At 39.9% G+C, this 72,089-nt stretch overlaps 1 protein-coding gene across 1 annotated transcript; it reads left to right on the forward strand.

Moving 5' to 3' along the window:
* Positions 1 to 21,515: 21,515 nt before the first annotated feature.
* Positions 21,516 to 60,471, forward strand: NOX3 (NADPH oxidase 3). Its single transcript, XM_089528437.1, has 13 exons — positions 21,516 to 21,560; positions 21,918 to 22,013; positions 24,003 to 24,113; positions 26,244 to 26,328; positions 31,584 to 31,729; positions 33,139 to 33,320; positions 34,218 to 34,347; positions 44,220 to 44,312; positions 47,383 to 47,636; positions 52,140 to 52,302; positions 55,938 to 56,084; positions 58,857 to 58,981; positions 60,345 to 60,471. The coding sequence occupies exons 1-13, from the start codon at positions 21,516 to 21,518 to the stop codon at positions 60,469 to 60,471; spliced, it is 1,704 nt and encodes a 567-aa protein (XP_089384563.1).
* Positions 60,472 to 72,089: the final 11,618 nt, after the last annotated feature.

Consider the following 72,089-nt stretch of genomic DNA (forward strand, 5'->3'; position numbering starts at 1 on the left):
GTGGTGGTTTCTCATCTTCTCCCTCTACCTCTTCAGTAATGCAATCATATGGTCACTTATTATTATTATTAATTATCATTTTCATTTATATCCTGCCTTTTCTCCAATATTGGGACCCAAGGCAACTTAAAACAGATTAAAATATAGATAGAAAAGTTATATGTGTGTGTGTGTGTGTGTGTGTGTGTTATTTTAAAATGCAATTAAACAATTTATAGATTTAGAACCATTTAAAATCCAGAATAAGATAAAAATGAACAAGACACCACACCACACTATACCACACCACTACAAGCTCATGGCCATCCATTCCTAAAAGCCTGTTGGAGTAGAATCATTTTTACTTGCTGGCAGAAGGACAGCAAAGAGGGAGCTGCTCTAGCCTTCTATGGGAGGAAGTTCCAAAGTCTTGAAACAGCCACTCAGAAGGCCTTGTTATTTGTTCTCACCAAATGTGCCTGGCAAGGTCATGGATCTGAGAGAACCTTTCTATTTCAAAGGCCTGGACAAGCTGATAGAGGGAAATTCAGTACTTCAGATAATCAAGACCCTAGCAGTATAGGGCTTTGAAGGATGTGATACAAATACCTGAAAGAGCATACTTGTGCTATCCTGCCCTACATCTTGCAACCAGGGCAGTCCCTGGGCAGCAAAGAGTGAGTGTTTACATACCTGCCCACCATCATATCATGGACCTGCTACTGCCACATGCCTTGTGCCTACTTCCACTGTCACATCTGTTTGTAAGATCCTCATCATAGCCTGTAAGGGCAGAAATGGGGTGTCTGACTACACCCACATGGCCAGGTGTCCCCATTCGACATTACAAGCCACAATGGGAGTTTTCTGAGCAGGCACAATGTTGGAGGTAGGTACAAGGCACGCGGGGCCATCTTGCCTGCTGGCTGTTGCCACAAGGTTTCCTAGAAACTGTGCAGCAAATAGATGGTGTTTTTTAGACCAGGTTAAGGTCACTTTGAGTAAGGATTGGGCCAGAATAACTTACTTGCCAAGAAAGGAGGGTTGAATACAATAAACCTCTAGGGTGCTGCTGGGAGATTTATAGGCAGCTGTTTCAAAACTGAAGTGACTAATTAGGTCAGTCTGTCCTACCTAATAATTTTAGGAAATGTCACAATTTTTGTCCTGTCATCGTTCAATGAATGATGGCAAATGATCTTCAGTGTTTGCAGCTTCCTGCTGAGGAGCATGGTCCTCCTCTATCTTAATCCCAAATTCCTCAAATAGAGCATCATTATTGGGAGCTGTAGATTCCAGGCAATCTGCCTCCTCGTCACTGACTGAATTGTCCAACCTGAGCGGGTGAGTTATGACACTGTCTAATGAGTATATGTAGCCAGAGACACTGTACATACAATGAAATGAGCTAAAGGTGTGGCTTGGATTGCATCTTTGGCTTGGTGACTCTGGAAACTGATTCCAAATGTGCACAATAAATACCTTAGTTCATTGACTATGTACTTTGAAAGAACGGTTGATAGAGACTCCCTGGACCCAAGGTATACATTACAATCCCTCAGTTGCAGAGATTGGGAAGTTAATTTTAAGAAGAGTTAGGGTAATGAGCTGCTGAAGTCATCCACAACTAAGCAATGGTAGGATGGTGCTGTGCATTCAAGGACATCCTCCTACAACAACTTGGTTACGGATAGCTTCTGAAAGTTATTTATATACTTTACATTTAAAAGAATAAATGCAAGTTTTATTCAATTTCATGTATTAAAAATTGATGACTGTTTTTTAAATGAAAAGCAAATTAAAAGAGTGTAAATTTCAGTGAAGAAGCATGGAAAGGGTCTCATGAAGCTACCTTTTCCTACTGGATCTTGTATTTGATGTTAGCACTTGATGTTTAGTTTTGGCTTTGAGATCAACAATACTACCAAGAATGCTAACTCTATACATGAGGCATAAATCATTATAGTTAGAAATTATGTTAATATTCTCTTCTGGAAATGAATCACCCAGTATAATATATCTACATTATATTCTTGAAGTCATGCTCCTGATACATGGATATGTCTTTATCTGTGCTGTTTCTTCATTTTAATTCTTTTGAACACTCTTCATGATATCTAAAATACTCTGTCAGTACTAGCTTCTGTAAATTATCCAAAAAGAAAGAGGTTTAGGATATCAAAACCAACACCTGAGGAAACAGTAGAACTACCAAGCACATGAAAAAAAAACAACACATTGTAGTAAGTTTACTTTATGTGCACCTCAAAAAAATGATAACAAACAGAGCTTCAGTAAATGGAAGAGTAAACATGGCAGTTTCTCACCTAGTGATTCTAATATTGTGATCTTGACCAAATGTAAAATCTGTGCTGGAAAGACGAAAGGTTTCACTGAAAAATCCTGATACATAAATGTATCTAGAATTTGATGATTATTATTCTAAACTTACTCATATGAGACAATGTGCATCCATGGATGGAAAGGCCAAAATATCAAATCAGCTGAAGAGATCAGTAAACAAGATGGAAAGTTTGACCATCAACAGCTTTGTGAATGGAATGTTGGGTTTCAAGGCACTTTATTACAACCAATAAAGGCCATGAAGTTAATAATAGTGTCTAAAAGATATCAAAACATTGCATGGGCTTAATTGTCTTAGATTTCTATTAGATGTTTTTATGTATCTCTTTCAGAGTTTTGACCTTCCCTATTGATTAAGTGGCAGTTTTGTCTAGCCAGTGATTGAATTATTTAATCATACCTGCCTAAAGTGATCAAGAGTGTATGGAATAAAGGGCAGATATCATGTGATTTACAACTCAAATTAGTTGCTTTGCTGTAGCTTTGATTAAATAATGCAAAATATAAATTAAATTAAATGGTGACCAAATTGCAAGCAAGTAACTATAACAATTTTAATGTTTTTCCTGATTCATTTAGTTTCAGATTGCATACAAACATCTCAGCACATTGTGATGTTTTTCTGGTATATTTCAAATGACATCTTGGTGTGCCATCAGTCTTTATATTCGAGAAACCAAAACCTAAAATTTACAGTCTATTCCCTTACATATTTTTGTTTCTTCATCCATTTACACCTCAAGAATAGAAATCTGAAAAGGATCCTCAATGTTGTACAAAATGTTTGCATGTACAAATCCCTTATTTGAATGGCCCTCATCTAGCCATCAATAGCATTAACATTTCTAATGGAAGTTGCTTCCAGCGGAGGTTGGACTGGCTCCATCTCTTTCAGGCTCCTGGCAGCCAACCCTATACCTTTTTGTATGGCCTCTGGTCCTTGAAATTAGAGTTATGTTATGGATTGAATTAATGTGAAGTAAATAGTAAAAAAATATGTTTTTAATGTTCAGGGATCATGCCTGTAAACTGATAGATGCCTAAAGACTTCATTACTTTGCACTGTTCCATGGAGGCAATATTAATGCCAATGAACTATGTGGTGAGTATCAAATATGTGAGCATCAAACATGTCCTATGTTACTCCCTTCAGTAGCCCCAGTCAGCACTAGTCATATGGCAGTCTTCTGAAGCCCTGAACATTCTTGGACATGGGAATTATAGATTCTATAGTGCAATAAAACACACATACAAGAGCCTCTGAATCTTCCACACAAGCTGTGGCATCATTTATATATTTATTTCATTTCTATGCTGCCTTTCTCCCAGAATGGGACCCAAGGCAGCTTCCAAAGAGAATCAGTTTCTTAAAATAACTTAATAAAATTTTCAACGCAATTAAAATCCCCCATTATACAGTATACAATTATTTAAAAGCCATACAAAGGATTTAAAAATAAATCAAATACAGACCTCAATAAAAACCTTACCTGCTTACCCATTCAAAGCCTGCTGAAACAGAAATGTTTTGCCCATCAGCAAAAAGAAAGTAGGGAGGGGGCCAGCCTAGCCTCCCATGAAAGGGAATGCCAGAGGGTGGGAGCAGCCATTGAGACGTTTCTCTCTTGTGTGGCACCAAGCAAGCCTGTGATGGTGGTAGGACTGAGAAAAAAGCCTTTCCCTGTAGATGTTAGAGTTATGGCAGGTTCATATAGGGAGATAAAGCCTCTCAGATACTTTGGACCTAAGCCATACATCAGTAGATATTTGGATTTTATGGTTGCTTCTCCAGTCTTTCCACATAGTCATAGAGCATTCGAGAGATTCTGTTCATACAGTACAGTCTATAAACTGTAGTGGCTTCTGGGAGGCCATACATTCCTAAACACAAGCATCTGGAACTCTTTGCAATAAAACCTAGTTCTAAAAGCAGATAATTCCTTTATTGGGCCACCAAGATTAAAAAGTAGGACTTTGGTGTCTTTCAAAATTCTTCAAAAGGCTGGATGGGGATGGGGTGAAAAGCAGCAAAAATGAAAAATCGATCTAGCAGGATATTATATCTACTGGTTTTCTAGCTACTACAGTCCCAAAATGGAGATGACATGCTTGAAGAGTCAGCTTAAGGTGTGGTGATACCTGGTTTCATCTTAAAGGAATCGATTTTCTGTAGAATCAATTGTCTGTTTCCATTTCTTTGTATTTCAGAAGCTATTTTCTCTTTCTTTTTAGCCTTGAGTAACACATTTCATTCCAGTAATTTACAGTTAATTTCTGATCTTATTAAGGTTGATTAAAATTAGTTTCTCCTGGACTTGAATCTATGCTCTCTGCAGGAATGGTTTTTAACTTGGGCCCCCAAAAGTTGTTCAGCTTCAGCTCCAAGAACTCCAGTGGCTAACTGGCAGAGCTTCTGTAGTCCAATAATATCTGGGAACCCAAAGTTGGGAACCACTGTACTACAATAACTTGATGCTAGATTACTTTCCCCTAACTTCAAATATAGGAAACTTTCTGTATTGCAGAAACATGAAAAATGGCACTCAAAATGCTTTTAAAATCCTGATGTGACATAGGTAGGTTGGCAAAGAGAGAGTGATGACTGCTAAGAAATTCAGACTCTCTACATAAATTTTAAAACTGCAAATTACTTTTAATGACATTCATTTCTAATGGGAACTCATTATGCAATAAGGAAGATTAGTATAATTAATCTATTTGCTACAAGAAGAGTCAGTATTTCTGTTCCATTGCATCTATGTAGTCACGAGTAAAGATCACATTAATGAATAGGAATATGCATAAATGTTAGCTGCATTAACATACCTTAACCACATGCTAAGACTTGCCATTTATAAGCTATGATGGGCGACATCTGTGACTCTAGCTAGAAGCAGAACATAGACAATCTGCCTCACTCAGAATGCTATGAGAAATACCATTTTCAGAAATATCTACAAATAAATCTTCTATGATATTGCAACCAGCCAAGGATGCAGTGTTTATAAAGATATTTGCCATAATTTATATTGTGCTGGAAACAGAAAATGGTTTAGCTCTAATGATGGACTAATATCTTATATCTTTCCCATCCACTGTGATGTAAATATACATATAGAAACCACAAGAAGATGGGAGACAGAGAGACCTTAGCTATTGAAATTGCCCATCAGCAATTGGCACAGGAGTCACCAAATTAGGCCTTTCCCCCACTGTGTGGCAATGTATTATATTTCTTATTAAAATGTAAAAAGTTATTTCCACTGTTTCATCCATTCATATACATTATCATATAAATATATGCAAATCTCTGTCTTTTAGGGGGTGATGTGTTATCTCTGTTTTGGCACTGCATAAGCAATCACCCTTGCTCATTTCTATGAGTGGGACAAATATGGTTGTTATTATTATCATTGGAATCCAAAACAATAGAGAAGTATGTATGCTAAAAAAAAAATCACTGCTTCTAATTCCTGTTCATTCTGAACCTTGGTTGCTTTTGGTCAGACAGCTTATCCGTGTATTTTTGAAGAATTCAACAGTCCGTCAGAATCTGGGAGTGCTTTGATTGTGTGTTTCTGCATGACAGGGGGTTGCACTGGGTGGCCATTGTGGCCTCTTTCAATTCTGATTCTATGATTCTATTATCTTTTTGACCAAAGGCAAAATAGTAAAACAGTAATGGTAGAGTCCTTCAAAAATAAATGGGTAACCTGTCTGACCAATGGTGCCTACACTCTACCGGGGGGGGGGGGGGGGGGGGAAACGACCATGGATGACAGTGGCACATCTGAAGTTTCTATTCTCTATCTCCACCCTATGACTATATGAAAGTGACAAAAATTGGTTTAAAAATACAGTCAGAACTGCTAAAGGACATCTAAATTACTTTAACAGAGTGAGAAAAAGTGGGTGCTATTTTGGGCATCCCCTTTAGGCATTAGCTGATAAAAGATCTATGTGACTAACTTCTGATCACCTGTAAAAAGGGTACCTGACCCCAAAACATATATTTACCAAGTTGCTTCCAAGTTACTTTAGCCCTCTATAGCTAAATCAAGAGCACAGAAAGCTGGCAGGAGTCCTATACAAGAACATAAACAGAGACAGTGGCAGTCACGAAGGTTCCATGTCAATTTCTTGTCCTTTCACAATTGCCCTGGTGACAAAAGATACTTGAATGGAACATTGGAGAGCTAACCATGGTTAGACTAGTCCTTTATCTCTAAAGCAAAAGACAGAGATTTCCTCACTTATACATTTAATCATTCCGATCAATAGTAGCAATATCATCCTAAAATATTACTGTCTGAAGAGTAGATGACACTCCTTTCTCATATGCAGCAAAAATACAGCAGCAGCAGCCACTACCACCACCACAGCCAATTTGCCATCCTTTATTTATGATGAATTTGGAGACCTCATTTTGAACAAGGATAGTGTCAGCTAGATAATGTATTATGACTTCTAAGATGTAATCCTATGAATTATCTGGGAGTGTGTCCCACTGAATTCATTGGGGTTTACTACAGTAGACTTGCATAGGATTCAGGGCTATGGAAATGAGTATTGTTTGTTATACAGTAATATCAAGATTCGTTTGCTTTATGTTAGAAATTGTGTTTTACATGTATACTTTAATAATGCAATTGTTTACTAAATGTACAAATATAGAATAACTGTAAATTTGTATAAAGAGCAATTAAAAAAGAAAGGAAATGTGTATTGTTTATTCTTGTTTGTGTGTTTTTGTTTTTGGGCTACAGCTCTCAGAACTAGTGGCCATGCTGTTGTAGGGTGGAGGGGAGTCTGGAAACTGTTGTCCAAATAAATAATTTGTATACTCTGATAGGACTGCACTGAGTGCTCCTTTTTGTGACTAGTCAGAAGTAAATTTTAAGTAGTTTAATGGTGTATTGTCCCAAGTATATGTGCATAGATTTGGAATATTGGGTGTGTCACTGCATTTCTGCAAGGCCTGTTACACTTACAGTCACATATTTCCAGAGTTATCACAAATAATGATTGTACCAATTGCATTTTTTTCCCAAGCAATTGTGCAAATGAGGGTTTAACCAGCTGGATAATCCCTTGCATAAACATTTTGCATGACTGAGTGATTTTGCACAACTGCTCTGAAGAAGATTTGTGCATAGACAGGATTATATCAGATGCAGGGCTTTTGCAAGATGCTTGTTATTCATTGTCCCTGAATTTCAACTTTTATATCTACCAAACAAAATTTAAGCAGGCCATAAAGGACTCCGGTTTCTTAAGATTCTAAGAACATTTGGTAAAATGTCCATTATATACACTGTCTGGAACATCAAATATCAAAAAAATGAATGTTGTCTCACATATTGTGTACAGATGTTGAACGCTGACCTTAACTTAAAGGACATTAAAGCTACAGAGAGGCTTTTATCCTGGTTCATTTAAAGTGAAATCCATTTGTGTTTTGTCCCTTAGGGAAATGTGAGGGAAATTAAAGATACTCTAATCATTTCATCTCATTGACAATTATGATTGCAAACCCTAAATCAAAACATTCACGCACACACAATCTTAGCAATGGATTTAAAAAAATAATTAATTGTTATTGACAAATTGAAAAAATTAGTTATAGTTTGTGAAATAAAATATTCAGAGCTTCCAGGATCATACAGTTAGGCTCACAGGACCACACTCTGCATTAATCACAATTTGTGATCTTCCTTGGAACAACTTGTTTGCCGTTTTTAGACAGAGAAACATCAGTTTTTGTGTTGATGCAGTCAAGTAGTTTTTAAGCTTGTACATTAGGGGGAAACAAAAAGTATCTGAGGCTTATGTGAAGTTGAAGGCTTTCACGGCCGGCATCCATTGTTGTTATTGTGGTTGTTGTTGTTTTGTGGGGTTTTCACCCTATGAGGCCATGTTATAGAACAGTTTATTCCTGACATTTTGCCAGCAGCTGTGACTGGCATCTTCAAAAAAGATCCATATTCTCTGAAGATGCCAGCCACAGCTGCTGGCGAAATGTCATGAATAAACTCTTCTAGAACAGAGCCTCATAGCCCAAAAAACCCACAAAAAACTGAGACTTTTTCAGTCTCTTTGGGATAAATCTATTAATGAAACTATAAATCTAATATAGGTAGTCTCAGCTACAAACCCACTGAATCAATGCCGTTAATACAAGTCTTCACTTATCTTGTTTCCATTGTTCCAATCAATCTATTCTAGGTGGGATTAACAATTGGATTTAGCCATCGTATGTGTAGATGTTTTATCCTGTATAACATTAGTTGACCCTAAGGAGTGGGTGTATCCCTATGTCCCTCAGAACAGTGCAGTGAGCATGCTCAGTGGATATGGAATGCTCAGGGGAAACCAATGATGAAATGGAACAGTGTACCCTAGTGGATATTTTAGTCTTTCCCCCTTCCCTTCCTTAATTAAGCACCACATTCTACTTTATATGTACTAGATATTACCTTTGTATTCTGATTGAATTTAGACTGTTGTTGTTAACTGCCTTTGAGTCAACCTCGACTCATCCCCAAGACCCCCTAGCCGCAACTGCTCTGGTCAAGTCCTCCCAGTTCATGCCCATTGCATGTGGTATGTGGCCTTCTGCTCTTTCTACTGCCTTTCGTCTTTCCTAGCTTTATTGTCTTTTCCAATGATTCATGGAGTCTCATGATGTGGCCAAAGTATGATAGCTTCAATTTGATCATCTTGGGCGGGTTACAAACCGCCACTTGGGACGTCCTCAGGACATCCCAGTTTAAAAAAGGGGCATCTCTTCCAGACGCCCCTATTCCTGTTACGGACTCTGTCCGTAACAAATGGCGGCGGCCGTTCCACACGGCCGCCGCCCTCTTGACGTAACGGACGCTGTGCGTCTGCACGTCGTGCGGCACTAATGATGTTGTGAGTGCACCATTGGCGCCTCGCGGCGCCATTAGCGCGCCACCAGAAGAAGCTCAATTTCGGAGCTTCTTTTTTGCTCCGTAAGGGAGCCGCGTGGTTTGGCTGCGGCGGCTCCCTCGTGGAGCAAACAGCAGCACCGGGAGACCACCGCAAAGCGGTGGTTTGTAACGCCTCACGGCTTTCAAGGAGTTCCAGTAAATGTTGGACTATTTTGTCTCTGGATTTCATGCCTTGTAACAGTTGTTCCTATTTCCACATCCAGTCCTGGCCTAAATATATTGCGGTTTCATCCATTCTTTTTCCATTTTTTTGTTGTTTTCTTTTTTCCTGTTTGAGGTGTGGTTCACTGTGATGTGGGTGAATCCCCATGAATTCAACACTTCCCCCACCATGCTCCTCCACTAGTGTCCATGTTGTCTGTGTCACACATTTCATTTTTTTAAAAAAAATCATCACAATGCTAAAGTACTATACTACTTTGAGATTATAACTTTAAAAGAAGGGGGGGGGGACTGTCTGGAAACAGTGAAACTCTGTGGCAAAGGTTATAGTCTCATTCAACACATCATCAGTGGGAACACCCAGAAGTACAGGAGGAACTAAGGCAATGGGTATAGATGTGAGACTTTACCCTTGCCTTTATCAGAAACACCAAGGATGAGAGCAGGGACCTCTTCCCTAGGTTTAAAAAGTCTGCACTAGCCCTGGAAATTAATGTGAAATAGAGAAAGATAGGAGGTATATCGTATGATTTTTTAAAATATATATATAATAAATCCAGGTACAGCTCCTGCCAAATCATGAGGCTTTTTGCCAGTCTGTTGGAGCCTTGAGTTGTAGTCCAAATAAGTTACACATTCAGGCCCTGGATAATGTTTATCATGACACTAAACATATACAAGTAGATATTAATTTGTGTGCCATAACCCATCTTGGGATATATGCTTCTCTTTGTGTAGGTTATATTTATACTTACTTGACTTCTCCTTTAAGGAGGTCAAGCCGTGTGCATATGATTCCTTCCCATTTCTCCCATTTTGATTTGCAAAAAAAATTTGTGTAGAAGGTCAGGCTGGGAGAGAGAGATAAAGACTAGCCTATGGTAACTAACAGGTTAGTGAGTGGGGATTTGTACCTGTGTTTCCTCTCAGTCCTAGTTCAACATGCTGTGCTGGTTTTCATATGGTATGAAAGCAGGCTTCTCTGCATGTATCCCAAGGTGGATGAAAAAATACACATCCAAACAGATACACTACATATAAATGGCTCACAAACAACAGTTCCCTGAATTCCATAGCATTGAGCCATGGTAGTTAATGTAGTATCAAACTGGATTATTTCTGCAGTGCTGATGCAGCCTCATTTCATAGTGTTAAAAGTCAGTTATCTCATGGGAGTGCAAAACATCATTACAATTCAAGCCACATGTGACTACTGAGAAGTAAGTTGGTCTTTTTTTCTTTTTTGTTATTTAAAGCATTTTACTCTGATCTTCAGTCCGATAGTCCCCCAGAACAGGTTACAAACAATAGTAGTAATTCTGTTTTCATGCTTACAGTCTGAAAGATATGACACACAAATGGAAAAGGGATAAGGACAGAAGGGGGAGCAGGTCACACATCAGTTCTTAAAGTTACAATTTTCATTATCAAATGAGATAGAAACAGTTCAGGTAATCTAACTGTAATGGTTGTTGGCCAGAAAAGCCAAAAGCTGCTGCTTTCTCAGCAGAATTCATTGAGACTTATTGACAAGTGAATACTTATAGGGTTGCAGCCTTAAATATTTGAGCTCTGACTTTCTCAGCAGTTGGTTTAATTTATTTTATTTGGCTGTAGGCTATAACAAAAAGTCAACAGTATAAAACATACAAAAAGAACAGCAAATATCTACAATCAAATAGAACACATATTTACTAGTTGCAGTGTTGATCTATAGCTGTCCACATCAATGTCAGACTTACAAGATCTGGCAAGATCTCACAGCTGTCAAATCAATGTTGACTACTTTCAAGATGACCTCTTTGTTTCTCTTGGCTTTTGAAAGATATACCAATAATCATGTCCCTCCAATAGGTGGGAAAGAAACATCTGGCTTACATTTCAGTTACTGAACAATAGTGAGAAATGAAATCATTTCCACATATACAGAATCTTGAATTATAGTGTATGTTGTGATATTGCCTATTGACACTCTCTGATGGTACTAATTTGAACTGGTTGAAGTCTTGCACACCTCTGGATTATTATGGAATTTAATACAAGTAAACCATCTTGGAGCTAAATGTAGTGAACACTTTTTTAAAAAAAATGGTATTGATGACATCAAAATTGACAACCAAGGAAGTATTCTGCAATCAGTTGACCATTATTTTAACTCTGGGGCCTGTGGAATTTGCTTGACAGAATTTATTTGCCATAGTATAAATCAGCACGCTGTACATAGGCTTTCTTCAAGCACTAAATGCAAACTAGGGACATGTATTGGATTTGGCTGAATCTTAGATCCTGAGCATGCTTCTCTGGAACAGTTCTGGTACTTTCTGAGGTGAAGATGTCTCCCTTATGAAGCAAGCAGGATTAAGGCTAGATCCTACATAACCTTCATGTCGGCTTCAGAAAAGTCGAAAGACCTGAAAATAACTTACTGTTAACAGTGGCATTCTGTTAGCGAATTACACAGATGTATGTCCAATTTACAGCCGCATAATTATTTTTTTATGATAACAGAGGTCAGTATCCTCTACATGACTCACACAATAGCCCAAACCATGTGTAAACCCACATGTTGCATGCTGCCCACCCAGAATATAACCATATAGTGCTAGGCAAGACTGGGAGACATCTAAGAAGCATTTGGCTACATCCCTATAGCCAGACACAAAATGATGACATCACTGTTTAGGCCTCTAGGTCATCTCAGACGATGCTTTCACCATTGTGCTTCTGACTACAAGGTGATAGCCAGATGTTTCTCAAATGTCCCCCACCCTTCATCCTTTGGTATAGAGCTGTGTTGATGGTATCCAGCACACAAAGGAAGGGTTCCCAGGGAGAGGAGACTGCAGAATTTTAATGCTACATCTCCACATAGTTGGTAGGAACTCAGTCATTGTTTTGAAGGTTCTGCTTCTCTGAAAATACAGGGGGTTGGATGAGGAAGGGGAGGGAGGGAGTAGAGTCGAGCAAATTACAGGTCTACTTTATAATTGCTGACAGCAGCTAGCTAGGAAACAGGAGGCTGAGTAGAAGGTGGCCTGAACCTACAGATAGTTCCAATGAGAGGAGACCCATTCAATAGATTAGTGAATGGCAATCAACTCTTCTATAAATCACAATGGTTCAGTGAATTTCTGCTGTTTTGGAGTAGAAGCTGGATTTAGACCATACTAAAACTAAAGAAAGAATTTAGTCCTGTTCATGTTTTGTTGTTGTTTGTGCTTTCAGATTTATTGTGACCCTAAGGAAAACCTATCGTTGGGTTTTCTTGGCAACATTTGCCCAGAAGGGGTTTGCCTTTGCCTTCCTCTGAGGCTGAGAAAGTGCGAGCCACAAAGTGGATTTCCATGACCAAACAAAAATTTGAATCCTGGTCTCCAGAGTCTTAATCCAGTGCTGAAAGCACTACACCACACTGGCTCTCTGTTCATGTGTTACCCAATTGTATTAATGCATAAGTATTGTTTTTGCTGTTGTTATATTTATTTACATCCTACCTTTCCCCCACTTTGGGACCCAAGACAACATAACAACAGTTTTAAAAAATAGCTGAAAAATACTCCAAATATAGGTTAGAACCCTGTTGTGAAGCTACAAAGCCATAATCTACAGTTATGCACTCATGACTGTTTTGTACTAACAACTCTATGGAGCCCATAGTATAGGGGATACATAGGGACTGGGAAAGTCCCCTAAATCCCACTTACTGGTCATTGATTGCAGCTGCTGCTGCCCATAACTGGGGATTGAGAGGATCGGTACAGGATTCGCTGCCTAACTCCTCCACAGGATTTGGGCTATAAAAATTAAAATATCATTAAACAATCCATAAAATTAAAAGCAGTTAAAATATATAGCTATTCAGTAGGAGATTGCAAAACTCAATACTTCCTCCAATAGTGAAATGTGACAAATAGGAAGCGAGGCTTGATTTTGCTGAATTTTTCACATAGCCTTCATCATGAATGTGAAATTAGGCCAGTGAGCAAAGTTAGAACACTGAATATTCCACTGCAAATATTTTATACAACTGACTCGAAAGCATGTCATCAACCTTGAAAGTGTTTGGGTAAGAGCCAGGAGTGAGATCATCTTAATCCGATAATCTATGCTTTAAACAAACAAAGCAAAATTAATTTTGTAAAATTGTTTGTCTAGGGAAGTTAAAATATTAATACTGCATAATTCCCTGGACTTTAGCAAAATAAACAGAAATTGGAGGTTATCCTAATGTAGGAACTGAAAAATTTACACAGTCAAAGATGTTTACTTTGTATCTGGAAATATATATATACTATCACAATTTGCTGCTATTGCATATAATTTTATGATCTGTTTAACTGCACTGGTTTGTGTTCCTACGACAGAAGTACTGATTGTTTAGAACAACACATTTTGGTCTGTCCACTAGTATATTAGAAACGTAGCTTACATTTGAAAATGAAACCTACAAACAATATGGATTAGTACATGATAGTATATGTTAAAGTGTTTTAGTAAAATAGAAAGGAATTTTTAGGAAATTTTGGTCAACATCCTGCACAGAAAATCAAATATTTCATACTTCTTGTCCTACATTTTGATTTGTTCTGTGTACTGCCCGACTTCCCCAACCACTGGCTTCCCACCTGTGGATTTGAGCATCCATGGTGGGCAAGCCCCAATGCCACTAATGGCCACGTATGTGTATGGCTGTGGCCACTGAAAAGGTCCAGTGATTTTTTTTCATCCATGGAGGTGGAGGGTCTGGAATGGAACCACTGCATATAAGAATATTTTGTACACTGTATATACACTATATTTTGACTCAGTTAGATAACTGTCCATAAACAGCAATTTTCCTAACTGTTGACGTCCATTTATCTATCAGTGTGTTTCTAGATAATGTAGGGTCTTTGCAACAGGACAAGGTTGGGACAGTACCAGGGACAGGATACTCCAGGTTGCCCTACACAGGACCTAAGGAGACAGGACCTAGTCAGTAGAGAGAAGAAAGATGACAAGGAGAATTGAAGAATGGAAATCAGGAATGAGAGAGAAGATTATTGAGACCAGAAGATGTGAAGAGGGGTAGAAGGAGAAAGAAAGAGATGGGAAGGTGAAGACAAGTACTCATGGCTGGGGGGCAGAAGAATGGGGAGGGGAGATATGTAGCCAGGAGTTGTGGGTGGAGGATGGGAAGGAGAATGATGATATGGAAAAGAAAAAGACCTGAGAACATTGAAGAAGATGTATGTAGACTGGAGTCATAAAGGGTAGGGGCAAAGGAGAAAGAGGATAAGAAAGATAAAGAAGTGAAATCAAGTATTAAAAGAGAAATGAACACAAGTGCCTAAGCAGAGCTGAATTAAAAAGACATTCATACTACACATTTTCCTAGCCGTGATGCTACTTGTGTGTGCCTCTGACCAAGAAAAGAAACTGCACTGTGCCTGCAGCTATTTAGGGCACTGCAAGGAAAATGGGATCAGAACTGCAAAAGTTAATGATACGAAGGAAAAAGCTTCAGAGCAACAATCCTATCATACCATATTCAGCTCAATATTTCTGCATGCTGACTGCTCCTCCTTGTTGAGCTGTGATGCCCGCTATAGTTTGCGAAATTTTGATGGAAGAAGATGAAAGAGAGAAGGTGCTAGGTCGACCTGTTGAAGAATGTGCAGCAGCTGCTCTAAATCAGCCTGCAGCAACAGAGGCCAGCAACACACTGTAAAAGAGAAAAGACACAAAAGCAACACAAAAATAAAATAAAATAACTCACACTCTTCTTTTCAAAAGATTTGGAACCCCCCTCTCTACCTCATTTCCTTGCCTAGCAGTACAGGACTGCCTGCCTAGTCAAATCCCTAGAGCCTACACTATCTGCACAGTAGGGAGAACAAAACTGATTTAGACCTTTTAGCACATGCCGATTCCAGGATCGATGCATGAAAGCCAAGAAGACACTGTGGAGAATCAGCCATAGCCAAATCATGTTCTGACACAAATGGAGATGATGGTAGTAAAAATGTCAGAAGTAGGAGCATGAGAAGAAGCCTTCTAATCAATTTAGAAGACATATAAGCTTATCACATGGGGCTTGGGAACGTGAATGGGGTGGAACAGAAGGGAATGAAAATGGGGTGGAATGGGGGAAAATGGGGCTTGGGGAACGGGAACAAGGTGGAATGGAAGGAAATGTAAATGTGACAGAATGGGGAAGAAATGCATATTATCACACAGTAAGCATGGCATTTCACAAGCACAAAGGATGGCTGTCAAGAATACTGGACCGAGAGAGTTGTTGGGATATTTATAACCTGTCTGGGTCTCACAGGTGCTCCATTTTAGCAGCCTGCTTCCTACTTAACCACAGAGAATGCACTTGTCTCTCTTTTTCCTGGTGTTGCTCTGTGTGAGTAAGCACTGGTAAGTCTAGCTCGGGTGAAGGGAAACTGCTTTTGGGAGCTCAGTCCCGGTACTGGCTGCAGGCTTACCTCCAGAGGCTGCTGGAGTGACTACAGTCCTAGCATGTCCCCTGGCTTTCAGCCTTTTTCTTAGACTCAGAAAACATGCCTGGCTCCTGGAGGCAGAGCATGACACACAGTGTGGGCCAAAACAAATGTCTATGAAGGGGTGGCTTGAAGCCCCCCTGCCCAAGATGCAATGGGACCACACCAAGCACATGCTGCAGTCCCAAGGGCACCCTCCACTGCCAGCCCAAATAGGAATGGAAAAGATCCATTACTTTTGGGGCTGGGTTTTGGTGGCCTGGAAGCAGCTTCAACACAGCTTCTGCATGTCTTGGGGGCATGCGTCATCTAATGACCATACCCCTAAGCCACACGGAAGCCAACTTTTTCAGCCCGTCTGTTCGGGCCCCAAGTTGCAACAGCATTAAAGTGGAATATAGTGCTATATTTCTACAATGTGATTGGACCTCAGGTCAGGCCCATGTACTAATGCATGTATTCCTTCTTCAGTGAGTGACCATTGATCAAACCTCTATGAACTAAGGGTGGGCAAATTTAACCACCAAAAAACCCCCCAAAAACCCTTTGGGGCCCTTCAGAAAGCTTTGGGGAACTGCATGTAGTCTACAGGCCTCAATTTACTCACTCTTTTTCTAAACCATGAAGAAGAACCTGTTTTATCCCTAAATGACCATATAGTTTCTCTAGGGGTTTGGCACCCTCTCCCTCATATCACTTGCCATACTAATAAGGAAGGGTTTTTTGTTTTGTTTTGTTTTGTTTTGTTTTGAGGATGGGGAGGAATAAATTATTAATTACATAATAAAATCAATTCAGTCTTTTTCTCACCCTGTTGTTGCCTAGGGAATAATAATAATAATAATAATAATAATAATAATAATAATAGTTTATTTTTATCCCGCTTTTCTAACTTTGATCAAAGCGGCGTACAGATTTATATTAAGGCTCCCTACATGCTTTAATGGCTCTTTTTAATCTTCTAATAACAGAAGTACTCATTTTGAACAGAATGTGAAACATTTTGTATCCACCTGTTACACTTCAACATTTGTAAGGCCTTCAAATCTATTTTCCTAAAGCACTAAAAGCCTCAGGCTAGCCTAAAGCTAATAGCTCTGGAGGGGGAGGGGTGAAGAATTGCCTGTTTTGCTCAATTTTTTTTCAAATAAGTCAGGCTGCTGTCCGAGGTATATTTTAATGTAGTGCAATTGAAACCCCAGGATTCCACAGGATAGAACCATGGCAGTTAATGTGGGGAATTAGCACTATGTTTCTGCAGTGTGAAGAGGCCACAGGGCTCCTGGGAATGGAAGCCCAAACACATCTGGGGAACCACTGGGACCCATTGTTGTAGAGGTAAGATTCATTTGCCTATTCTCCCTCCACCCCAAAGATATTAATGGTAAAGATAAAGGTCTTCCCCATTGACAAGGTTGTCAAGTTGTATCCGATTGTAGGGGTCGGTGCTCATCTCCGTTACTAAGCTGAAGAACCAGCATTGTCAAAGACTACTCTGTGGGTCATGTGACTAGCATGACTGCACAGAACACTGTTTACCTTCCCACCAAAGTGGTACCTATTTATCTACTTGCCTTATGCTTTCGCACTGCTAGGTTGGCAGAAGCTGGGACAAGTGATGGGAGCTCATCCCACCACGCAGCACTTGGGCCTCAAACTGCCAACTTGCAGATCCTGCAATCAACAGAGTCAATGTCTTAACCGCTTCAGCCACTGCATCTCTCTATAGAACAAAGACTGGAATGTGAAGAATGGTTGCCTCAGCAACTCTGCTAATTAAAAGTAAAATAAAATAAAATTTTCCACCCCTCAAACTATTAAATCATTATTTTCTCTTATAGCTTTAGCTGCTATTCTTGTATACCTGGACAACCTTGTGTGTGTGCTGCTCCTGTACTCTTTGTATAACCTTGTGTTAACTGTAAACAGTTATTTATAGGTGTGTCCACACTGCAAAATTATAACTATAACTATGGAATCCTGGAATTGGTAGTTTGGTGCCATACCTTCCTCCAAACTGTAGCACTAGAATTTTCTGGCAAAGAATTCTGAGTATCCCTTACCAAAATAGAAATCCCAGTATTTATTTTATTTATATTCCTCCCTTTCACCCTGCATTGGGCACATATTATTCCATAGGATGAAGCCATACCAGCTAAAGTAGCATCAAAGTGATATGACTGTGTAGTGTAGATATCAGATAAAAAGAGGTACTTTGTTTCTGGAGGGGCAGTGTGGTGTAGTGGGTTGGGTGTTGGACTAGGAACCTGGAGGGTCTGAATCCCCACTCAGTTGTGGAAACCCACTGGATGACAGTCACACTCTCTCAGCCTCAGAGGAGAGCAAAGGCAAATCCCCTCTGAAGAAATCTTGCCAAGAGAACTATGTGATACATTTGGCTTAGGGTCACCATAAGGCAGAAACATCAGGAAGGCACACAACAGCAACCTATTTCTCATTGGGTGGCACTGTTAGGGCTACAGTGTATACTATTCATCACTCATCTGTCACAATTTCTATTAATTTATTTCATGTAAGAAAGTATGCTCAATTATTTGGCAAAGAATAATTTAAAGAAGCACTGTGAGCTCATCCACAAATACTAAATTCTTTCAGAAAACTAGCATCTGGATCAGATGTACTTCAAAGCAGATTGCTACACAGAGCTATTCTTCTTTGAAGTATAGTTATAAGCACAGACAAGTTTAGGAACCCGAAACAGCTTCTGACTTTGCTGTACTTGGAAAAATCCTAGTCAGATGTCTCTCATTCTCTCTTTTCTCTCTCTCTTTTAAACTCATTTTAGAAAATTGGTGTCTGGATCAGCTGTACTTCAAAGCAGAATGTCTCATGCTATTTTACCCTTCTTTGAAGTATGGCTAATTCAGACTCTGGCTTGAAGAAGAAGAAGAAGAAGAAGAAGAAGAAGAGAATTGGCATCTGACCTTATTCAGGCCATTGTTCTTGGCTCCTTTTTTCATGCTCATACCCTTTCAACCGATATGAAAAAGTTTTATACCCTCTGCTGTGTTGCTTGTTAATATTACAATAATAATGATAAGTACCATCTACATGACACTTTGTAACAAACAGCTCTGACAGGTCCCCACACAAGATGTTTAAAACCTTAAAAGGATACAATAAAAGTAATGAAGAGGAAAGAAACAGAAGAAAGGGTGAATTGAGGAAGAAGGTATGTTTCACCATGGCTTAGTTACAGATGCGTTGCCTCTACACCTTTTGTGGGTTATGATCTGATTTACCACCACCACCACCACCATGCACTCCACCATGGTGCCAATGAAATTTGGCAACAAAGTACACACACTAAAGTTGAATGGCAAACAAGGAAGATCTTTTTATATCAAGTAGGAAAGGCTTTCTGACAAGATTTTTGTGGTTTACCACTGATGTTGGTTGCAAACTGAGAGCTTTTTTGAAATGAGCATGTCTACTTTATTTCAGCGGTGAATTCCCCGATTCCCACCAAAATCCAGCAGTGAGTGGATCCTGCTGTGAGTGGGTGTATGTGGGTGTGGGTATGGGTGAGATTGAGAGAGAGAAAGAAAGAGGGAGGAAGAGATGGAAACTGAACAAGTAATGTTCAGTCTTGTCCTCCAGTTCCAAGCATAAGGGGCACCAAGATTAAAGGAGCAGACTTGTTTCACAGAAAAGACTTATAGGTACTGTACTCAATTTTGAGATTTCTCTCCTGATGACCACCACTTTTGTGAGATGAGCTAGTGAACTTACTACTCTTCAGTCTGTCAGAGAAAGAGGTCAGCACTGAAGCTAGAGAGACATCCCCCCCCCCACTTTAAGTCTGTTTTCATGGTACATTTCAATCTGGACACACTACTGTGTGTGTATGTACCTCCAAGTCGCCCGCTGACTTATGGCAACCACACAAATTTCATAAGGTCTTCTTTTGCAAGGGTTTTGCCAGTTCCTTTTTATCAAAATTCCTCATTGGAATTAGAATGCTCTATGCGCTTTTGGGAGGTATGGGGAGTTGTGACCTGTTAGGCTGACAGGTTGTCAGCATTTCAGAGTAACCTTTAGTCTTCCTTTATTATGAGCATTCTCAAAAGAATTTCCCAATGTCGACTCAGTGTCAGGTTTTTTTTATCTCATTGTCTGTCAGCTTATGTTATCATTTGTTTTGCTTCCCATTCCCATTGGAGGTCCATGTGTATTCTTTGACAAAACCATTGCATCTCTCATGGTCTTCTGAGAGGAATCTCTGTCTCTAGTCGGTATTGGGCGATTTCATCACAGTCATCCATGTTAATCCAACATTATGTGCCGGTTATTCAAGCTTTTGAAAGGAGAACATTGACCACTTCATTTTAGGACTGCAGGCTAGCTGACAGGTGCAGATAACTCTGTTTCTTTTTTTAAAAAAACCTGCTTTCCAGCTCCTATGCATGCACTCCCTGAAAATGCTTCCCAAAGCAGCCTAGCAGTAGGGTGAGCTGGGAACCTAAAAGCACAGAATCTCTACCAGAAGAAGCACTATGTCTAAAGAACAAGTGCTCTGCTGCCGAACCGATCTATTGATTCGGTTCACAAAGCAATTTATTTGTAAGTGGGAATGCAGCCCTTCATTTCCAGCTTGGCCATTTGGGATCTTCTGCACACATGCAAACAGAACATGCACAGTATTTGGGGGGGGGGGGTAACCTCCCAAAAAGACAATGGTCAAGCTGATGATAACAGCAGGGAGAACCACAGAATACTGACAAAGTACTTTGCACAGCAGCTTTTTCTTGTTCTTAATAACAGAATGGTGGATTAAGACTCACAGGGCACTTGTAGCCCATCCCCAGAAGTAGGGTACTAGAACTCTCTGGTAAAGAATTCTAAATGCTTGCCCAAACTATAAATCTCAAGATTCCTTAGTATGGAGAATTGTCAGTTAAAGTGGTATCAAACTACTATAGCTGTGTACTGTAGATACATTCTTGGCCTCATTGCCTATGTTGATGCCAGCTCAGTGGTATCAGTTCAGTTCACATACAATTGGGTTGAGGATGAACCACTCCTTCTCCCCAGGCAGCAAAATTTCTTGGATTAGCCCTGAAGAGGCTTCAGTATAGAAAGAATATGAAAACTCTGGCATGGAGGTGAAAGCTCTACCTGTCACTCTTCTAATATAATGTCTACATATTTGATTCAGTGCTAAGCACTGCATTACTTTTGCTTTGTGGTCTAAAGGGGGGGGGGGGGAGAGAATATGAGTTATCTTGTTAAGTTCTTGTTTGAAATTCAGTGGATAACTAAGCGGGAGGGCTGAGAGGGATTCACGGGTTAAAACAAACCTGTCATTCCTTCCAAAATAATTTGGACAGAAACTACCTATTATTTTCTCAAATCCTAAACCATGTGCCCCTTGGAGATTGACATCTGGTAGGAAGTCCTTAATTAGAATATTCCTAGGCTGCTACTCCAGAAAGGTGATTATGCAGCAAGGGGATGATCCAGAGAATTCAATTTGTATTGCAAGGAAATAGTGAATTGTTACTAGCACCGAACAGAAACGATCAAGATGGTGTACTGGATTTTGAATGAAAGCTTGTCAGTTCTGTTATTTGTAAGTATCTATTTCATAATCAAGCTCCTGAGTCTCATTAATTTTCTGATATTTTATAGGAACTCGTTATGTTTTTCTTAAGTCTTTCATTTTTGCCATTTCAATCTACAACCAATATACAAAAGCTTCCTTCTATACCTCTGTTACATTTAGTTTATCCTTGCCAAATACAGTATAGCTATGAAATTTGGTAATTTCTACCTTACAGTTCTTTCTGCACTCTCTTTTATCTGTCTTTTAGGGTAGCACTTGTACATTTCTGAAAACCCTGTAATGAAAAAAATACACATTTGATTAATCCTTAAGTAAAATGTGAGGGGAGTGGAGCCTTTGATCCGTATACCTTTTCTATTCTAGGTATTGTGGCTGGGGATGAATTTATACTTGTTTATTGACACATTCAATTGGTATGAAGATGAAGATGCCTTTCTCTATACACGGGTTATGCTAGGTGTAAGTAACAGTTTGTTAAATGCCTCCTCAGTGAAATTACACTAGTTGAAGATCTTTCTTATGCATATCCAAGTCCTGCTAATTTGCATGCCATCATGCCATTCTGATATCATTTTTTATTTTTAAAATGGCATCTCATTTATTTCTTCATTTAACATATATACAGCTACTCTCCCACTACAGGACCAAAGGCAACATCCAAACACCACATACTTCTTTAGCAATGCTTAGCTAGATTTGTCTTGATTGAACTAGATATCCCACTTTATTTGTGTTGTTTTTGTGATTGAAGAGGATACTGTATTGTGTATTTTGGGCAGCCATAAGCCAAGAGGCTGTTTTTAAAAGAAAAATATCCAGTGTATATTGAGCCTGCCCTACTCAGTGTCTTGTGTGAAATATCTCTCACCCAAATGTAACAATCTGCAGCAAAGATATCACATCATGCCTTTCTGCTAAACAGAATGTTGTGATTTGGTACATCCCCCCTTATTTTCTGGTGCCCAAAAATTAGTATATGAATAAGTAAATCACAAAATGTTTTGTTATTTTAAAGAGGAGCAAAAATGTTCTCCCTCTATGACTAAAAGCGCCACCTCAGAAAGTTTTGCTGTATTGCTCAGACACAAATTCCCAGCTTGAAAAAGTTACTTTTTGGATTACAGTTTTCACAGTCATCTAGCTAGCATACCCACTGGGCATGGTGCCTGAGTGATACTGGGAAATGTAGTCCAAAAAATGAATGCTTCTTTGTCCTGGGAATTCCTCTCTGGCCTGCTCCTCTGTAAGTAGGGATGCCATGTCCCGGCGGCCCCCAGGACAATCCCACTTTTGGAGGACCCCGCCCCGCCCCGGCCCAGTTTGTCCAAAATCTCGGCTTTGTGTCCAGCCGCCGGGCCTGCTCATGCGGCCATTGCCGTGGCCGCTAATGCACGCGGCCAGTGGCCACCCATCTCCTCCTCCTCGGCAGCACCACCCTCCTCTGCCTGACTGTGCCGCGCGGCACTTGCCTGGGCAGGCAACAACGCGCGCTTGCCCTGCTAGCGCGCCTGCGCACAGGGCTAGAAAAGAAGAGCTCGTCCTCTTTGGCCAGCCAGCCAGCCAGCCAAAGGGGCAAGCTCCTCTTTTCTAGCCCCGCGTGGCTGCAACAGCGCACGCTTCCCTGCTAGCGCGCCCGCACAAGGGGCTGGGAAGGGGGAGCTCGTCCCCTTTGGCTGGCTGGCCAATGGCTGAAGAGCAGGGGCGGGGCTGTTTCCAGCCCCAGTGTGCCATTGGCCAGTGCCAAAGAGCTTTGGAGGAGGAGGACTAGGAGGAGGAGGAGGAGGAGGCAGAGAGGAGGACCAATGAGGGTAGGCCTCTGGGCCAGGGGGAGGGGAGAGCGCCATTTCCAAATCATGCTGAGGAGGAGGAAGTGGAGAGGTGAGTGGCCACTTCGGCTCTGCCTTATTTCTTTTATTTTTTAATTATTTTTTATTCTTAAAAATAAACAACCCTTCCTTTATATTTTATTTTTATTCATAAAAATAAACAACCCTTCCTTTATATTTTTTTTTATTTTTATTCTTAAAAATAAACAACCCTTCCTTTATATTTTATTTTTATTATTATTATTAAAAATAAACAACCTTTTTTATTTTATATTATTTTTATCTGTCTAGAAATAATGCCAAAATGTCCTCCATTTTGATCATGCCTAAGAAACATGCATTTATATTAACATTTTTTAAAAGTCATCAATTTTTTCATGTGTCCTGCAATTTTAAAAAATGTGTCCTACATTTGAAAATGTTATCCTACATTTGTCCTACATTTGTCCCGGTTTGGAGGTCCTGACTTATGGCAACCCTATCTGTAAGTCATTTCACACGGCCAGAGATATAGCTAATCTTGGGCACAAGTCTGAGCCACACATTCAAATGGAGCTTTGACAGCTTTGAAGTACTAAAACTTCTTTTCAAATGGTTAATACTTTTGTCATTCTGTGTACAGTCCACGCTTGCCTGGGCAAGAGCTTCTGCCACTTGCCTCAACTTTAACTGCCTGCTAATCCTCTTACCAGTCAGCAGAAACCTCATTTCATTCTTAAGGGGAACAAGCTTTGTAAGTATTCTTCTCTGTTGAGCAGGTATTATCCTTTTAACTATACTTCTTGACATGTCTCATCAGTATAATCTGGTTTTGGACCAGTGTACTAAAAAAAAAACCAGAGCATGGAAATGTTACATTTTGAGACCAACAGCCATGCTGGTTGAGGATTCAGAGAGTTCTAGTCCCAAAATGACTTTCCACTTGCAGCTTAGAAGAGCCAGATAAACTGTAAAACTGAATTGCAAGTACATATTCAGAGCTGTGAAATCCATTTTTCCAACTTGAATGTTGCAAATGAAATGATAACTTTATTATTTTGAATGTAATGCTCGTTTTAGATTTATAGAATTAATGCAACCTTTGGAATGGTCCCACTGAAGGAAAAGGGAAGGTGGTTTTCCTTTATTCCCCCTCTACACGCACATCACAGTCTCTTATGCCCCCTAAGAATATTTTCCCTTTTTTCCTCCATAAAAGTATTTCAGGACCCTCCTAAATAGTGTGACAGAAAATGCAGAAATGGGATAGAGACAGCTGGTAAAAATTGCCAGACACTTCCTCCATTGTGAACCCTCATTGGATCTCGGGGTACTTTCAAACTACACCATTATAGCACTGTCATTCCACTTTAACTGCTGTGGTTCAATCCTATGGAATCCTGGGATTTTTAGTTTAGGGAGGGTTGTTTAGAATTATCAACCAGAGAGTTCTAGTACCTCCATACACTACAAGCCTCAGAATTCCCTGGGATGAAGCTATGGCAGTGAAAGTGGAATCCCAGTGTGTGGGCTACCATAGTATTTGTGTTCTAGGAAAGGTCCCTCAGTCTCTTCTGTGATGAGAATAAAAGTTTTTTTTAAAAAAAAATGGAACAGCACATCTGTATCCAACCCACAGTGTTTTATTATTATAGAATAGGGAAGGACAAAGTGCATGTGGCCTCAGAGGGCTTCTCATGTGATGCCAAGCGCCACACACCCAACTGCCTCCAATCTTAGAAGCCTTTTAGGGGCATGATTTGCCATTGAAATGTAATTCCCTTCAGAGAAATATTTATATACTGGGAGTGACTCGATGATCATTTCTATTCCTAAAAACTGCTTTCAGGGATCTTAAAAGGGGGCTGGAGAAAATTACACTTTAACGCCAACACCCACGAAAGGCTTTGGGAGATGATGATTTGCTATATGTAGGGTGGGGGTGATATGAGGGATCAGCATGAGTATGACCCACCAATGTCTGCAGAGGGTGAAAAGGCAGCCCAAGCTTTAGAACGCACTGGTTCCTGACATAGAACATGATAGCTATGTGAATAATTATTCCCTAAATAGAGAAGGCAAACAAAAGGTTGAAATTTGGTTGTCTTGGGTTCGTGCACTCCTCAAGTCCGCTCTTTCCTCCTCTGACAGAGCTATAAATAGATCAAAAGCTTTTGCTTTCTTTTTTGACCAACTACAGTTTAGGCCTATGTGCAAATCTGGGCAAACCATGATGTCTTAAATATAGTTTCTTTTTATTTATTTTTAAAACAACATTATATGGAGCTGACTTGTTCAGTACACCACAGCTAAAATTAATCACATATTTTGGTTTGGGCTTAATACTGCACTGTGCTGTACTACAAACAGAGGAATGATAATTCCACTTTGGGTGTTGGTCTGAATTTTAAAGGACTTATTTAAGGTGCTGAATACTACCCCTCAAACAGATTCACCATCTTGCATAACTCTTTTAGAGTTTGTACTAAGCCCAAAGGAGATTTGCCGTTCCCCTAAAACAAGAGCCACAGGCTACAACTGGGCTCATCTTTGTAATAATAAGCCATATTTTTAGGTTGAGAACCAACTTGGTATAGTGGTTGAGTGTTCAACTAGAAGTCTGGGAGAACAGGGTTTGAATCCCTGTTTAGCCAGGGAAGCCCACTGGGTGACCTTCAACAAGTCACACTGTCTCAGACTGAGAGGAAAGCAGCAGCCAACATGCTCTGAACAAATCTTGCCAAGAAAACCCTGTCATACAGTTGCCATATGTTGGAGTTGACTTGAAGCAGCATGAAAAGCTTTTTAAAATTATGACAGGAACACAACATCAGAAGAATAAAGTTGGAGTAAAAATTTTAAAATAGATTTTTCTTTTCATCAGTGTTACAGAGGAGTGCTGAGGAGACAACTTGATAAAAATATCACATTTCACAAGACTGTTGCTTATGGAGTAGTTGTAAATGCAAGTAAGTTTTTAAACTTTATCTTTGCAATATAGGTGTCCTTGCTTCTCTCTGTTAAGATATTGGTCATGAGTTCTTAGTCACTTGTTTCCTTCATGGTTCCCTTATCCTAAATACATGTCGTATACTTCCTTAATGAACCCAAGTACCTGACTTGGGCTCCAGAAAGTTATCTCTCCCCTTCTTGCCTCTTTGCTGTTTTCTCAGAAATATTACACAGCTTAGTGGACCTAACATAGGGCCTTAAGACACATTTATTTCAATTATTTATTTATTTAATCAGAACTCAAAGCTGCACACATTTTTTAAAAAATGATACAGTTAAAAGCATACAAAAGTGAACATTAAAATAGAATTAAACTGATACAATATTGAAACACATTACTGATTAATAGAAAATAATGTATTTAAGAAGTTAAAACACTTAAAAAGCTATTATTTCTTCAGTTTGTTTTGGACCTTATTCACTGTGTTGGGGCTCAACAGACGGCCCCTAAGGAGCGGCTTTGTGCTGCCCCTTTCCTCACCGGATCGGGATCATGGCAACTGCATGCTACGTGCCTGATCTGGCCTTTCCATGGCGCAAAAAAAAAACCCCATCAAAAAGCGCCTCCTTTTCGAATCATGGAAAGGGCATCATGGCTGCAGTGGTGGTGGCTTTTTGGTACTCCTTTGGCTCAGCACATTTAAATGCTGTGCCAACAGAGCACTGTGACACCCCCTGCCATGCAGTTGGGTGCATGGCATGATGCTGGAGTGGAGGTGACGTGGAGGTGGCCAGTGAGCATATGCCACACTCCCATGCTGCCCCCATGCTGGCATATAACACCGGTCTGTACAGTCTATGAGTTCCAAGCTCTGGTTATGCTTGTGAATATTTTCCTTAAGATTTGAATCAGGACACAGGATTGGTAAGAAAAGCAAAAAGAGGGGGGAAATATGCCAGGAAAATTGGATAAGGTTTAATCTGATTAATTCCATGTGGGTGGGTTTATTTGAATTTTTTTTAAAATCTTACTTGCTTTCTGTATAATCTAGAAACAACCTAAGTCCAAGTTCATGTCCTAAAGCATTCCAAAAAGCTAATAGAAAGTGATGCCTCTAACTGAGATACTCAAAATCAGAATACCACATATTTAGGGACTGTGCTCATAATTATATCCTATCCCAGAGATAGCTGGAATTCAGATTTGAGCAAATTAAAAATAAACTCAAGAAGAGAGGGAAAATCTCTGTATATTTCAGCTTTTAACAGTTGTGCTAGACTCATGAGTGACTTGCTATATTCCTCTGCATACTCATCTGAGTGTTCGGGCTTTACTGCACAAGCCCTGTTCGTCTTGCATTCACGTTTGTAAGTGAAAATGGAATTATAGCTGTTTGCACTCACCACATACCTGCACATCTCCACAATTGTGTGACTGCCACTTGACTCCCCCTTAGCCCTGCCTCTCTGCCCAGCATGCCTTCTGGGTTTATTTTATTTTTTTCCTTTTTTGTGCAATTCCAGAGGTCTGCTACTATGATTTAATTGTGTGTGTTGTTTTTTTTTAAGTGAAGAAATAGAAAGAATGCTTGGGAATAGTGAGGAGGAGGAGGACAGGAAAGAGGAGGGGGACAGTGACACCATGTGATTACCCAAAATCGGGACTGCCCTGGCAGTGAAGTTTCACACCTGAAGGCTTGCACTATTGAGAGCTCATTGACAGGTTTCCCCCGTAAAAGAAAAGGGATGTCCTAATCATAGTTGGAGGATGCATCAGCTACAGGTTGGGGATTGTACAGTACAATAAGCATCACCAAAGCTATTTTTAATGGCTGTTTAAAAGCTGCTTGTAGTGATCTCCTAAGGCTCATAGAATTCAAGTTGACTTACTTCTGAATGAGCTCCTTAACAATGCCATGATATACATTCAGAAGTCCCATTGTTTTCAGTGCAGCATACTTTCAGGTGGTGTATATTGGACTGAGTTTTGAGATGTATATACCATACAGCTTATTCTTCTGTATTTTGGATCATTTCTGTTGTGTTCCCCAGTTTCAGTGGAGGAAAGGGCAGATTGGAGTTTTCTGGAAAGAGTGGGTTCCTGCTTCACTAGGTAACATTTTTGTTACTTATCTCTGTGACTGAATTGCTATCGTCACACACTTTTATGACTGTCAAAACAGAAACTGGAGTGTTTTCTACTCTTCAGATCAGTAGTATTCCTTTGTTCTCTTCACCCAGGATGAAACACAGATCTTATAACTGCAGCAGAGATCTAATGCAGAAGGTATATTGAAATAATAGGGCAAGAGGCTCAAAAGTTCTGCTTAACAGGTGCAGATTCTCTCTGACATCCACGAGTAATAGGGAATAACTCCAATATGGCATGATTCCCACCAGGATCAGTCAACTGCATTTTTGTTCTTTGTTTTGCTTTTAAAAAAACTTTTTTAAAAGTATGGCATGCAGTGTGCTGGTATGCTCATCTATCATGACCAGCAATTTATCAACTAAGTTTCATCATAGGAATGGATTCTTGAAGAATGCACACTTTTTAAAACCTTTTAATTAATAAGACATCCCAGGAACAGAAATCAAGTCATCCAGCTTTGTTTTTTTCATGCACTCAACTAGAAAGAGCACTAGAATAAAAGGAACTGATATGAGATCTCTTCCCTATGCAAATACCAGTTGTAGAGGAGGGTTTTTTCATAGGACCACAATAAGGGAATAAATATTTACATTTCCCCATTGCTTCCTACTGTGATTTTGATATTTATTCCCCCCCCAAAAAATAGTCTCTATATTTTCGGGCGGGACAGTGTATTAGATACAATGACACATTTAACATTATGTCTAGTAAAAAAAAGTTCTCATACCTTGGATCAAACATAGATCAGAATGGGGACTGCAGTCAGGAAATCATACGAAGACTGGGAATAGGGAGGAATAGAACTAGAACTAATATTAACCACATTTTACCCTAAACTCTTTCAAGTTCTAATCTGACATTTCAAACCATTCAAGGGCTTTATGCAAAAAGATGAGAAAATAATAAGTACTGCCGGATTTTTTTATTATTATTTTTAGCCATAGACTCATCTTTGGAATGATATAACAAGTTTGGTGATCAATCCATTGTAATGAGAATACTAAAGTGGTTAATTAGAAGGCAAGTAGTGCCAATGTAACTATTATCCCAGACAAGCATGCAGGGAGATTGAGGAGTGACTTTTACGCTTGAATAAGTACAGGCACTAGTTCAATAACAGCTCCATATGCTTCAATGAGAACAAACATGGATTAATACATCAAGACTTAGCTCTGTAGTTCTTTCTTTGCTTACTGAACAGATAATGACCTGTAATTGCTGCTCATTTACTACACCCTCCTCAGAGCAATGAGATGGATGGGAAATTACAGACTAGTGTGCAACAGAGTAATAACAGTACATATAAGCAACTCATATTAGATCTCTATGAATGAGGAATTGAAAGGAAAGACAGTTGAACTCATTACTGTACTGGTGATGCGAACTGATACCCATATAGAGCCAGAATGGTATTGCTGTTTGATTGCTGGACTGTAGCTCTGGAGACCAGGGTTCGAATCCCTGCTCTCCTATGGAAACCCACTGGGTGACTTTGAGTCAGTCACACTCTCTCAGTCTCAGAGGAAGGCAAACTCCCTCTGAACAAATCTTGCCAAGAAAACAGGTTTACCTTAGGGCTGCCATAAGTTAAATGACAGATAGCTACAAAAAAACAAAAAATTGATATCCAACTGCAGTGCTAGGATTTGTACCCAATCTGTTCTTAGCTTTTCAGTTTTGATCCCCCTGAAATCCTTTTTTTTAAAATTTGAATTCCACACATCTGACCCAGTTTGAGAAAATTTGCTAAAAATGATTTTAAAAAAACAACACAATATCATTGTTTATGGGTTTCCTTACAACAGTGGTAACTTGCCAGCAAGCTCCAATATGTTTGAACCTGTCTTCTATATTTTGGTTGCCATCTGATGGAGAACGTGAATTTAGTTGTTTGATGAGGTTGTGAATGAGACTCAAAACATTTCACAGACATAGTTATTTTCTTAGAAACCAAGTGCATCTCACTTTCCTACATTTAGTTCTGCCTCTTTCCTTGAGTTCCACTTTGCTTTTGTTTAAATAGAAATTAAACTACAAGTAAAGCCAGAAGTCAAAACAGTCTGAGGAAGGGAAGGCTGCTTAAATTGAAGAATGTTCTGGAGCTCCAGCTTGTACAAATACTGTATTACTCACAAAATACCTCATTTTCAGTAGTGCTCTGTGCATATTCTTACGTTTCCCATAGAAGTGAAGGGGTAGGTACTGCTATGTTTTGAATCTATCCAGATAAAACTAGGGCAACTATATGGATACACAAATTGGCATATGGGAGAGATTCTACATAAAAGAGAAGAGGGGTATAGTAAAAGGAGACAGTACGTTTCGTTCCAAGGTGCTTATGCTAGTGGCAAAACATATCTGTCGGTCATAGCACATAATTTTCTTCACCTTTGTAATTTACATTTATTGTGCTTTGGTTTGTGATTGGTCAATGGAGGATAAGCAGAAACATGTATATATCAGATTGTTGAGCCATGCATCTCTAAGGAATGGATCTCTGAGGAATATTGTTGTGGGAGGGAAAACACGTTAATTGTATGGTGTATGAATGAGTTAATGAGGAAATCCACTGCAGGAGTAAAAACAGGCTAATTGTACAGCATACACATTCCATTTAATATCTGTTTTGATTCTGTAACATTTTGTAAGTGTTTGCATGTGTCGTAACAGAAATGAACCAAATTAGTTTTATATTGCCATGTAAACCAATTCATACTAAAAACGAATCACATTTTTTTTATTTTTCAATGTGTAGATTACAATATAAAATTGTCTATAATTAACATTTGTTTACATCAGGATACAGAAAAAATAAAAATCCATAATAAGAATTGAGAATATATATTACTAGTATTTGTTAACCTAAACGTTGGTTCCAAGATTATTATTTTTTAATGGAAGCAAAGGGTAAATCAGTCTGTGCTTCCAATAACATAATCTGTTACCTGCTCATTGTTGTAAAAGATAAGTGCTAGATCAAATTTAAACTGTCTTGGAATGAGAAAGGGATACAGATCTGTTACCAAGCCCATCATTTAAGCAATCATGAAGGATAACCCTGTTGATTTCCAATGCTGATATATATTAATCATCACTCAATGTAATGTTTTGTTTTTATAGCTATTCATATCATTGCACATTTGGTGAACATAGAACGATTTCACTGTAGCCAATCAAAACAAGCAGGTGGGTTAAGCCACAAACTATCTGACATTGGCAAAAGCCCGAATGAAAGTTATTTGAATCCCATCAGGAGCTATGACATAGTAAGTTGTCTCTATTCTTATTGCTGTTGATTGGTGTTTTTCTATGGATCTCTTTCCCCACCGTACCACCCTGTGCTACATTTATGCACAAGTGAAAGAACTGGACTGCAGTGGAAGCGTCTCAAAATTTCAGTTTCCGCCCTAGCAGTACTTCTTTCCATTAGCAAGCACAAATACAGTCTGTGCCACATCAGCAAAGTACCTTTGAAACTCTCTTGAACGTAATGTATACATGCATGCATAGGACTGAATTCAAGACTCATTAAATCAACAAGGACTTGGTAAGCAAACAGTTCCATTTATTTAATGAGTTTACTCTAATGTAACTGACAATTAAACATAGACCATAGTTCTTTAAAAAATGTTTTCTATGGCTGTTTCTATAGGTTCCATAACAATTTCTAGAGAAAAGGTTTAGGAAATGGGAAGAAGAGAAGTGGTGATTTTGTTTTAGTTGATTCTCTAGAGAAGAAGCCTCCTTTCAAGGGGAGAAAAATTGCCCCAGGAGAGGAAAAACAGACAAAAGTTAGACATTAAGAGATTATTCTAAAATGGAATTTTAAAAGAATAAAAACTTTTTTGGCCAGTATTTATATAACTTTGTGTCCATCCTGCTTTACAATGCTTTACATGGTTAAATCTTCTTTTGTATTACACATTTGCATGATTCACCCTCATTTTGATTTTTAATCATCATCCTTAAAACAATTTAATTTGATATATTTTCAGCAGAGCCAAAATAGTTTCTAAACAAATCTGAATAACAGAACTCTGCACACGTGCACCTTATTCTGGGAAAGAAAGAATGTGCCAATATGCATGTTACTCATTACAACAAATGTCTCTTTAAGAAACTAACTGCTACATTATTCTGTGCTATTTCCAATGTTACCTTTCTGCTTTATCAAATCTTTCTGTAATTTTTTAATTCCTTCAGAAAGACTCCAGAATAATAAAATAGGTACTGTATTGTTGAGATTATGTAAAGCTGCATCTACACTGGAGAATTAAAGCAGTTTGACACTGCTTTAACTGCTGTGCCCCAAGGCTATGGAATTCTTGAATTTGTAATTTTGTGGGATATTTAGACTTTTCTATTAGAGAGCCACAACAAACTACAAAAGCTAGGATTCCGTAAGATGGCGCATGACATTTAAAGCAGTGTCAAACTGCATTAATTTTGCACTGTAGCAGCGGCTTAATTTCACATTATAATTCCAAAGAAGCAGACAAATTGGAGTTAATATTACTTGTGTAATATTCTGGAACAAACAGCAAACCTAATTAGAAAACAGCTATTTTTAAAATCAGTGTGTATCTGTGTGATTCCCCCCCCCCCTTCATCTATTTATTTTTACGTATGCTGAAGCTATTCAGTCTTCCCATAACCACTCTCTTCTTTTGTTAAGAACACTATAACTGAAATACTAACATCCATCGCTGGAATGACTGGTATCCTGATTACTATGTCATTAATTCTGATCGTGACTTCATCTACAGAAATCATTACAAGATCCTTTTATGAGGTGTTCTGGTACACCCATCACCTCTTCATTGTGTTCTTTATTGGTCTGGTTATCCATGGTATGGGGTAAGTATAAATATATGTTACAGAACATAATATTTCCATCACTCATGTGAAGAGCTTACTTAATATGAGTAAAGGAAAACTTGCAAGTGCACCATAGAAACAGCTTCAGACAAAATCACATAGCCACCATCACCAATATCTTTGATATTTGCCCATAATTGTGTTACTCCTTTTGGGGAGAGTGCTAATAGAAGAATCAAGATTTTATATTAAGGATGGGGGGAAATTCTTTGGATTCAATAGTTTTGATGGTGACATGTTTTCATAGTCATATATTCACTGAAAGAAGCAATGTATCTTTGTCTTAAGAACCTATACATTTGTGAAGAAATGAAGTATGCACAAAACTATGAACACACTTTAAAATGTAAATAAATAAATGTATATGGTTTAAAAATGCGCAAGCACTGGGGGAGCTAAGTGTAAATTAGGTAAAATGTACAGTTGCCCCTCCATTTTTGCGAACTTGGAGTCCGCGTGTCTTGGAAATACATGAGGGACAGAGGGCAGCACAGTGGGACATGCACCTGAGGTGTGCATGCAGCGGAGCACACAGAAGCGCACCGCTGTTGGAGTCAAGAGGTACTCCAATATCAGCAGTTTTCTGTTTTCGTGGGGGGTCCTGTATAAATAAATGCATACATTTGGAGAAATGCTAAAATGCATGAACATTGCAATGTCTGAAGGTAGGCAACAAGGATAGGAAGAAAATGCAAGTGGCATCTGGAGAAACAATGTAACACTGAGAATGTTTATATACTTATTATAAACTGAGTTTAGATTAACTTTCTTTTCTATTTTTAGATAGCCTTCTTGAAAATAATAATCCTGAAAATGAAATATAAAAGACAATATAGACCCAGCTGTCAATTCATGCTTTGAGTTTCTTCTGTTTAGTCAGCTTGTTCGTGGTCAGACCCATGAAAGTCTTCTGGTGCACAATGTGACATACTGCAAAGAACACTATCTGGAGTGGGAAACATCTGCTCAGTGTCCTCTTCCACAATTCTCTGGCAATGTCCCTGCGGTAAGAATGACATTTGCTCATTTAGTTTTTCATCATTCAGACAATTTCTATTACCATGTTTTAGAGAAATAACCACCTCTATAAAATTCCAGTGTGGCACACAGAGTTGCGCTGGAGGACCTTGAGATTCCTAGAGAGAGTCCTCTCAGGTAAAAACATGATGTTTTTGTTATTTGCGTTTTTTCCATATTCACGGGGGTCTTGTGCCCCTAACCGCAGTGAATATGGAGGGACATGTTTACTTCTACCATAGCACCTGAAGATGTCTGGGTTTTTTTATTTTTTTATTTTAAAAGATCACCCCACTAACTTAACAGTAGTTCAGTTTTATCATCAAGATGTAGAATCCACTTAGTAAAATATACAGACTTTTCTCTTGGACATCTTTAGGATCCAGCTTCCTCTCTCTCAAAACAAATCAGCCTATTTTAACAGAACTGGAAAGTCATCCACTCTCATGCAATGATGCAAATCAAGCTCATTACAACAACACTATTTAAACACTACCCAAAATAGAAATACTTTTTCCTAGGGGAATAAAAACATTAGGTCTGAAGCAGATCTGCACTTGTGCCTAGACTCACTAAAATGAAATGGAAAATAACACACTAAGCAAGGAAGAAAATCAATCACCTCTCTGCAGAATCCATGTGGTGCTTTGTGTTTTTTCTTTTACATTTTTGTTGGTGTACAGCATACATTTGAAAAAACTGCAACTCATAGATTTGATTAGGCTGCCTTCCTAATGATGCTAATTATCACTAAATCATTACTAATGATTACTAACTCAGACTAAAGCCTATGCACCCCACCCCAACACTCTCCCTTTCTTCAGCCTGTCCAAGATCATTTAATGTCAGTATTAATGAATTTGTCACCTTGACAAAAGACAAGTGTCTTAAATACAAGGGATGAATCTTTGGTCACTCAACAGGCCATCAAAGACTATCCATTTCCAGCAAAAAGACACTTTAAAGATAACACTTTCTACAGCTGCTTGCTAAAGGATCAAAGGAACATATTTGAAAGCCTTGGCTGAATTCTCAGGGAGGATATCAAATAGTTTAAAAATTCCTCACCAGGTTGTTATCTCTGTACAATACAAACAGAAAAAAGAAAGTCACTTGCTTTTTCCTTTTCTTTAGCAAGTAATTAGGCCAATGATTTACTTTCTGTCTGCACATATTTTGTGTCCTTTTTGTTGGCCTACTAAAGTTTATCATTGATTTTGGATTTTTTTAAAAAAAATATTAATATGGCCAACACATTTCCCTCTGATTTTCATAGGTGCCATTTTATATCAACCACTATATTCTACACCAAGCACCATCACTATTACTGAAGCCAATGTGAATTTTTTGACACATGGTATTTCTGTTTAGATGAGTTATAGCTTGGTCAGTTGTGTTGCTGTGCTGAAACATGCAGGTAAAGCAGGTATGGGGAAGTTTTTGCCCCCACTGGAGTCCACATCACCTTAGTAGAAACCCAGAAAAATCCCAGTTTCATTGGTGGACAGGGCCAGAGGCAAAAATAGATTTGATTTACAGTCGACCCTTCTTATACACAGATTTTTTTATACATGGATTCAAACATCCATGGTTTGAAAATGTTCAAAAAAAATTATAAATTTCAAATATCAAACTTTGATTTTCCATAGTTTTTTGTGGGTTTTTCGGGCTATGTGGCCATGTTCTAGTAGAGTTTCTTTCTGACGTTTCATCAGCATCTGTGGCTGGCATCTTCAGAGAATGCTTTGCCTAGAAAAATTGGGTGCATATATACTGTGTGAGCCTGGGAATGCAGGAGTGATTTGCATGTGTATTGTTCTGTGTTGATGGCTGGCCTCAGCTTGGGAGGCTAATGCCAACGAGGATTAATGTCTGCTAATGGTGATCATTATCTGCTGGGAAAGCCCCTGACTCTGAATGGTTTCCCATTTGCATTTGCTGAGTCCTAATTTTGCTATTCCTCAGGACTGGTAGCCAAATTTTGTTTACTTTAAGAATTTCTTCTTTCCGGTTGAAATTGTCCAAGTGTTTGTGGATTTCAATGGCTTCCCTGTGCATCCTGACATGGTAGTGGTTGGCATGGTCCAGAACTTCGTTGTTTTCAAACAGTATTTAATGCCCAGGATGGTTTGTGGCATGTTCTGCTACTGCTGATTTTTCTGGCTGACCCAGTCTGCAGTGCCTCTCCATGTTCCTTGATTTTGGTTTGCACACTGCGTTTAGTGGTCCCTATGTAGACTTGTCCGCAGCTGCATGGTATGCGGTAAACTCCTGCGGCTGTGAAAGGGTCTCTCTGGTCCTTGGCTGAGTGAAGCATTTGCTGGATTTTCTTCGTCGGTTTGTAAACCATTTGAAGGTCTTAAGTCGCATTCTTTTCAATGGGCACATGTGCATGCTCATGCCTGCGTGTGTACACTTGCACACATGCCCATTGTATAAGCCAGGTCTTCCAGTCCATGGAAGCTCAGATCCATGGATGATAAGTCTACAGTTGGTGTGAGCATGCTGTATACAATACAATTATTTTTAAATGTTTCAATTATATTATTTTGATCATTTTATCAGGTTAAATAGTTGGCCTTTGGTATCCGTGGGGGTTCAATTCCAGACCCCTCCCCTTGTGGATGCCAAAAACTCTAAGACCTCAAGTCCTGTTGTTTACAATGGTGGCTTGCCACATATGTGAACACATTGCCACAGTGACGCATGCATGCTGCCAATGGAGAGAATCCATGAATGCTCCAGTCTGTAGATGGCAAGCCCATGTATAGTAAGGGGCGATTGTACTTTTAAAATGGTGGCATAGATAAATTTAAACTAGAGTTTTTCCATTAATTGACACACAATAAAACATGTGTAAATGTAAAACTTTAATTAGGAGTGCCTTTTGAAAATCTGGAATGTGATGGTAGAGGATGAGTTAATGAATTAGGGGAAAAGTTCAATAAAGATATTTTGTAAATAGTTGATGTAGTATTGTTAAATATAAAATAATCTCATTCAGTGTTCAGTTTTATTGCCTAACATAATTCTTGTTGGTGTAAATACATACATTAAAAATAAACTGAAATCCAAGTATTTTGGCATGGCTAGGTTGCAGACTACAGATATTAGAAAGAAGAGATTTTTCATAGCTCTTCCTGACTAAAACCAGCCATTATGAGCTGTTTTTCAGATACTAAAATTAAATGCCAGTATAAATGCTTACACTTTGTAAAAATCCTTCATCTGCCATTATATCTAATTATCTAAAGCTTGTACTGCTAGCTGAATAGAATTATCAGTTGAATATATATGGTCAGCTAAGTAGTTTTGATCAATAGGGTAATCTGTATATATGACTATGAAGTGCAATTATCATCTGTAGTATCTAAGCAACCTAATGCCATAGATCTGCTAAATGTAGTTATTGACAATAAAGCACCCCAATCAATTAAATAAAAATAAATCATTTCAGCATAGCATAACTTTTTGTGCCAATTTCTGGCCAATGCATTACCTTAGAAAACTTTGCTAATTGAACTGAAAAAGCTGAGGTGTTCAACTGGCTATCTCATTTTAAATGATGAAGAATCCCATAGGAAATATGTGTGACAGAAAGAAGTAAGTAGCAATATGTACAACTCCTAGGATGTTCCAGCCAATGAAAACCTACTGGTTTAGTCCAAAAAAATTAACTTTATACCAAGAGCAAGTACATTTCTATACTATAGTTTTTGTAGGTTTTTTGGGCTATTTCGCCATGTTCTAGAAGAGTTTATTCCTATGTTTCACCATCATCTGTGGCTGGCATCTACTGCTTATCAGTGCACTTAAGCACTCCCTAAGCAGTTTACATTGTGTAAGCTAATTGCCCCCAACAAGCTGGGTATTCATTTTAGTGCCCTCAGAAGGATGCCAGGCTGTGTCGACCCTGGAACCCCTGGCTGGAATCAAACTCACAATCTTGTGGCTGTGAGTGAGTGAATGACTGAAGTACTGGCATATAACCACTGGACCACCAGGGCTTCTTTTTCAGGCTTTGCTATGGTAGGCATGCACATCTTGGGCCACACAGGAACTATGTGAAAAAGTAAAGGTAAAGGTAGTCCCTTGACATGAATGTCTGGTCATAACTGACTGTAGGGGGTGGTGCTTATCTCCATTCTAAGCCGAAGAGCCAGCATTGTCACCAGACTGCTCTGGTGGTCAAGTGGCCAGCATGACTGCACCAAACGCTGTTACCTTCACACTTAAGTGGTACACATTTATCTACTTGTATTTGCATGCTTTCAAATTGCTGGGTTGGCAGAAGCTGGGACTAGTGATGGGAGCTCACCCCCTTATGCAGCACCCAGGCCTCGAACTGTCAACCTTCTGATCTTCTAATCATCAGAATTGGCATCTTAACCACTAAGCTACCACATCATTTAATGCACAAAAGTATAGTTCTGTTTATCAGTCACCTTGCTGGATCAGAGCCAAAGAATGAGTGAAGAATGTAAACCCAAGATCCATCAAGTACCAGGTCTATCTGCCCAAATCTCCACTTTTGCATGGTTTAAAGTCCTTTAAAGCCTGAACAGAGTGAAGCAAACTTTGTTTTTACACACGTCTACCTATCTAGACCGTAAAGGTCTCATTCAAGACCCTGCTCCAGTTAGCCTTGTCTCTCTCGTCTCTCTGGCTTTACTTCGCGAACAAAGATTCACAAAGGACTCATCCCGCGCTTTCTACAAGCGCGTTGATGACTAAAAAGGCCAATCCGAGATAAACAAGTCCAGTTGCAGAAAGCACAGCAGAAAGTCTCCTTGGGTGATGTTTTCGGGTTGTGGTTTTTCTGCGTTGTCTTTTCTCTTCGAGACTCGTTTGGTGTGAGCTTTCAAAAAAGGCTGCAGCATCGTGGATAGTGCGTCTCCATGCCTTCCAATGCGAGGCCAGGGCGGACCATTGTTGGTAATTAATTTGGCTGAGCCTGAGATGTTTTTTTTCAGAGAGTCCTTATATCTCTTCTTTGGGGCGCCCCTCTTACGCTGACCCGTGGTGAGTTCACCATAGAATACTATTTTGGGGAGGCGTTGGTCCTTCATCCTAGAAACGTGTCCTGCCCAGTGCAGCTGCGTCCTCAATAGCATGGCCTCAATGCTAGTGATCCCTGCTTGCTCAAGGACAGCAACATTTATCACATAGTCAGTCCAGTGTATATTTAGCATTGTGCGTAAACAGCGCTGATTAAAGCATTTGAGGAGTCGTAGGTGTTGGCGATAGGTGACCCAGGTTTCAGGCCCATAAAGGAGAATAGACAGTACAATGGCTCTATACACACTGATTTTTGTGCTTCACCTCAAGTGTATGTTACTCCAGACTCTTTTGTGAAGCCTTCCAAATGCACCATATGCCTTTGCTAGTCTGTGATCGATCTCTTTATCAATCTTGGCGTCTGAGATGATGCTTCCCAGGTAGGTGAACTGCCTACCTGGGAAGATGTGCCTACAGTGACGTGAGATGGTAGTGTTGTTCCTGTGGAGCAGGCTGGTAGAGAACTTCCGTTTTCTTCAGGCTGACTTCCAGCCCAAAGTGCTCTGCAGCTGTTGCAAAGCAGGATGTTAGGCACTGCAGAGCTGCTTCTGTATGAGCAACAAGGCCAGCATCGTCAGCAAAAAGCAGCTCACAGACTAGATAGTTTAGAGTCTTAGTGGAGGCCCTCAGGCGGCTTAAGTTAAACAGGCTACCATCAGTACGGTAGTGTATATATAATAATAATAATAATACATTTTATTTATAGACCGCTATTCTGCAATGATCATAGCGGTGTACAGTACAAAAATGCAATACAATACAATACAATACAATCTCTCTCCTTCAAGATGGTGGCTGAAGGGAGGGCTTTTCTTTTTCCAGGCAGGCCTGGTGGTGCTAGCCTGCCTCTCTCTCCCTCAAGATGGAGGATGAAGGGAGGGCTTTTCTTCTTCCAGGCAGGCCTGGTGGTGCTAGCCTGCCTCTCTCTCCCTCAAGATGGTGGCTGAAGGGAGGTCATATATATGCTGTCTTCTTCTTCGAGATCTGCTATAGCCCTTTAGAGCATCATGCTGAAGAAGATTGTAAACAGAGTTGGAGCGAGAACACAACCTTATTTCACACTATTAGTTATTAGAAAGGGCTCCGAAAGAGCGTTGCCATATCTGACTTCACCTTGCTGGCCTTCATGTAGCAGGATAATCATTTTGAGGAATTTGGGGGTCACCCTAGTCGTTCCAGGATCTGCCACAGACCTTTTCAACTCACAGTGTCAAAGGCTTTGGTGAGGTCGACAAATGTTACATAGAGTCTTTTGTTCTGCTCTCTACATTTCTCTTGCAGTTGTCTAAGGGTAAATACCATATCTGTAGTGCTCCTATTAGCTCTAAAGCTGCATTGGCTTTCAGGAAGAAGTTCTTCTGCAATAGCAGGAACTAATCTGTTCAGGAGTATCCTTGCAAGGATTTTTCCAGTGATGGAAATCATTGTTATACCTCTATAGTTTGAGCAATTAGATGTTGTTCCTTTTTTCTTATACAGGGTGATGATGACTGCATCTCGGAGATCTGATGGCAGTTCACCTTTTTCCCAGCAACTCACAAGGAGCTCATGGAATTTAGCATGGAGTACATGACCTCCATGTTTCCAAGCTTCAGGGGGAATTCCATCAGTCTCGGCTGCCTTGCCGTTTTTCATCTGTTGTATGGCCTTAAGGGTCTCTTCCAAAGTGGGAGCTATGTCCAATTCATTTTTCATTGGTTGTTGTGTCATATGTTGAATAGCTGAGCCTTGGATTACTTGGCTGGCATTAAAGAGGCTTTGGAAATGTTCAGCCCATCGGTTCAGAATGGAAGCTTTATCTGTGATTAGTGTTTGACCATCTGTACTGTATAGGGAGCTTTGGACCTGATATGTAGGTCCAAACACTGCTTTAAGCGTTTCGTAAAATCCTCTGGAATCACCCATATCTGTACAATGTTGTGTCTTTTCTGCTAGGTTGATCCACCACTTGTTCTGAAGGTCTCAGAGTTTTTGTTGGAGTTGACTACATGCGAGGCGAATGGCTGAGCGAGGTGTGCCTGGTGAGCAGTTCTCTTCTTTGCCAACAGCTCCTGGATCTCTTGGTTGTTTTCATCAAACCAGTCTTGATGTTTCTTGAGGGAGAATCCTAAGGATTCTTCCGCAGATTGCAGGATGCTGTTTTTGATATGTTGCCAAAGTGCTGTAGGAGAAGAGTCTACAGGATGGTCTTCAAGGTTTTTTTTGCAAATTTGCCTGGAAGTTGTCTCTCATGGCAGCTTGTTGAAGATTGTTGACTTTGAGTCTCCTCTTTAGGATGCCACCCCTCTTAGGTTTAAACTTAAAATGAAGATTTAGTTTACATCTTACGAGGCGATGGTCTGTTTGACATTCTGCACTTGGCATCACTCAGGTATGACGGACATCGCGAATATTTCTCTGGCGCACTAGGATATAGTCAATGAGGTGCCAGTGTTTGGATCGGAGATGCATCCACATTGTCTTCAAGCTATCTTTCTGCTGAAGGATGGTGTGTGTAATCGTCAGCTGCTGTTCTGCACAAAACTCTAGCAGGAGGCGTCCGTTATCATTACAGTTTCCAACGCCATGCTTGCCTAAAACACCTTTCCAGGCTTTGAAGTTCTTTCCTACTCTGGCATTGAAGTCACCAAGGATAATTATTTTGTCTTCTGCGGGGACTTTTTGTATAAGGTGGCGTAGGTCTGAGTAGAATTTGTCTTTCTCCACAGTCGGCTTGTATAGTTGGGGCATATATACTGAAGAGAACAATATGTGGGAGGCGTAGGGAGATAATGCGATCAGAGTGTCCTGTTGGCAAGGTTTCGAGTTTGGAGGCAATTGAGTTTTTGATCATAAAGCCTACACCTGAAAGATGTTTTTCAGTTTGGGGTTTTCCAGACCAGTAGAGTGTGTAGCTGGCACCGCGTTCTTTAAGGCTGCCTTCTTCATGGAGACAAACTTCACTAACAGCAGTGATGTCAATGTTAAGTCGTGACAGTTCATGGGCTATTAGAGCAGAAGGACACTCAGGATGTCCACTATCTGCAGAATCTTGCATGGTTCTGATGTTCCAGCATGCAAGCGTTAGTTTATTTGCACCTTTGGAGGCTGGTGTGTGCCTTTGTTTCTTTGTCTTTGTTTGACTGCATCAGAAGATGCCCGTTGGCCGCGGCTAGCCAATGGGGTAGATGGGGATGAGCTTTCATTAGGCCACCTTTTCTAGGCCCCTCTCCATATGGAGCAAGCAGTGCTCTCCTTTTAAAAAGCTGCTTGGTCATTCAGGATGCTGCCGAACAAGACTGTCATCCCCCGGGTCAGTCTCAAGTGACCAAAGTCCTGAACCGCCTACATGCAGGGTTGGGTCTGTGGCTTCCAGTGCATCTTTGCACCTGCTGTTTCCTCCCTCGCCTATCACTGCCGGGCTTTTTCAGAAGTTGGCTGTATTCTTCGAGCCTGTGCAATGGATTTTTCTGGTGGAGCGCAGCATGCACAGAACTGGCCTCACCCTTTAAACCAGAGGTTTGTCAGCTGAGGCCTTGACAAGCATGGACGGCGGCGGCAAGGTCCTTGGGTCATAGGTTTGATTAGAGTTTCCTTCTCTTAGATGGTTGACCTTACAGGGTTAGATGAGCACCATCTGCCCGGGTTTGGGATTAGAGTTTTCCTTCTCCTAGGATGGTTGTCATAAAGCTAAAGAGCCCATCCTGCCCTTTGGCGCTCTTGGTCAGACCCTTCAGTTGTGACTTGTCTGGCATGGGAGGCCCTACTGGTGGCTATTATACCACCACCAGCATAGCTCACAATTTCATTAGGGTATGCAAGCCTCTCCCCCACGACAAGGGGGCGTCAATGGAGAGGAGTTAGCCTTGTAGAGCAATGCAAAGTACGGTAGGTTGCCGTAAGAGGGCCTTTCCAGTAATGGTACCTGTCTGTGTGTGTTCTCAGAGAAGTGTGCCTGGTTCCTGTGTTGTGTTCTTTTTGACATCAGATAAAACCATTTTTATTTTATTCTAGGGATTTAACAAACTGTTTTCAGTTCTTTTATATTTTTATATGGTTTAATTTTGCAGCTGATATTACTTTGGTTTTATGGACTGCGTTGTGTTTACTTTTGTTTGTTGGGTTTTATCATGTACTGTTTATCATTCTTTGTTGTTTCTAGATTGTGTTTCAAGTTTACCTTACATCAGCCAGGAAACTCCAGCTATTAGACAGTCTAAAGATGCAATCAATCACTAATATATTCAAAAGATTCTTAAAAGTCCAAATTAGTTATGCATGCAGAATCCTAGCACACAGGTACAGTTTAACTGGCTGATCAGCAAGCAATTCAAACAAATAAATGTTTTCAAAATTAACAATGCCAATCAACTGTTTATGGAGTGAGTGCATACTCAGATTATTCCTGAGCATTTAGCATTTTTGAGCAGGAACAAATATGTTTGGCATGGTAGCCCTGATCAAGTCCCCAGAATCAATACATTCTTCCAGCTTGTTCAGCTATTGCATTGACTAGCAAGTCTCAAAGAGAAGGGTAATTCAGATTTTTCAGTAGTTATGGAGGTGGTTGACCTTGTCTGAATTTTTTCAGTATCCTCTACTGATTGAAGAACCACATCTTCCAACACCATCCTTTACCTTGGAAGTTTACAAAGCTTGAAGTATAAAGACATGGAAACTTACATTCTGAGCCAATGGAACAATAGTTTGACAGCAGCGTCTCCGTTAGGGAATTTTTGCTATATTGGCAATTATAATTTTGTGACTGCTGAAGACTGTATCAGAAATTGTAAATTTTAATGATCTACATATTGTTCCCAGCAGGCATGGAAATGGGTCTTAGGTCCTGTGGTATTATACATCTGTGAAAGGATGATCAGGTTTTGGAGATTTCAGCAAGAAGTTGTCATTACAAAGGTGTGTAAATAGTATATACTTTATTGCCTTTATTAAAATTCAAAGTATGTTCCAATATGCATCTGTCCCTTTGCTGGCTCGCCTTTGTAAGCTGCTGCAGAATTAATGCAGTTTGACATCGCTTTAACTGTCATGGTGCCATATAATGGAATCTTTAGATTTGTAATTTGTTGTGGCACCAGAGCTCCCTGGCAGAAAAGGCTAAATATCTCACAAAATTACAAATTCCAGAATTCCATAGCACTGAGCCATGGCAGTGAAATCAGTGTCCAACTGCATTAATTCTGCAGTACAGATGCAGTCTCAGTGAGTGAGGCTCCCAAAAAGTCTTAGTAGTAATGTCTTGAAAGCCATGAATCATAAATGTCTTTAAGTGAATCTGTCTTTCCTCACTCTCAGGTCCCCCTCTACTATATGGGAAGAAAAATATATAGCCATAAACAAAACATTGCAGAACTGATAGGGAAAGGACACAATTCTCACAAAGTACTTGCCTGTAAAAAAATTTGAACTGCTAGGTTGGCAGAAGCTGAGACTAGTGACAGGAGTTCATCCAATCATGCAGCTCTCGGGCCTTCAACTGCCAACCTTCCAATTGTCAGAATTGGCATCTTAACCACTAAGCCACCATCTTATGAATAGCCTTTTGTACATTTTGCATTTTTAGAATAAGCATTGTTTATGACTGATAACGAGATATATGCATATACAATATATAAATAGTATTTTTTTAAAAAATACTATAATAATACAGTCATTAAATAATAAGAACCAGGAATGATGCTGAATTACATAACAATAAGAGTACATAAATAAGATCGATAAAATAATTATAGCTCAAATCACAATGAAATCCTGCAGAAATAAGCATACCAATTTGTTTATGTATAAAATGAGGGAAGAAAGGAAGAAAGGTTTTCTGTGTACTTTAAGACTGATCAGTTTTTCCATTCATCCATCCTTTAATTTATATTTTGCCCTTCACCCAGGCTGAGACTCCAGGCAGAGAGTATAATGAAACACACGTAGTTAAAACATACAAAATTTAGATTAAAGGGGTATTAAATAATCAACAGAATTAAAACCATTTAAAATTTGTATCAGTTTATATCCCCACAAGCTTTTGTCCACTTCAGCCCATTTAAATCTGACATGGACTTTATCACACAAGGACAGTAAATTAGAATTATAGTTGGATAATGTCTTTGGCTGCTATTCATTGCAAAATATAGTGTCTCCTGTAGTTGCTTTGCATTTCAATCATTGCTGAAGCATACTTTTTCAACTATGGGGAAAACCCATCAATAGCACTATCACTGGCGGGATACAAACCACCGCTTTGTGGCGTTCCCCACCAGCGCCATTTGCTCCGCGAGGGAGCTGTAGCAGCCAAACCGCGCGGCTCCCGCACGGAGCAAAAAAGAAGCTCCATTTCGGAGCTTCTTTTTGCGGCGCCTCTATGACGTCGTGAGGCGCCGCTGGTGCATTTGCGACATCATAGGCGCTGCGACACGTCTGGACGCTATGCGTCCAGTACGTAAAGATGGCGGCGCCGATGTGGAAGGGGCACCACCATCTTGTACGTATTGTATACGTACTAGGGTTAGGGGGGTGCAGAAGCACCGCCGCTTCCTAACCCTAGTACGTATACAATACGTACTATATGGCGGTTTGTATCCCGCCACTGTTTTTCCATAGGAAGTAGTGTCATAGGTCCCTTCCACTGCAGTTGCTATATTCCAGCACTATGTGGAGTGAGCAACTATGATTCTCGTCCTCTCCCTCTCCCACCTTGCTATCCTCAAGTAGGAATCCTGCAAGGTATGGTTAGCAAGGCAGTACATAAAAGCAAGTGCAATTCCAAAGCAGCATAATAGCACAACTGCTGAAAAGTGAGGACTGGAGCATGGCTTTGGCACGGCTTCCGGACTCTTAGGACGTATGCATCATTTAAACAGCATACCTCCAAAGTGACCTGAAGCAGCTTTATTTTGGCCTTTCTGTATGGGGCCTAAGATAACAATTGTTTTCAAAACAGTATGTTTCCCTTTGCTTCAACAATGTAATTGCAGCTGTCCTGTTTTGCCCTTGGGAGGCTAGCCAAACCCTCCGTCCAGAGTCTCAGCATTTTCAAGCATTGAGAGGGAGAGAGAAAGGGAACTTGTCTCACCAAGCCATTGGTAGTAAAAGCAGTGGTTGTATAATCTAGTCCCAGTTCACAACAAGGCTTCAGTCAGTCTAATAGGTTCAAAGGTAGGGTTGCCATAATTCTCTACTATAAACCGGGACAAAATGTAGGACAAAATCTAGCCCAAAATGTAGGATATTTAAGGTCCTCCATTTTTCTTAAATGTCCTACATTTTGGGCTAAATTTTATCCTACAATTGTCCTACATTTTGGTCTAAATTTTGTCCTACATTTTGTCCCAGTTTATAGTAGAGAATTATGGCAACCCTATTCAAAGGGAAAATCCAAAAAGTGTAGTTCACATTTGAGAAAAATTCCAGTCAATCGGCCAAGGCAGCAGGAAGGCATTTCCTGAGCATAAAAGTTAGCTGTCAACCATGGTGGACCAAGGGAGGTGCTGGGATATGTATAGCCCATCTGGATCTTGCAGGTGATCCATGTTAACAGCCTGCTTCCTACTTAACCACAGAAAACAAGATTGTCTTTTTCCCGGTGTCTCTCTGTGGAAGTAGACACTGGTAATTTTGGCTCAGGTGGAGAAAAACATTGCTCCTGGGAACTTGGTACTGGCTGCAGGCTTATCTCCAGAGGCTGCTGGAGTGGCTGTAGTCCTGGCATGTTCCCTGGCTCTCAGCCTCATCTTTAGACTCAGAAGACATGCCTAGCTCCTGGAGGCAAAGCATGACACCAGCAACTCAGTGGGCTGGTGTAATAAATCCCATGAAAGCTTTCACTGAAACTAATTGTGTAGTCTTAAAAGTGGCTCAAAAGTCCTTCTTTAAGACAAAGCCTTTGTAAAGAAATCAGCCTTCACCTGAATATGTATGTATTTTTGCATGAAGTGTGAGTGAACACAAGTATCCTGTGTTATTTGTTGCTTAGGTGGTGTCTCATTCTTCTCAAGTTCTAGAGCTTCATATGAAAAAACGTAGCTTTAAAATGGAAGCTGGTCAGTATATCTTTCTCCAGTGCCCTGCTATATCACAGTTGGAATGGCATCCTTTTACTCTCACTTCAGCCCCTGAAGATGAGTTTTTCAGTGTACATATAAGGTCAGTTGGGGATTGGACAGAGGCCCTTTTCAGTGCCTTTGGAGCAGAGGAAAAAACCTTCAAGGATCCCTGGAAACTGCCAAGGTTTGATAATTAATTGCAGAGCTGCAGGCATGTCATTTTACTTTTGATTAACATAAGATTTGTGAAGCTTTTTTGCATACCAAAACAGGGTATAAATTATAATTATAGATGTAATAAAATACACAGTGTTAACTGGTAGAAGGAAAAACATATCTTACTTTAATGTTTTCTTTCAGAAAGGCTACTTAAATTATGTTGCTGTGAAAAGATTTCTCCATATAATTTGATGTGGACATGATCCAGCCAAAGTTAAACACTTTGATGTTGCACAGTTTTCAAAGGGAAAGTTAAGCATCTGTTTAAAACTGCCGCACAAAAGTCCCTGCAGTGTTTGTCCCTGCCACTTTATAAAATCTGTACAGAGGATACAAAAGATAATTCTATCATAATTGGGAGTATGTCCCTTTGAACCCCAACATTCAAGCACCAAGAATATGTCTGCAGTCTGTAGCATTTACTTCTGTTTATCTGTGCTTGCCATTATGCTTCAGTCAGGCAGAGGAATATTTGAACATCAGAAAGGTTTATGTATGCTACAATGCCTGTATATACTCTGAGAATAAAAGACAAAAAAATAGATTATTCTTAATCTGAAAGCATACCTTTCTACATTTTCTGTTGTTCCATGACAATTTCTTCCTCACTTATTAGCATTCTTTTTCCATTGTAACTGTTATGAAACAATGCTCACAATTTAACAGAACATCTGAGACAAGGCAAGCCTTATAAAGGTAGAGGAATATGACATCTGGGTGCTTCTATAAAGAATAAATTTTGAGAATTTTTCTTTATTTGACTACGGCTGCTAGAGTACTCTTGGCAAGAAATTGGAAGAAAAAAGTTATACCCACGATAGATGATTGGTTTCAGAAAGTGTTGGAAATGAAAGAGCTAGACAAATTAACAATGTTGATTAACAATAAAAATAAGGAAAAGAAATTAAAGGATTGGGATACAATAGAAAAATATTGGTTTAAGAAATGTAATATAAATCAAGAACTGTTATAAGAAGCAACATTAACTGGGAGACAGAATAGAAGTTATAATGGACTTTGGGTAGTCAAGATACCTAGAGAAAAAGACAAAGACTAGAATTGTAACGAGAGACATTAACATAAAGACAGATAGGTAAACTATCAAGGTTTTCCTGGAAATATCTGATATTCCACAAAATGTTATTATTTTTTATTTTGGACATTTGTCATATGAAAAATAGGCAAGGAACTGAACGCGATATGAGGGAATCAATAAGCCAATGTATTACGTATCACCTTGTTTTGTTATCACCGCAAGAATTTAGCTGATGTTATCTCTTTTTCCATTATTAGTTTCTATTGTCAAGTTTTAACATATGTATAAATGGAAATAAACTTCATTAAAGAATATGTTTAAAAAATAAAGGTAGACGAGAGGGTTTACAGGTTAATGACACTGAGTTGTAAAGAAATTCAACATCCTATTTTTACACAGTCACTCGAAGATAAGAAAGTCAGTAGAAAAGGGTCAGCAAATTGATTTCAGGTTATCATTAATAAGCTATAACATCTAACTTGTTACATTAGAAGGGAGAACATTTAGGTTTATGTTAAAATGCCATCTTAGTTAAGTGTCTGCCCTAAAATTTTTACCTGAATGAAACTGGAGAATGCCATCCATTCTTATAGCTGGTTTATTACTTTATTACTCATTCTCCAATGCATCCTAGCAAAGCTTTTAAAGCTGAACTTCTACACTGAGGGCCCGTACAGACAGGCCAAAATAAAGCTGTTTTGGGTCACTTTGGAGGAATGCTGTTTAAATGACACATGCCTCTTAAGAGGCCAGAAGTTGTGCCAAAGCTGTGCTCTAGATCTTAGGAAAAATAACAGTTTCCCATATTTGTTAAGGGGGAAAAAATCTAAGGGCCAAAACACACTGCAGAAATAACCCAGTTTGTGACCACTTTAACGGCCCTGGCTCATTGCTAGGGAATTTAGGGAATTGAAGTTTTGTGACACATTTGGCCTTCTCTTTCTGAGAGTTCTGGTGCCAAAACAAATTACAATTCCCAGGATTCCTTAGCACTGAGTCAGGGGAGTTAAAGCGATCTCAAACTGGATTATTTCCTTCAGTGTGTTTTAGCCCTAACTTAATTGATTTTAACAAGTTAGGTTATGTCTCTACAGCTGTTCGTCCTGTGCACAAAGCTGATATATTTTAAAGCCTGCTGAAACATCACTGACAGCTGTTCATATATCATCTTGACCTAGGGACACATCTAAATTGGGATGTAATCTCAAGACAGATAAAGCTGCTTAAATAATGTTGAAATGAGCAGGTCTTAAGTGTAGGAGTAGGAACTATGGCAGGGTACACACCACCAGAAAGAGGCGCCTCCCCAGTGTCTCTCTTTGCTCCACAGGAACGCCACAGCAACCAAATTGCACGGCACCTCTGAGGAGCAAAAAGGGAGTGCCTGGAAGTGGCTCCTCTTTGCGGCGTCGCTGTGACGCCGCAAAGCACGAGGGAGGTTGCGATGACATCACATCTGCGCTGCCCTGTCTGGGGGCAGCACAGCTGCGATGTCATTGTTATATGTTGCGCTCTGCCCACCAGGCAACCTTCGCACATGACGAAGGCACCTCAAAGGCCCATCTGTTCCGGGCCTATAGCTCAGAAGTAGACCGTGTGCTTAACAGGTTCAGTCCCTAACATTTGTTGTTAAAAAGACCAGATCACAGGAAATGGGCAAGATTATTGCCTCAGATCATCGAAGCATATCCATGGGTAGCCATGTTGGCAATATGGCAAAGTACAATATTGTATTTTTGTATTTAGAGCCTGGAGAATGCTGACAATCAGAATAGCAAATACTGGTCTAGATGGAGTTGGCCCGAATTGGCCATAATGAATTGGTAGAAGATAGTTTTTTTTAAATATATGGTTAACTGTATTTAACTTTTTCAGAACTTGGAAAAGTTATTTTTGGATTACAGATTTCCCCTACCAGCATATCCAAAAACACATATATTTTGCAAACTATGCTCTTTTTTTTTTTTTTTTTTTTTTTTGCTGAATTGCTCTAATCTAGATAGAATCAAAACATATCCTGTATTTTCAATCTTGTGAGATTATGCTAGTAAATCAGTTTAACCCACTGATTCAGGGACAAGATCTTCTCTTCAAAATAACCTACAGGAAAGGAATAGAGGATTTCAGGATGCCATTAGAGAACAAATAGCACTAGTTTTGTACAAGTGAGAAGCAGGGCTGAACTGTCAATAGGCAGAATGAGGCAATCATCTCAGCTTCAGGTGCTAGAAGGTAGGGAGTGGCAGAGTGAGGCTGGGAGTGACAGAGCTTTGGAAGCCATGTAGTCTTCCCCCAATTAGCCTGATATCCACTGGTGTAATGGAAGATGTTGCCCCATTATACTATTAAAGTAATGTTCCTCTGAATGTCTGGTTGGCTTATGCACATACAATGGGAAAGCATCATCTTGTCCTTCCTAACAGGCAACAAAATACCATGAGCTGGCCCAGGTCAAATGCTGAAACCACCTGGTTGGTGCTTCCAGTTTGGAATGTTGATCCATGTTTTCATCAAAAAGGCATATGTAACAAGTTCAGTTCTGATGCTTTTATGGATGTATACATCCATATCCACAACAAATTTCCAGATGAAATCAGGTACAGGACTTCTGTCCCTGTAATGATTGTGTAAATGAGGAAATTGCAGCAGGTGCTGTTTGTGTGACATGTGTAGAAAACATATCTCTCTTCTACTCAACCATTAGTGACACAGTAGCCCTGTCCCTGATTTCACTTGACAATCCTATATCCACACCAATTATTAACTAGTTTTCATGTGAAATCCTCTTTAACTCAGACATCTTCATATGTTTGTAGCATTAAATGCTAATGTGTCTCATCACCTTTGCATTTTTCATTCCTCACTCATGTAGCAAAAAGTTTTCAAATTGGTTAAAAACATTTTAAAATTAGACCAGTTCTTCTGTACTTTGATTTGCAATAGAAAAAAGACCTTAAAAATCAAGATTTTAAAAAATAAATCATAATTGAATATGCAAATGCTCTCACTAAATGTGGCCATGCAATTAAGTGACTAATCTGATTTCCAAAATGCTTAAAATTGCATTAAAATTCTTAAGTAAATGGCCAGATCCCTCATTCATAGGGCCCTCCTGTGCTCTTGTTCTGTGATAAACAAGCTCTTAATATCAAAACTCACTGAGAATACGCCCCTCCTGTTAGCAAAAGGATACAATAGAATCCATATTTGAGAAAGTGAAGGTGCTTCATGTTTTGCTATGTATTTGTTTGTTTGTTTGTTTTAAACATTGATTTCCCACCATTCTTCTGCTTATCTACAGCAATTAGTCTACATGTTATCAAGAAATAGTTCATAAATGCAACAGAAATCAAATTCACACACACATAAACTCATCAAAAAGAACATACTGATTTTTACAAACTAGTAATATTTCTCTATATCTCATTACAGGCTAGCTGTGGATGGCCCCTTTGGAGCTGCAGCAACAGATGTGTTTCAGTATCAAATCAGTGTATGCATTGCAACAGGAATAGGAGTCACTCCTTTTGCTTCCATTCTGAAATCGATTTGGTACAAGAGCTGTAAACAAAACACAGAACTGAGACTGGGAAAAGTAGGCCACATTTTGCTTACAAATTTCATTTCTTTAGATGCTTTCATCTACCAGTTGCGGTGGCTTAGTGGTTAAGATGTCAATTCTGATTATCATAAGGTTGAAAGGTTGGCAGTTCAAGGCCCAAGTGCTGCATGATGAGGTGAGCTCACATCACTAGTCCCAGATTCTGCTAACCTAGCAGTTTGAAAGCATATAAAAGTGCAAGTAGATAAATCGGTCCCACTTTGGTGGAAAGGTAACAGCATTCCATGCAGTTAAGTGGGCCACATGATCACAGAGTTGTCTTCAGACAACCCTGGCTCTTTGGCTTAGTAACAGAGATGAGCACCACCTCCTACAGTGAGTTATTATGAATAGAAATTTCAAGGGAAAACCTTTACCTTTTATTTTACCTAGATGTTTTCATGATTCTTTCCAAGTTCTTTAAATTAAATATTTAATATGCCTCACTTTATAGTACCCACTTATCTTCCAGCTAAGGCCCTAGTTTTATTCATTTGTGTCATCCTGTCTCTTCCAAAAGCCGCAGAGCTACCATATGTGACCATTGCCCAAGGAAATTCTTCCTCTAGCTGCTTATTCTTAACTTTGGCTGCATCCACACTACAGAAATAAACCAGGCCCACACCACTTTAACTGCTGAAGCCCAATGCTATTGAATTTTGGGAACTGTAGTTTGTTGTAACACCAGAGCACTCTGACAGAGAAGACTAAATATCAGAGAACTACAATTCCAAGAATTTCATAGCATTGAACCATGGCAGTTAAATTGTTTTCAACCTAGATTATTTCTGCAGTGTGGATGCAGCCTTTAGACAGCATAATGTGATGTCTGTGGTCTCCAATATGGCCCAAAAACAAGAGCACAATATGGCTGAGATCCTATTCAGTGTTGGTGGTGCTCTAGAGGGGTGATGATTGCTAGCCAGCTGATACCTCCATGTAGCTTTCCTAGTACATGTCCCAGCCAATCAGTAGCTGTTTGCACAATGCCAAAAACAGTATTTCTGCAATTATAATTCCTCTTATGTTGGCATATTTCATGAAAATGATTCTGGTCATTATAAGTTTCCTGCTACTTTCTTAATGTTGTGGACCACAGTGGACTGCCATTACATCACTGCAATGCTATACGATTGGGCAAGCATGGTGCAAAAGTGCTGGTGTCAGCTCTTCTGCTATCCTTCAAAAGTTTAAATCAAACCAAATTTAGCTTTTAAAAAATGAATAAATCAGAAAATGAAGGGTCCATGAAATGCTGAAGAGCAACACTTCTTTGAAAAAGCTGAATCATGAACCAGAAATTAAAATAAGTCTGCAGTCCAAGTGTATGTACTTGAATGTTAAGTACATCAAAATCAATAGAACTTATTTTGGATGAACTGTGTTTAGAACTGGAGTACTAATGTAGAATATATACATTTTATTTTATTTCTCTTTCACAAATCTAAAAGTGTTACCCTCAAAATTACATTTTGTCCCTATCTCCAATAAACAGACACTGATCTGAATCCTGTTATTAGTCCTAACTACAGTACACACTAGATCCAGTGTGGTGTAATGGTTTTAACATTGGACTATGACTCTGGAGCCCAGGGTTCAAATCCCTGATCAGCCATGGAAACCCACCGAGTCGCCTTGGCCAAGTCACACTCTCTCAGCATCAGAGGAAAGCAAAGGCAAACCCCTTCTGAACAAATCTTGGCAAGAAACTCCAGTGGTAGGTTTCCCTTAGGGTTGCCATAAGCTGGGAATGACTTGAACAAAAACAGCAGACACATTAAAATTGATGAGATTTACCTTTGTGTGGACTCACCTTTCAGCAACTAATTAATGAGTCTGCTCTAATTTAAATTAATCAATAGGTTTCAGGCCTCTATTGCTTTTTTCTTGGTGCCACTCGTAATCACATTCTGCAGCACATGAAAGCATTCTGAGCTAGGGAAATAACTTCATTTTCTGGGCAACAAATTATTTCACTGCTAGTGCTTGTGAAAACTGTTTCTCAAACCGAAACATTACTTTGATGGAAGATATCTGGATTACTTGTCATAAGTGTGAGGCATGCCATTAACAGAGCAAAGCTATACACATTTATCTGGATCTGGGTCTCACTGAACTCAACTGGACTAATCTCTCTGGCTTTACTTCGCAAACGAAGATTCAGGAAGGACTCATCCCGCGCTTTCTACAAGCGCGTTGATGACTAAAAAGGCCAAATGTGAAGATAATGCTCCTGTTTTATTGGTGGAGAACGGATGATAATTGTACCTGAAATCATGATAATAATTAAATGCAGACGTGGTACAACACAGGGAAGTGTGGTCCAGGTAACCTCTAGTTTTAATGTCACCTCATCCTTGAGCCATTTGTTTACCTTAAGCATGCCACTATTATCTCAGGGCTTGTCTACACTTGTGAAAAATCCCACACTCACCCCAAAGCCTGTGCTGGCAGTCTCCATGGCATACAGATATTTCCAGGGAGGATCCATGGTTTTCAGACCTTAACCTGACTTTGGTCTGAAGAAAGCAAAGTCAGGAAAAAATGGAGGCTTCCAGAAAACCCGGAGTGCTTCTGGTTCCTTTGGCTGTGTGGTCAGTTGGATCAGGTCTGATTCAGCCTGTCCAAATGCTAAGAGCTGCACCATCCCCCTCACCCTGCACTGTGAAGTGCAGGGAAGGGAATGGATCCCCTTCAGAGGTGTCATCACTTTCTTATGAACTAAGCAGCTCCCTGCAAGTGCCTGCCAACTGTGCCACCACTTCTACTAAGGTCAGAATGGGGATCTCTTGTGATCAAGGAGGTGAGACAATGACCTCCTCCTTGCTGACCACATGGAAGGGTGGCTTCTTTTGACCTCAGCAGAAGTGACAGTGAGCCATGCAGTCTCCCACAGAGAGCTCCTGCCCGCAAGAAAACAACAGTGCTACTGAGAGGACAGGCCATTGGGCCATTGTGATGTGGGCCTGGGTGGCCCACATGCACAACAAGCACCTGGTTCAGTCCGGTGCGTGTGGTCACTGCCGTGGTCAGTCCGGCACCAGTGTAGGACATAATGCTCTAGACTGGCCCAGATTGAGTGCCCACTGTAGAAGATGTGCCCTCAGCTCTTCATCTGTAATGTGGGGATAAAGTAAAGATCAGCCACATAGACTTGTGGTACCATTTATTGAGATAACTGGTGTGTTTTTGTAAGAATTACTGTGAGTGGATGTCAGGTGGTTTGAATATTCAAAATATCCTACATAGTCAGTTGTAATTGTAATAGTAAATGCCCAAGTTTATCCCTAGTGTAATGGCTTAGACAATATTTGAGCCACATCTCCCTTCTCTAGGCCATTCAAGTGTTCATACTACTAGAATCTATTTCAATAAACATTAAAGAGTGTCTCAATCTTATACAAAAAAAATCAGTCAGAACTGTATAAGAATGAATGCTAGAGTATGCTTCAAAACAAGGGAACTTTGCATTGTGAATCCTGGATAGAAAATCAAGTATAAACTTACACCTGACTACCACGGTCAGCTATAAGATTAGCCACTTATCTCCAAATAAATAATTTAAGAGTCATACAGGATGCACGATGAAAGCTTGCACTTTGTTGAATTGTTTTACTTTCCCTTGACAGGTTTATTTCTATTGGATTTGCCGAGATCCATCTGCCTTTGAGTGGTTTGCTGATCTCCTGTGCTTGCTGGAAGCACAAATGACTAAGAAAGGGAAAGCCCATTTTCTAAGCTATCACATATTTCTTACCAGCTGGGATGAAAGTCAGGTATAAATGAAATCTTATGGGACTGAGTTACTGAATCTTACTTTTCCAGGACTGCAGCCTAAGGAACAGTAATCAAATGAATGCTTAATCGCATAAAACATAGCTTCCTTAAAAGAAATAATAGTACTTACATTTGTCTTTTGAAAGTATTCATTCCAGGTATAGTGCCTCCAAGTCCCACATAAACTATTTAATGGCAAGGTCCTTTATATCTGTATGAATACAAAGATCTGCAACTGCTCCCAAGCCCATTACTCTCTAGCTCATTTCTCACTTACCCTCCTTCCTTCCTTCTTCCATTCCATTTTCCCCCATGGTTCAGCAGCACCAGCCCTATCATTAGGCAAACAACAGATGCCAGACAGCAGTTTCGGGGGGGGGGAGGGGTGAGGAATGGCAGTGAGGTATGATAGAACAGGGCTATGCTTGCCATGTGGCCAGCCTGTCAGCCTCAGGTGCATGGGGAGATGGTGTCTCATTGCTCAAGGCTGCATCTGCACTGCAGAAATAATGCAATTTGACTAACTGCCATAGCTCAATCTTTTGGAATCCTGAGATGTGGAGTTTGTTGTGGCACCAGAGCTCTCTGACAGAGAAGGCTAAATATCTCACCAAATTGCAAATTCTAGAATTCTACAGCATTGAGCCATAGTATTTAAAGCAGTGTCAAACTGCATTAATTTTACAGTGCAGAGGCAGCCAAAGTAAGATTGAATCATCAGTTCAGTTGGTTTTTCTTTCTGGAGATGGGAGGAAGCACCCATCTTCCACTTTAGCTCAGGTAGGAAAATGGCCAGCTTGCCACCAGTTAATCTAGAAGGGGTTTGGCTACCATTGATTTTCTCTTTATGGTGGTATATATTTCTGCCACCACTTATATATCACTATACAGGCTGTTTTATTGAACAGCCTGATGTGGCTGGAAAGAGAGTCAACCCCTGTTGCTAGGAAACCATAAGATATTGGGAACTGTTTCCAGAGTAACTTAAGCGTGAAGCTGGGCTATATCCTTCAGTTGTTTTCCAGACAGAACATTCCCACCCCAGTCCAGTGTGTAGGCTGCTCTAAACGGATGCAGGGGGAGGATATCTTTCAAAAACAGTGTAAGGCTGAAGCATAGCTGAGATTACATCTAAATTGCAGAATTATTGCAGTTTGACACAACTTTAACTGTCATGACTGAATGCTATGGAATTTTGGGATTTGTAGTTTTGTGATATATTTAACCTTCTCTGTCAGAGAGCTCTGGTGCCACAACAAACCCCAGGATTCCATAGAATGGAGCCATGGCAGCTAAAGCGGTGTCAAATTGCATTAATACTACAGTGTGGCAGCAGCCTCCAAGAGACAGGAAAATGCCTTGTAGGGACTGAAAGAGAGTTAAGGCTAGAGGAGAAAATAATACAGAAAAAGAGAGCTAAGAGAAGAGAGGATGAGTGAAAGAGTGCACTGGGTATGGCATTCCATCACCTGTGGCTGACCATGGGCCCATTGAGCCAAATAGTACAATGGGGCTGAAGCATATGCACTATTTGCTTTTACGCGGAGGGGTCTGGAACAAATCCCCGAGAAAGCAAGGGCGCACTGTAGTGGCTTTCTCCATGTCTTACTGCGTGACACTGTAGAGCTTCAGTTCTCTTTCCATGGGAGACGATTATTAAAAGGGTATCATTTTTTGTAGCTGGAAAAAAAATCTGTTTAACAAAAGGCATGCTTTTACAACTGTCTCCCATGGGAAGAGAACTGAAGCAGTATAACATTACAGTGACATAGTGCGGTAAGGCACAGAGAAAGCCACTATATTCCAGCTCTATTTCCACTTTGTTGTTGTTGTTGTTGTTGTGTGTGTGTGTGTGTGTGTGTGTGTGTGCAATCAGGCTCTGGACCCTTTTTATAGAGATAAGTCATGGCAAATTCTATAATTTGTTTATTAGTTATTATTTCCCATCTTTTCTCCAATCTGAAACCCAAGGCAGCTTTCAAAACGTAAAAGAGTACAGTTTTTTTTTAAATGTACTATATATTTAAAATATTTAAGTAATGAAATATTTGTTGATTAAATGAGCAACAGTGCCAAAGAGCCAAAATATGTTACTTTTCCCAGTTGGTTCTTTACTCAAAGCCTATTTCTGGTGGGTTTTTACAAAACTACTACTTGCTTTTTGTTAGTCCCTCGGGGTTGAAGAATCACAAAATTTAGATCAAAAGATCCAAACCATTTATTTTAATTCATGGTTAGAGTATGATAATGCAGAGGACTAGTTTACATGTAAATGTACTATGCAAACTGGTGCACATTTTGCATGTTTGCATTGATGGTTAATTTCTTCACTTTCCTATGCAAATTTCATTTCTATTTGTATCTGAACACTAAAGTGAGGAAAGTCCAAGCCATTGTATTCCTCATCATCATGTATGAATGTAAGAGCTGGACAGTGAAGAAAGCTGATAGAAAAAAATAATTGCATTTCTGAGGATTTCAGTGGATACTCTAATAAAAATCACAAAGACTTTTTCTGCAGAGTTTAAGGAGTTTTTTAGGTGGTGGGTGCAAAAAGCCGAAACTCCTGTGAATCATGTATTATTGTATTAAAATTTTACTGAGATCCATGTGGGAATCTATAAGCTAAAGAAGGGGAAGAAATAAGGAATGACTCGGAGAAAGAGAAAGCAAAAGTTCTTTTGATACTATACCTTTCCCTTGTTGATTCTAATGAGAGGCTACAACTTGTTGATGCTAACATATTGTCCTTTGGATTCACTGCGATATAGGCCACTCATATTGCCTTGCATTATGATGAAAAGGTGGATGTAATTACTGGCCTGAGACAAAAGACCTTCTATGGAAGGCCAAACTGGGACAATGAATTCAAACAAATAGCAGAAAATCATCCCAGGTAAGGCAAATAAGTGAGCAACATCCCTGTGCTGTAGCATAAGGTATGAAAGGGGATTTGTACCTCTCCAGCGGTGACCCTTTTAAAAATAATTTAAGTTGTGTTCTTATGCTGAAAGCATCTTTATGTGAATTAAAGCCTCAAACGAAGAAATCTTGCATAGACGATGCCAATCAAATCTAATTTTTGGACAAGAAAATCTAATATTTAGAAGCATTTCAATATCTTGGCATTTGTCCAGCTATAACTGAAAGACACAATCAAATTATTGTTCAGCACAAAGGACAAAGTAACATTAATTTCCCTTGAAAATGGTTATTAAAGAGATAAACAGTGAGGCCTTTTTCTTATGATGTCAAGGATGTGTTTGTTCCCCAACATAATTGGCTGTGGATGTAAAGACAATGCTCTCATGTTATTAGTTCATCTCAGCTTGAAAGGTCTAAGTTAAACTTCAAGAGTTTGTGGTAGGATAAGCTTAGAAAAGCTTCTTTGTTGCCCAAACCTCTGAGGAAATAATTGCAACTTATGTTTGTCTTCATCAGTCACAACAATAAAGGACAAAGCGGTGATTTCTTAGTAGTGTCCAATTTTTCAGTTGCCAGTGGGGAAGAAAAGAGTTTCATTCTGCAAACCTATGCCTCCTTACCAGGGAAAAAGTCAGTGGCTACATCCTTCATAGTAAAAATGAATAGGATAGCACTGTAATCATTCTTGAAGGGGAAAAATGATGTGATCTCAAGCATATTTACTCATAAGAAAGTCCCACTAAGTTCAGTCAGGAATAAACTCTTTTAGAACATGGCCACTTAGCCCGAAAATCTCACAAAAACTATGGATGCCGGCCATGAAAGCCTTCAACTTCACATGAGTATAGACTGTTCTTTACTGCTTCTGTCATACAGTGGCGGTCTCCACAATCCTCATGAGGGCTGTTGTTCCAGGTCTAATCCAATCTTGTCCTTGATGCTGAATTTGACTCCTACATTATGGCACCATGCCACAAACCTCATCTCTAAGCACATACCACAGATGCCTATAAATCTCTTGGCTCTTTGGGAAACCTGAAATTCTCTTAGGGTTCATCCAGACTAATTGAAAAGACCAGAAAGTCCCACATTTTGTTGCTGTGCTTTCCAATTTCATTTAGGAGATCAATATGCCTTTTCTTTATCCCATAATATTAACTGCAAGCTCCTGGTCAATTTATTTTAACCTGATACAAAATTAGAATAGGAACAGAATCTAGGACCTTTCAATCAGTCTGCATGCATCCTTAAAATGAACATAGAGGTGTGGTGGTGGTATTGTTTTTAAGAAAAAGCTATTAAAATGAATTTTTCTGTCTTGATTTTCTTTGTAGTGACAGCATTGGTGTTTTCTTTTGTGGACCTAAAAGTGTTTCTCAAAGGCTTCAGAAGATGTGCAATTTGTATTCATCAGCTGATCCAAGAGGTGTTCAATTTTACTACAACAAAGAAAGTTTCTAGACCTTTTGGAAGTGGCAATTGACACTTGAGTGTTTGGGGTTTTCCATCTTACTTCTCATGGTTTTGGAAGAATTATACCTTTTCAAAGAGTAATATTTGGCATTCATTGTTTATGATAGTTTTTTATTATATTGCTATCTTATATTGCTTAGTAGGAGTAGGATCCTTTAAAAAGGTCAGCAGCAATGGAAGTTCTCACCTGCTTCAATCATCCAATGAACTTTGTGGGTTAAAGTAAACCATATATTCAGTAGAAGAGGTGCTATCTTGAGTGTTGGAAGATATCTGTTTTTCATACTTCGTGACTGGCCTCTATGACATTTTATGTGCTTTGTTTCCTGGTTGGCCACTGGAAGATAAGCACAGACCTAATGTGCAAATCTTATTACTGAGGCATGTATCTCTAATTAAACCATATTGTAAGAGGCAAAACAAGTTAATGACAGGGAATACACATTTCCCTCAATGTTTAGTTTGCTCCTGATTATCCCAGTTAACATCACAGCACCACTTCCCCAAATGGTGAGAAGTACTGGGGTACAGTATTTACTCACATTTCATTTCCTTTCAAATAAGACTGAAAACTTTTTGTAATGTCTGAATATGTTTACAAATGTATAATTTCAAGAGGTGAAGATGCACAGCTTAATGTCTCCAGCAGCAAATCTCCTGGCCCATATCAGATCTCCAGAGAGGAAGATCCCAGAAGACATTTTCCAGAGCTCAAACCCTTTTTATCTTGTTCTCATTGTCCCCTCATTCACTTTAGGCTTGTTTTTTCCCTCACACAGATTGTACTGCATTATCCTTAGTTGAAAAGAGTGCAAGATTGTGCAAGGAAAAGTGGGGGCAGAGGGGAGGCAGCATGCCATTTCCAAAGTGGCTCTCAACTCCCAACTTCACATGAAGTGTCTTCATGTGAATTTTAAAATGCAGGAGCTTATCATACATTTCCCATAGTGTTCATGCCCCAAGACCAGAATGATTCAGGCAGCTGTGTTAATTCATGTTTAAAAACCCCACAATTCTAGAAATGTTCAACTCCTTTTGAAGCAGATATTTTGTAAAGCTAATGACTTGATTGTGCACCCATCCCACATCACTGAGTGATCACGTCACTCTACAATAACATGATATTACAACAGGGATAGTTCACAACAATATACCACAGATAAATAAAAATAATGGTGGTCATGATGCTGCTGAGAAAATCTAGTAAATAGATATTTTGTTAAGAAAATCAGTTTTTGCTCCTACAATGCTGTGAGGGTTCTAGGTGAGATCAGTGGGAATAGAGAGGTTTGAAGAAGCCGGTGTGTAGCCCTTTCTCATCAAAAGATCCTGGTGTTCCAACTCTATGAGCCTTGCCTCCACTCTGCCAGTGTTTCCTACTCATGGAGGTATTTATCATACATTTCTCATAGTCATTGTGCCCCAAGATCAGAATAATTCAAGCAGCTGTATTAATTTGTACAGCATTCATCCATCTCTCAAATACATTGTTCTGAGAGGTCCTCAAAGGAAGTCACTGTGAAAAGATGTGTCATGCTTTTGGCAACAGTGGCCTCATACCGCCTGAGGAGTAAGAAGAATCATCATTCCATCTTTACCCGATACTTAGCTATGGAAGGTATTTCTATAGAATAAGACATTGTAGATTGGGCACTTGTACAGGCAGTCCTCCCAGGACAGTAGGCCAATAGTGACTTCTTTTGAGAAGAATGTATTCAGGACCTGGATGCATGCTGGAGCAGGTCTGGAGGCTCTCCTAAGCAGTGAGGGTGATGGAGGTGTAGGTGAGTGGCAGTAGTATTATGTGCACACGTGCACATGTGTGCTTTTTAGAATTCCTACCCTTGCTAATAGTTTTTGTCTTCCTGATCCATTTTAACTTTTTTGGGCCCAAATCTATCCCAGTCTTGCAATAATAGAGTCATAGAGCAGAAGAAACTACAAGGGCCATCCAGTCCACCCCCCTGCCATGCAGGAACACAATATCAAAGTACCCCCAACATGAAGTCATCTAGCCTCTGTTTAAAAACCTCCAAAGACGGAGACTCCACCACACTCCAAGAGTGTGCTCCACTGTCAAACAGCTCTTACTCTCAGGAAGTTCCTCCTAATGTTGAGCTGGAATATCTTTTCCTTTAGTTTGAATCCATTGCTCTGGGTACTGTTCTCTGGAGCAGCAGAAAACAAACTTGCTCCAACCTCAATATGATGCCCCTTGAAATATTTAAACAGGGCCATCATATCACCTCTTAACTTTCTCTTCTCAAGGCTAAACATACCCAGCTCCCTAAGTCTCTCTTCACAGATTATGGTTTCACCATTTTGATCGCCCTCCTTTGGACATGCTTGTCAATATCCTTTCTGAATTGTGGTGCCCAGAACTGGATTCCAGGTGAAGGTGCCTTTTAAAAAGGCAAACATATGGGAAAGGTAGGAGCCCTGGTGGTGCAGTGGTTAAATGCTGGTCCTGCAGCCACAACATTATAAGTTCGATCCTGGGGGGCTCGAAGGTCGACTCAGCCTTCCATCCTCTCATTGGTCCATCCTCTCATAGGTCAGTTTGTTGGGGGAAATTGGCTTACAAATTATCAACTGCTTAGGGAATGCACTCATAAGCAGTACAGAAATGTACTTGCTATTGTTATATTGCTATAAAGATAAAAGAGCTGCTAGCAGAATTTGGCCTTTACAGGGAAATTTGTTGTTGGGTTTCATTTATGTAGGCCATCTAGATCACAATAGTTTAGAATCAGGGACAGGGTTGTGGAGTAATGAACAGGACTGCCGACATATAGTATCCCCAGCTTACAAACCACTCACTCTATATTTGCAACTTACTCATTCTGCATAGCTTACATGGTGGTGAACATAAGGAATGTGCATTTCTCATCTCCCTGTTTGTCATGTATGTGGCAGCAGGCTGGTCCAGCCATTAAACAGGGCAAGAAAATGGCCTCAGGTAGTGCATACTGGGAGGCAGCAAGAAAGTATTGGAGGGGAGGACTGGGTAGTCAAGCATGGAGGGTTTAAATAATTTTACTTACACAAGGTTTTGCTCCATACTACATGCAGGAGAGAGAAGTCATTCTGATGAGAAGAACTTTTGCTTCGGTCTATTTTTTTTTTTTTTTGAAAGGGAGGAATCCATAGAAAAGCTGGGAAATCAAGTCATAGTGTTCTAGCAAAGGAGTGTGTCTATGTAGGGAACACCAAAGGGTCAGAATGCCCCCCCCCCCCCGAGGGCTGGATTCAACACTATGGTTTGAATTTCCCTACTTCTGGTTTACACTGACTGTGGCAACTCTCCAGGTAAAAAGTTGAGACACCAGTGATATAATTTGGAGTCATTGTGGACACAAACCATATGTTAAGTCATACAGTTATGGTCCTTCCAAAGAGATACCCACAATTAGAAAAGGACATCTAGGTTAGACTAGATTCATTATCTTCTATACTCTGATTCTGTACTGTTTTTAATTCTCCCTCTCTATCATTCACTCCATTTGGTTCCAGATTCCAGCTGCCATCATAACTGGAACTTACTACCTCTCCCCTTTCTTTGCAAAAGCTGTTTTTCTTGTTTATTGGCCAACTATTTATAAATTCTTTAAGGAACAGAACATTGAAGATGAGTTTTGGGTTTATGAAAAGAAAAGAAAACCAGCAGTAGTTTTGTTCAATAGTAAACAGAAGAAAAGTATTACAGTTATACAGAAGTGTAAACCACTGATCAAGGGGATCAGGTAATGCATTTACTCATCCAAACAATAAAATCTGAAGCACAAAACATCCCATGTGTGTCACTAGATGAACAAGACAAATGACAACATCATTGTGGACCCACACAGAAGAGAGGGGGGACTATAAAAGCCAAAGAGAGAGTATACACAGCAGGAAGGGGGAAGGGGGAACCACATAACGATAAAAATTACTGCTAGAGATATTGTTTATAATCTTGTTTTGGGATGGAATTTGTATAGAAGCCTGGCTATAAAAGATAGAGCCATTGTATTACTGAGTTTAAGGATGTACATCCAAAAGAGTACATCCAAACTTTCCAAAAGAGTTTAAAAATATTTTTCCTTGTGAAATGATTAATGTGGGACATAGATTGGATCCATAACACAAGTGATGAATGAACTTATGTTGCTCTGCCTAGAGGCATCTCCCCTTCCTTGGTGTTTGCACTGAGCCTTGGAGAAAGTTGACACATTTTAAATATATATTTAGAGAGGGAGGGTTGGAGAAATAGTTTGTTGCATGAGGGCAAGAGCCATGCTGTGTAGAAACCAATATCAGCTACTACTATATGCAAAAAAGAGGTGATAATTTCCTGCTGATTCAGAATGATTGTTTTAATCGACCTATATCGGAAGACAGAATGACCAAGATTTCATGTGATTGAGTTCTCCCCCACTGCCAAGCTGTACTTAGCTATCTTCTTGCAACACAATGTAATGTTTTGCTTCCAGCTCAACATGGCATCTCTTCACCACTTTGATTTATTCTCACTTTTGCAAATCACTGTGGTGTGCTACAGAAGATGCATTTGGAACCCTTGCTGTAGTTCACTGAGTAGCAGAACTGTTATCGCTGTGAGAAGCGAATTTCACTGGTATCGGGGTGAGTGCTTTGGAATAAAAGAGAAAAAAGGCAGAAGGGAAAGCCTGGTGAGGCTTGTTAAACTTGAATGAAATTGTATTTATACTGAAAGAAGATCATTTTATTATGGATGTGGCTGTAATCAAAATGGATAATACAAAGATCACGTGTAGACTCCTCCTTGGCAAAATGCTACTTTATACATTGGCCACACAAAATGTCTGGTTTCTTGCATGTATCTGTTTGGAAGGGAACAGAGTAAGAGGCATGGGGACAAATTCATTTCATGGATATGTTAAGGCTTTTTTCATCATGGCTATAAAATGAAATTTTGTTAAATTAAACCTACAAGAGCATATTGTCTTCCATGTCATTTAAAGAAATGTCTCGTCAGCTGAGTGAATTCACTTGAGAATTCCATTATTTTGTGTCTCTTGCTTTTATCTTTTGTTGAAGCAGTGGCTTCACTCCAGATATTGGGATGGCAAAGGTCATTTCTATTTCATCCTGCCTGGGACAATTTCCTGAAGAACTGCATCCTCACAAATGTTGTACAGACATACTTCAATTGACAAACAGCCTTATCGCATTACTAAAGTAAGACGAGAGGCAGTGAGATAGAAGAGGCTTTCTGTTTACCTCTCCAAATGCTCTCAAATTACTTGGTAATAAAAGCAAGCCTTTTGTCTTTCTGGGGGGAAAAACAGTTTGGCCGAAGGCATGCTTTTATGGCCATCTCCATCTGGAGGAAGAATGGAAGTGCTACAAATTCTTGTGGAGAGGTAAACAAAAAGCTGCTTCTATCTCACTGGTTCTCCTCTTTCTTTAGTAATGTGATAACATTCAGAACTTCTAACAACGGAGTTCCTTTTTCAAAAGGTTTTTTTTAACACCTGCCTAGAACCGCTTTCCTCTTCATCATCTGTCTAGCTGGATACAGTTGGGTATTTTTTAGCAGCATTGGCATGGGAAGATAGTGAAGGAGGGGAAGATAAACACAAACATTCAGTGTTGGGTTGCAGCAGTGTATCTGCAGTAAACAGAGCTTGAGTTGGGAAAGAGCAGAATTTTACTCAAGCCAATCCTGCTGTGGCCATGTGTGCCTGCCTACAATGGGCAAGATAAATAGCAGCTAGTTCCATAATTCCTCACTGCAAAACAGAGGAAAGAAGTGAGCAGACAAGCCTGCCTCACCAGTTACTTTCAGCATGTTTAAATAGCATAGATCTTTAAGGGTGGATCTGCACCAGCAAAATAATCCTGCTCCAGTGTACAGTATTCTGCCCTGGTTTCACCCTGTTAACATCACACCTACTGGTAATAACGAGTGTTGTTGTTTTTCCATGTCTCAATGGAATTATTTTACGTCCCATTATGGCAGCAACTGTGCTTTCCCTCCTCTTCTCAGCATGCATAAGCCCATCAACCAATAGCCTTCCTTGATTTCCTATCAACCTTATCATTCAACCTGCACTTTCTTTGGGTGGCTCCTCCATCCAATCCCCTTTTCCCCTTTGTGTCACAGTGAGTGATCATGTGTAAGCAAGGGAAATTTAAATTTCTCTGAACACATGCACATGCGGGGTGGAGGGAGGGTGGGGAGTGGGCAGAGGGAACAGGATGCAAGGAGAGGATGAAGAGAGAACCAGGGTAGATGGGATGGCAGTGGCAGCAGAATAAAGTGGGAAGGGGCTGCTGGTGACTTCTTCTACAGCAGAAGCAGTGGCAAATACAGCAGTGTCATGGGGGAGTGCAGGGGTTGTGTTTTAAGCAGTTTCAGTCACCTTATGCAACATCTTAGACTGACTATTGTACAAGTAAAGTAAAATTCCAACTCTCGTCCAAATCATATAGTTTACTCATCATTTTTGTGTCTTCATTTCTTCAAAAGAACTCAGTGTGGTGCACATGAGGTGAATCTATCTTGTCCTGAAACCACCTCACTGTTGACCACAAACATTGCTGATCATAAACAGTGAGGGCAGGAGGAGAAATAATGAGTGTAGTCACTCAGTGATGCCTCAGCCAAACAATTTGCACCCTCTCTGCCATGACACTGACCAAGGCATAGCCTAGCAGAGTCAGTGTACCACAGTTGATTCTTTGCTAGGCTTCTTCCCTAGTCAGTGCCCTGGCAAAGCTAAGGGAATAGGAGGAAATAATGAGCCTAGTTGCTCAGCAGCTCCAAAAGCAAAGAGCTTCCACCCTCCCAGTTCAAAGAACACAGCATTTGGTTGTTGCTGCTGTTGTCATTGTCACCTCCCTGGTGGTAGGCAAGGCAACCCCACAGTTGTACCAGCTGCATTATTTTCCCTTATTCAGTGGGGAAACACAAGGGCTCCAATGCAGCATTTCCTCAAGTCTCCCTCTTCCTTCCCACATTGATGAAGGAGACATTCCTCATGAGTAGGAATCATAGAAGATTATTGCACCAGGTTTAAAATGTTCCCCGGTGTGTTCTAACGGGGGCAAGCACGGAGCGTGACGGGAACCCGATGGGGCCCAGAATGCTAGTTTACTGCACAGCGGAACGCCTCCACCGCCGAGCGTTCCCATCGGGTTCCCATCGGATTCCAGGGGACGCCATTTCTGGGGATGGTTTCAAAGCGTCCCCAGAGATGGCGTCCCCTGGAGCCCGATGGGAACGCGCGGCAGCATTCCGCTGTACAGTAAACTAGCATTTTGGGCCCAGTCGGGTTCCCATCACGCTCCGTGCTCGCCCCTGTTAGAACTCACTGGGGAACGTTTTAACCCCAGTACGATAATCTCCATAGTCAGGGCAAGCAGAAAACATATCATAACACCATTTCTCAAGTCTGCACACCAAATGTTTAAAATAAAATGACAACAACACACTTGCTGCATGGATGATACTACCCACTAATTTGTCCCATCCCTCAACTACATCTCACCTCCCAGTGCCACACCAACCCAGAAAAAAAGAAGGAAAAATGGGTTTTCCTGAAAACTGTGGAGTAAAAAGTGATTTCTTCTGAGCCACATTAAAGCTTAAAAGAAGAGCTTTCACTGTGAAAACAGTTGTACGTTGTGTGTTCCAACATCACTGGAAAAGAGGTAGTTATGTATTTTTTGCTAGTGTGGATCCAGCTTAAGTTTAGCCACCAGAATGGAAATCATAAGGATGGAATCTGCAAAAAGAAATAGTCATCACTGGATGCATTTTGGCAGAAGCTTTTAAGTGGCCTTTAGAACAAGACTGAAAATGTGTATACCCACACTCCAGCTATAAAAACACTGGGCAACTTAGCAGAACTGCCATAGTCCATATCTTTCATCTACAACCATGGATGCTAGAATAGGAGGAGAGCTATGCTCTGGACTGATCCCCCCCTGAAATGTTGTAGAAAATTGGTTCACTAAAACTCCTACGTTGCTGAACCTCCTAAAGAATTACTAATCTGAAGTTACTCAGTTATGAAGCACTAAGACTGTTACTGTCGCTGAGCCCTCACAGGAACAATAAAGGCTCTTTCCAAACTATTCTGTGCACACTTACTTGGGAGTAAGCTACACTGAACACATGCAGGGCATTTCTACATAGACATTGTGCTTGTAAGAGTCTTCATATCTAAGAATGCTTGAAAGATAATGGATAGGAAGAGTAATTTGCCTTCCTTATCCAAGTAGGAAAAATTAGTAACCTGCTTGCCAGTGCCTCCTCCCAAATTCAATATACTTTTGGAGTGCATAGCTACACCCCCTTCCATTGCAATAATGGTACAATAATTATTGTCTTTATCTGCACTATCATTTACAAAATAATGTTTTAGAAAGTCTGTAAACAGTAATAGCAATAGCAAGTACATTTCTATACTGCTTATCATTATAAGCCAATTGCCCCCAACAAGTTGAGTACTCATTTTTGCAACCTATGGAAGGATGCAAGGCTGATTCAACCCTGAGCCTGCCTGGGATTGAACTCACAACCTTGTGGCTGTGAACAGCTGCAGCACTGGCATTTAACCACTGTGCCACCAGAGCTTCTATAAACTTAGATGGACGTGATTGGGTGGAGGGTGGGAAAGAGGACAATTCTTTTCCTTTGAAAAAACAGGTTTTTTCCAGTTTTTTTTTAAATCCCATAAGTAACTTACTTTGCTGTTACCTGTTCCGCCAGTAGCAGACATGCTACTACTGTGCAATTACTGCTACACAAACCTTAGATTTCTGAAATGCTTATTGTAAGGCAGCATTAGAACAGGTAAGACAGAGAAAGAAAAATTTAAAAACAAGACAGAAAGTTACTTCTTTGGACAAACAGGTTTGCCATTCTAACCATATTTTTGGCTGTACATTATGATGTTCTCATTATGTACAGAGGCTTCAGAGATGCTTCTATTTTAAAGGAAGTACAGAATTCTGTGAATGTGACATATCCAGGAGAAGTACATGTCCCCAGTTGCCAACTCTTATGCCCCTTTCTTACACCTGGCATAACTTGGTGGAACAGAACACTTTGGTATATGGACCATGATCCAAAGAGCCCCTGGAGGGAGTCTGCTTTGGAACTGCTTTTCTACTAAGTAGTCTAACACAAGACAGGAAAAGAAAGAAAAAATATATTTGGGCCTTTTGGAAACTATCAAGATCTATGAATGTGGGCCAATTTTGTAAAATATTCCTGCTTGCCTGTTTGTGGGAGTACAAAAGAACTAAGAAACAATGAAGATCTTGTTCAGAAATGGTGGAGGCCATTCTCAGTCATTTTTTAAAAATGATTCACTAGTAATGTCCCATGAGCTATGGCTGCACCTGTCATGAACATAATGTAAGAAGGCTAATGTTTTAATTTAGCTTTTTTTATGGGTCTGAGCAGATGAGAATTACTGAACATCTGCAACCTTAAAATGCCTTTTAAAATTTTATTATTATTTTTAAAGAAAACATTTCATTTTGTTTTTATAATACATGTCAAATTACCAAACAGCTCCTTTCAAAAAAATAATGGTGGGCAAAATATAGGTGAGGGAGGTTAAGATGCAGTGTAAACTAAGAAGAGACAGGATATGACTCAGAGAGCAGAGATATCAGTTCATGCAGATGAAATATTTAAACATGTGTCCTTCATGCTGGTCTCATCAGAATAGTGCAAGTTCAAAAAGAAATAAGATGTGAAGTTCCATCTTTAATTCAAGCCGTATTTAATAATTTTGACAAAAGAAGACTGTTTCCAGCTCCCTTCAACCTCTAAAATGGGGTTATTGCAACTACAAAAGTAATGTATTCCTATTGAGTTGCTGCCTGTCCATCACAATGAGTCACCAACTTGGCCACTTCTCATTCCAAATATTAAACAGCATTGTGGTTGCAGGTTTTGTTTTTTGAAAAATAGGAAATGTCACGGTAGTTGTGTTCTATGTAAGCAGTTGACCCCCAAATAGAGACAGAACTAATCTAAAGAATTAGCAGATAACCCAGTGGCTTTGTAATCACTATTGTGGTGTATTTTATTCTTGAGAAGTAAAATAAATTCTTAAACTCACTTACCTGGAAGTCAGTCTGATTGAAATTACAAGTACTTACCTCTCAGTACATGGATGTAGGATTGTGTTGAAAGGAACTATTGCTAGCATCTCTTTACAATAAGGTGTGTTTCCCCTCCATATAGGGTTGTCTACCTCCAAACCAGGACAAATGTAAAAAAATGTAGGACCAAATTTAAGCCCGAATGTAGGACATACTTTGTAAATGGAGGACACGAACAACTAAAAAAACAAAAAAAAATAATAAATTCAAAAAGCATTAATATAAATGCATGCTTCTTAGGCATGCTCAAAACGGAGGACGTTTTGACACTGTTCCTGGATAGAAGTTTTGGATGTAGCTTTGTGTGGTGGACTAGAACTCTGGAGACCAGGAATTCATTTCCCTGCCTATTGGGTGACCTCAAGCAAGTCACACTCTCTCAGCCTCCTCAGCAGAAAGCCCTGGCAAAACTCCTCTGAACAAACCTTGTCAAGCAAACCCCAGGATAGGTTTGCTTTAGGGTCTCCATACAGTAGAAAACAACTTGAAGGTACACAACAGCAAGTAATAACTGAGTACAAAGAAACACACACACACAAGAAAAAGGGAGAGAAAGGAGTGGGCTGGGTCCATAAACCTGCCTGTCGACAGAGGGCTGACACTCCCAGATGCCCTCTTTTTCCATGACATGTCCTCCATTTCTCCCTCCTGTCCAGGAGGAGTGCCAAAAGTCCCCTCTCTCTGCCTTCTCTCACCAGCTGTGCCCTTAATTAGAGTCTGCAGGAAGAAGCAGCCAGCAAGATATAGTATATCTTGATTTCAGTAAGGCCTTTGACAAGGTTTCCCATGACATTCTTGCAAACAAGCTTGTAAAATGTGGGCTAGACAAAGGAACTGTTAAATGGATCTGTAATTGGTTGACCGGCCGAACCCAAAGGGTGCTCAACAATGGCTCCTTTTCATCCTGGAGAGAAGTGACCAGCGGGGTCCCACAGGGCTCTGTCCTGGGCCCAGTGCTATTCAACATCTTTATCAATGACCTGGATGACAGAATTGGGAGCATACTTATCAAATTTGCAGATGACACCAAATTAGGGGGAATAGCTAATACCCCAGAGGACAGGATCAAGATTCAAAATGACCTGAATAGACTAGAAAGCTGGGCCAAAGCTAACAAAATGAAATACAGAGAAATGTAAGGTATTGCACTTAGGGCGGAAAAATAAAATGCACAGATATAGGATGGGTGACACCTGGCTGAATGAAACTACGTGTGAAAGGGATCTAGGAGTCCAAGTAGACCACAAGTTGAACATGAGTGAACAGTGTGATGCGGCAGCTAAAAAGGCCAATGCTATTTTAGGCTGCATCAATAGAAGTATAGTGTCTAGATCAAGAGAAGTAATAGTGCCACTGTATTCTGCTTTGGTCAGGCCCCACCTAGAATATTGTGTCCAGTTCTGGGCGCCACAATTCAAAAAGGACATTGAGAAACTGGAGCGTGTCCAAAGGAGGGC

Source organism: Sceloporus occidentalis, unplaced genomic scaffold, assembly GCF_023333645.1.
Source record: "Sceloporus occidentalis isolate IW3139 unplaced genomic scaffold, rSceOcc1.0.p SCAF_6, whole genome shotgun sequence".
Classification (NCBI taxonomy): domain Eukaryota; kingdom Metazoa; phylum Chordata; class Lepidosauria; order Squamata; family Phrynosomatidae; genus Sceloporus; species Sceloporus occidentalis.

Excerpts from the sequence above, each read along its gene's own strand:
- NOX3 (XM_089528437.1), top strand. The coding sequence starts at position 21,516 with ATGGTGTACTGGATTTTGAATGAAAGCTTGTCAGTTCTGTTATTT. Across the intron at positions 21,561-21,917 it reads GCTTGTCAGTTCTGTTATTT|GTATTGTGGCTGGGGATGAA; the intron begins GTAAGTATCTAT and ends TTTCTATTCTAG. Across the intron at positions 24,114-26,243 it reads TCTTAAGGGGAACAAGCTTT|TGTTACAGAGGAGTGCTGAG; the intron begins GTAAGTATTCTT and ends TCTTTTCATCAG.